Source organism: Podarcis melisellensis, assembly GCF_964234715.1.
Source record: "Podarcis melisellensis genome assembly, chromosome: 3".
Lineage (NCBI taxonomy): Eukaryota > Metazoa > Chordata > Lepidosauria > Squamata > Lacertidae > Podarcis > Podarcis melisellensis.
In genome coordinates this window covers 80,075,659-80,147,747 of record NC_138530.1, presented here as the reverse complement: position 1 = coordinate 80,147,747, position 72,089 = coordinate 80,075,659, and the positions used below count along the sequence as shown (strand labels likewise).

Genomic DNA, 72,089 nt, shown 5'->3' with positions numbered 1-72,089 from the left:
TTTATTATTAATTATACAAGAAGACAAGTTATAACAACAAACACATCATCCTTGGCCACCCACCTCCCTATCCCAGATGGTACCATTCTATACATAAATTGCAATAATGTACCGGTAGATCTGAGGTTCCTTCACACCCGAAGTGCAGCTGAATTCTTCTCTTGCTACTTGGACCATGTGTGAATGTTGTTGATGTAGGTCAGTTTGCAGAAGAAAAAATCAAATGTATATTGAATTAATGTATTGGTTTAACATTCACACGTTGGGAGAAAGCCAATTTAAACTTGTATAAAAATGCCCTTCCATTACATCAGTGATTTCTGAAGGGCTCAGCTCTTTCAAGTAAGGTTTGGACCCTAGCATTTCCCCTTTGGCTCCTCTAACATATTTCAGGCACCTCTAATCGTGCTCTGAAACCACAGGCTCAATATGCTGGTGGCAACAGGGCAGCTGCCTTCCACTTTGGCTTCCTTTCAAAATGGAGGAGGTGCACGTGCTTTTTGCTCGAGTGGAGAAGCCACCCATGTAACCCAATTGTTTTCACCAGGAGGGGTGTATGAAATGACTGCCAAACAAATTGCTACACCTCCTGTTTACAAGCTTCTGAAACTAGCTTCTAAACTAGACTTTAACAAAGAAAATGTGTGAAAGTACCAATAAAACTGCTCTAATAAGCCCTCCATAGCAAAGAGGGGGGAAAGGAAAGGGGGAAAAGTCCATTCATAGACCATAAACAGAAAATTCTGAAAAGCGTTTAACATGAAGTGGAGTTATATTGGTTCTACAATGGAAACACAGTGACTAAAGATGGTAGATTTGAAGGGAAGCTGTGGTGATCTTTGGATTCCTTCCTTCCTTCCTTCCTTCCTTCCTTCCTTCCTTCCTTCCTTCCTTCCTTCCTTCCTTCCTTTCTTTCTTTCTTTCTTTCGTCAATTATTCTTTTAAGCCAGTTTGCAATTATCATGAAATAACATTAAAACAACTTTAAATCACAGTTAAGAGCACAAATGCACAATAAAAAACAGAAAAATAACCAGCAATAAATTTTGCAGGTAACATTTTGCAGGTTCTGAAGGCCTGAAAAAAGTTCATGTGTATTATTTTTATTTTTATTGTTGTTTAGATGCTATTTCATGTAAGAAGTATGTTGCCTATATGTTGCCTTTTCATTATTTCCCTAGGGTAAGGATACTTTTATTCATGCTTCTTATTATAAGAATATTTTATTAATGCTTCTTATTATGACACACCTATCTCAATCTATAGTTTGACCATTTCTGAATAGGATGTTTCTAAGCAACTTTTTGCCTTTCTAAGACTTCGTCATTTTAATGATGCTCTTAGCATCGTTACATGATGCTTCTGTTTGCTTTTTCATAAAAGTCTAAAGGTCTAAAGAGCAGCTGTCTGCTAGGATATTAGTGAACATAGAATTTGATAGCTTATAGCTGATAAGGTAACCATGAGGGTTAGCCTTAGACATGGAAGCAGCTCTCACCTAAAGGATACACAGGAAGTATGTAGCCTGCGGTTAGGAGCCTAGACACAAAACCATCTCACACCCGAAAGGCCTGTAGCTTGTGGTAAGGAACCCAGATACGAAGGCTGCATGTACCTGTGACTGGTGGTCAAATTGGGGTTTGTCTTCTTAACTTTATCAGATAAGGAACTGGCTTATGCTTGCATTAGAAACAAATGGTGGTTAACACTTAGTAACTAGGGCAGCCTGTGGTCAACACGTATATAAGTAGGGCAATCTTGCAATAAAAATATACTGCTTATGCATCAATCAATTTATATTAGGGGGGCTTTGACCATATTTGTACAATGAGTAACGAAGAAAGTAGGATGATAATATGTTAATAAGGGGGACGGGATACGCTGTAAACTCTTCAGCCTTTTCCTGTGGGTGTGTAGAGGAGGGACTTTCGGCCGGACAAGGGACTTTATAACCTGTGTTTTTCCTGATCCAAGTGTGCCTGTATTGGTCACCCATCCTTGCGCAATGATGTTTTTCCTTTAATAAAATTCTACTACTTCACCAATTTTACCCAGATCTTATTATTTAAAGGGTCCTGAGATCTAAGTCTTGGGTCTTGGGAGCCAGTTTTTTTTTAATCTCTAACATTTTATATGTGGAAAGATACTGTGAAGTGAAGCAGCCAAAGAAAAGGTTTTCAAGGTCTCCTCCTCTGGGTTTGTTTAGCAGAGATTTAAAGCAACATCTCACCTGCTGCGTCATTTCTCTAGCTACTGAGAAAGATAACACCACCAGAAAATTTATCTCCTTCCAGTTTTTGCTGTTGTTGACCTTATAACGTTCTCTTCAAAATGTAGGCTGTTGGATCCACAGGATGTTTCATAAACATTTTAGTGGAAGATTGGAAACATCCTTCTATCCAATTGCTTTTAAGAAAGCCCTTCAGGGGTGAAGATACTGAACCAGCCTTTTTATACAGCTTTTATAGAGTGTTGGCTTTGATATCAAATATAATACAAATAAGGCAAAAGGATATTAATCCAGATCCATGTACAAACTCTTTGGCCTAGATTTCCTGGGAAATTCCACCATCAAACAGTAACTGGAGCAACATTTGGAGACCAGGAGAGCGTATATAACAGGGAATGTTAGGAAGTGGAGAAGAGAAACAGATAACTGGAAAGCTGGAAGGAGAGATGAATCATTTCAGAATAGTGAAACGTGCTTTGGCTGAGAAGGGCTTAACAGGAAAAGGAAAAGGGTGGGAGCAGAAGATTAGAATGAAGCAATTAAATTCACAGGCACTGTACAAATCTTGACGTTCTTTGGAGAAGCAGGAGGTGGTTGGGTCCATCCATCCAATAGTGGGATTTCCTCACATTTTACCTTCATCATATGGCATTACAGTACGTTTTGCTTGAAATAAAAAAGTGTGGTGTTGATGCAATACAGGTGTGGGCCCCCCTCCACCCCGAATTATTCATTGCCTTTTGTGGTTTTCTCTGTGAAAACATCAATCCACTACGCTACGTTGCTTTCACCACAGAAAGGTGTGATTTCACCTAAGGCAGATGTGTGAAAGTGGTAGAATTTGTTAACATTTGAGAGACTACAGCAAGGCATTACAAGCTGTGATTTTAGCAGTTCGGAGCAATGTTTCATCCTGTTCCCAGAGTTTGATAGTTCTCATAAGATATTAAAAGGCTAGGCCCTGACCTACCCATGTTTCAAAGGAGAAGCAGGAGGAAGGAAAACACTATGAGGCATAGCGCCAGTAGTGAAATAGAGTCAGTAGAGAAACAGAGTCAACCATCATGCTCTGTCTCTCTCTCTCTCTCTCTCTCTCTCTCTTTGTGTAATTTATTTATGAACACTCATTAATAACTTTGTATTTAGAAATGTTCAGGGTGATATACAGAATTTAAAATATCAATATGCAATGAAACAGTATAAGAATTTAGCTGTACATGGATGGGATAAATTTTATGAGAAAGCTTGTCTAGAGAAAAAAAAGTGTTCAGAAGGCATCAGAAATTTAGTATAGACAATCTTGTCTGTGAGTCCTGAAAGTCATGTTCCCTGCCTTGCAGGCCTTTTCCATCTGGCTTGGGAGAGCAAGGCCCTGGGGCTGAGTGTTATTTATGGAGTTTTGTTGGCAAGTGGCTGTTGCTGTTATTGATATTTTTAGTATATTTATTTTAGATCTTACTATAATTTACATGGTAATGTTCAATTTGGTTGTCTACTTTTTGATGTTTTATATATTGTTTATGATCTAAGCTGCCTTCAGCATGTTTTGAACCATGGAAAGGCGACATACAAATAAAATGATGTATTATGTATGTATGTATGTATGTATGTATGTAATTGGCACCTCTCAAATTTCCATAGAGAGGAATGTCCTCAGTCAGACCCTAAGACTTTAAAAGGGCTTGTGCTATTTTTCCTAACTGATTTTCATTATGCTACTCACTGTTGTTGCTGGGCATTTAAAACAATTCTGCTATCCCTATTGCATTTTTAATTGTATTAATTTTATATTGTTAAACCATGTGGATTTCGATGGATAGAAAGACAGGACATAAATATTTTTTTCCTGTAAATCAGTGCACATTATGAATGGACGGTTGCATTTATGTGCACATAAAAACAAAAACTATGAAGTTCTGTTGACTATGTGGAACAATGGCTTCCCTCGCCTATGGTAATTTCCTCAGGTGTTCTCCTTCTCATAAGCCAGTGTTGAGTGTGTCGAAATGAAAAGTAGAGCCGATTGGAAACTTAACAAAACTGGTGGAACCCCAGGGAGCAAAATAATTCCATGAATTCATGGGCCTATGGAAGTTGTTGATAAGCTCTGTTGCAACATCAATGCCTCTCCCACAGGCACCAAAGTAACGACTTCCTTTCTTCTCCTTTTGCAGCTGCCTCCTTAGCTCAAATAGAGAGCAGAGATGAACAGCAGCTTAATGGGAGAAAGTACCAGGAAGGGGGGGGGGCGGGAAGCCAGCTTACGGCTTCTGCATTCCCAGAAGCCAGTTCCATGTAATGAAAAGGAGTTATGGCAAAAGGCTGACCTTTGACAAGGCAACAATGGCAACATTCCAGGCAGAAGGGGGAAAATCATGCCGGAAAGTCTGTGGAGAGCCTCAGCAGAGATCTTGAGCCAACCCAGAGTTTCAGGCCCAATTTGGGAGCTGTGATTGGAAAACTCGTTTCTTATTTTTATTATTTTACCAACTCGGGGGAAGGAAATGTGCCATTAAGGAGAAGCAAACCCTTACCATTGCACAGCAACAGTTATCAAATGTAACTCACATACTTCTGGGAGGACATGCTGGGTACCGTATTTTTCGCTCTATAAGACGCACCAGACCACAAGACGCTCCTAGTTTTTGGAGGAGGAAAACAAGAAAAAAAAAATCTGAATCTCAGAAGCCAGAACAGCAAGAGGGATTGCTATGCAGTGAAAGCAGCAATCCCTCTTGCTGTTCTGGCTTCTGAGATAGCTGCGCAGCATGCATTCGCTCCATAAGATGCACACACATTTCCCCTTACTTTTTAGGAGGGGAAAAGTGAGTCTTATAGAGCAAAAAATACGGTATGTTTCAGGATATGCTAAAGGTGATTAGGATTGCACCCCTAAACCCATTTAACTGGGAGTAAGCTCCATTGACTTCAGTAGGAGCTACTTCTCAGTAGACATGGTTAGGATTGTGCCAAGCAGCCTGGTATCTTGTACTCCCTTACCTGGTTGTAAGTACCATGGCCCTCGATGGAATTTACTTCTAAGCAGACAGGAAGAGGATTGCACTGCAAAATGGGGATCTGTTGGCAGCATTCAATTCAGAAAGGCAAAATAAACTGTTTATCTGATCCATTGAGGATAGAGCAAGAAGAGATGGCTAAAGAGCTCAAGGGAGTCTGTGATAAAGGCTCCATCATTATCTACATTATTTGTTTATATCGTTGCCAGATCCCCATACCTTTAAATGCTTTGAGTGAGCCTGCCATTGCTGAGCTTCCTGTTCTGTCCTATAGCTAGTAACAGTAACAACAACAACAACAACAACAACAACAACAACAACAACAACTATTATTATTATTATTATTATTATTATTATTATTAGCCACCCATCTGGCTGGTTTTCCGCAGCCACTCTATGTGGCTACCAACAAATTAAAACACAGTAAGACATCAAACATTAACAACTTCCCTATACAGGGTTCCCTATACTCCCAGTCTCCTGTCCTTCACCCTACCCTGCCAAGTTAGCATGAATCTAATATACCCTCTGGCAATTGAAGGAGAAGACAATAGGGGAGATGGAGCAGCAAACTGAGAGGCATAGCGGCTGCAATTCCACTTAGAGCATGTAAAGAGACTATGTATATGGGTGATGTTTCCAGGCTAAGAATGGAAATCTCTGTTGTTGGTTGTTGGAGGAGTGCATCTCTGGGGGTAAGGTCAAACTGTTGGAAGGTTGCTGAGCCTGCTGTGGCTGTAGATGTGGGAGAGACATGTTTTGCTGCAGCTGGGGCAGGTGAAAGTGTCTGGTTGTGCTGCTGCAGATGCACCACGGTGTTTCTTCTCTCTGCGCTCCTCCCAGAGGTCATTCCTTCTCTTGTCACTGCTATGGGTACACCACCTGACAGTCTGTCTCCAGGCACTGTGGTTGTCTGCAAGGGATTCCCACATAGCAGGATTGATGTTGCCTGCCTTCATCTTTGTGATGCAGAGTTGGTCTGCCAATGGACCTGGTGCCTGACATCCCTAATGGCCTGGCTTTTAAGAAGGTGCAGTCTAAAGGCAGCTTCACATGAGACTCCCACTTTCTTCCCTGCTCCTCATTTTGGGGTTTTGTGCCTGCTGTAGTGGAATTTCAGAGGTGTTCTCCAAAGGACAAACTTCAGCTTTTTATGAAAAGAACTAAGATTATTTGGAAAGGAACCCTCTGCATAGATTTAGAAAAAAAGAAAGAGGTCCTTCAAGATAAGGTTATGGTACTGTATTACATGTGTATTGACTTGAACCCACCCTTAGATTTATTATACTTTTATTAAGCTGTAAATATTAAAAATAATTGCAACTCTCTTTTCAGTCAATGATCTGTGATTTTTATATAGACCACTTTTTAAAAACCTATATTATTCCCCACCCCAATGTAGCTTCTCTCGGGAGCTTGAAATTATGAGACTCTTGTTCCAATTACTGGGTAGACTTTGGTTTCCAACATTCTTTTTTATTTCTGAAAATTGATTCATTGCATTTGACAGACCATCAAAACCAAAGGGGAAAAAGTAACACTGTGAGACAAAAACCTTAATAAATTTGGAAGCGGGGATTCTTGCCAGCTCACATGTTTTATTAACTGCTACACTGGAAATGAGATCCAAAGTATCAAAAAGATGGGAGAAGGGTGCTGGATTGGAAAAACGTCCCACCTGGGTTCAAACAGGTATAATGAAGGTCCATGTGCACATCTAACAACAGGATGGGGAACCTGAGCCCTCCGGATATTGGTGGCCTGCAACTCCCATCATCCATTAACTACACTATTTGGATGTACACATCCCTGTTTAAGAACTAACAAGCAGGAGCATAGATGCACAGAATATACTTTCTATGTATATATCATTAATGAAAGCAACAAACAACCATAATGCCCATGTATGATTAAAAACACTGGAAAGGAACTTCTTTGCTCCCAACTATTCACAAGGATAGTGTAGTATCAGAATGATGGCTGATGGGTATTTATGTGTCTACATAAAGGTTAGCTATATCGATAGCTAGCTAGATAATACGGTCTTACCTTGGAAGTCGAACGTTTTGGCTGCCAAACGCCAAACCCAGAAGTCAGTGTTCCGATTTGCAAACATTCTTTGGAACGTGGCTTCACTGGCTTCCAACTGTGTGCAGGAAGCTCCTGCAGCCAATCGGAAGCTGCACTTTGGTTATCAAACGTTTTGCAAGTTGAACGGACTTCCGGAATGGATTCTGTTCAGCTTCCAAGGTACAACTGTAGCTATATAGATACTACCTACTAGTAGGCTGTTTGTAACAATTTAAATCCAATGCTTGAACCTAAACAAAAACATAACTCCCTCTCCCACTTCCCATCAGGTCCAGCCAGTTTGGCTAATCATCAGGGATGGTGGAGGGTCACAGGTTTTCCATCCCCTAACAAATGGTGATTGCTACTATCTTAGTTTTTGGTTTGAAAAGAAGAGAGAAAATTCATATAGGATACATATATCAGTGGAGATTAGCTGTGACACTTCCATGTGAGTCTGAATACCATAGGGCAGGGTTGGGAAGCGATGGCCCTCCATATGTTGCTGGACTACAGTGCCCATCATCACAGGTGAATGGCCACCCTGGATGGGCCTGATGGGAGTTGGAGTCCAACAACACATGGAAGGCCACATTTTCCCCATCCCGGCAACAAGGGGAAATACCCAGTTTCATTGACTACTAGTGGAAGAAGAAAGCTGGATTAGGTGGGCCCTTAGTCTGACCCAGCACAGCTCTTTTTCTCTTCTTAAGGATATAAAATGCTGACTCAATTCTAAATATTATAGTAACTGGAAATAACCTAGGAGCAGGATTGTGACAATTTCAGTTTAGCTTGTGTTTCTGTGTTACTATAGTTATCTAATGGCATTTCCAGGAAAGAAATAAACTCTGATTACTTTTCAATGAAATATTCCTTTTAATTTCCTCATGCTCTGCTCCTTCTTCCTCCCAATCACACCTTCAATAACCTCCTGTCATGTCCGCATTAATCATTCTCTCCTGTATAAGAGATTTCACATCTTGAATATTAGAAATGGTTGCCTTGCTGCATTGTGATATATTGCTTTCACCTGAATGGGGTAGGGGTGGGGGTGGGGAGTTCATAAGATTTTTTTTACATACTATAAATAAGAAAATGTGTTCTCAGATTGAATAACAAAGTTATAATTCAATCACAGAGTTTTTCTGCCATTCATAAACCCTCAGGCTGACCCCTTTTGGCTTATGATGTCAGTAGAGACCCTTGATTGAATTATAGCCACATAGTCAATCAGGGAGTGTGCATTATTCACTTGAGGTATTTCTTTCAATGACAAGTTATTAAAATGCTGAAACATAAGGCAATAGTACAGTAATAGGATATTAGTCATAATGAGGACGGGATTTCTCCCCGCTTTTACTTATAATGAGACAGTGGGTTCTATTTTTATATCTTGTGGAAATAAATCATAAGCTCCACATGAAAGAGAACTCATAACGTTTAACTAGGCATTAAACTTTATTTCGAACACATTTCAAATTACTCTTTCAGGGAACGGAACACCTCTCACTTTTTCAGGGGAAATAAAAATAATAGTATGAATGGCTAATATGTATGACTATCGAAGAGATTAGGATAAGATTTGAGAGTTAAATGTTATAACTAGAGTTGTAGATCATGTGTCAGTTTTCTGATGGGCTTAAGAAGGTTTCATTTAGATGCCTTGATGGCGGCAATCCTATATGCATTTGCCTGGGAGCAAGTCCCACTTAACCAAGAGGGGTCGGCTTCTAAGTAGGCATGTATAAGGTTGCATTGTTGACACTTTATGAGAAGAAAGTATTGCTGATAAGGGAGATGCCACTCTTGCTGTTGCCATGTCGTAATATATAGGAATGCCCTGCAAGTGATAGAAACTGCCACTTTTATTCTTGCAGCAAACAGTAGGGTTGGCTGGAATATGTCCCTGAATTCTGATAATGCCTCTGCTATGCCTGGACTGCAGCTATATTATTATTATTATTATTATTATTATTATTATTATTATTATTATTATTATTATTTCTATAACACCCTTCATCTGAAGATCACAGGGTGGTTTACAATAAAAACACACACAAGATACATACCATAATCACACACAAAAATAATAACACCCCCCCCACACACAGTTTGAAAGACTGTTCAGTTAACAAGCAGGGACATAAGAAGGCAGCAATTTCTATTCCAACTTGTCTTTGTCACAATCAGTGCTGCTTGTTTTGCTGCATTTCGGTTTCTGCCAAAGATTACATTATTTGTCTCTCTGCTATTTAACACAGTTTGTGTAATTATTTGCATAGGCTATGAATTTTATGTAATTCATGATGTAAATATTTCCACACTGTTCATTTCAATGTAAAGGAAACATCAAAACAATGTGTATGAAAAGAGCCATTAATTAAATATTGGTTTCAGTCTTTTCTAAAAAAAAACCCCACACAATAATATATATATATATATAGTAAAAAATTGTCCAGTAGCACCTTAGAGAGCAACTAAGTTTGTTTTGGGTATAAGCTTTTGTGTGCATGCACACTTCCTCTTACACCCAGAACAAACTTACTGTAGTTGGTCTCTAAGGTGCTACTGGACAATTTATTTTTTATTTTTTTATATATTTCGACTGCATCAGACCAACACAGCTACCTATCTGACTCACACACACAATAATGGGACAGAATACCAATCAAATCCTGTGGACTGATTTTCATTCTGGACCTGGAATGAAAATGCAAACAGCAGCTATTTCTGCTTCTGTTTCTAATGAAATCCTCCAACATGCTTGCCCCTAGATCCTATGCTACACAGCTAAACTATCATGTACACTGAGGGTTTAAAAATTTGATACTGAGATTTTAGAGATAATTTGTATATTTTAGAAAATAGACTCTTCACATGAATCTGAGGATGCAAAAGAGGGAAGTGACAATATCTAGTGTGCCTGCCATGTGAAAGCAACTACTTAGTGGGAGTCTGCCTTAACACATGGCCCAAGAAGTCTTGTTGGTTTGCTTCAGATATGCTGGAGTCTTTCTGTAACGAAGGAGTGTGCATAGCCTCCCACCATGTGCAGGCCTGCATAAACAAAAGCCTCTTTGTTGGCCCTTGCCCGCCCACCCTCTTTTTTGATGGACATTTCATGGAAATCTGGCCTCGATGGGGAGCATCGACATGACAAATAACTTAAGTCACATGGTATGCCTGAGGGTGTGTGTGTGGAGAACATGCACCCACTCCTCCACCATGTGAAACCTGTCACTAGGCAGTAAGTGTCTGAACTGCATCACCATAGCAGTGAAGAAAGATGGTTGCCAGTCATTTAGCTATGATGCAAAGGTATGCTTTGGGGGGGGGGGTCTTGTTTAAACTCTCAACATGAACTTCTCAAAACGCAGCCTGCGAGACACCACACTGGTGGGGAATCAGAACACATCTCAGCAAAAGCGCCAAGAGGTGTGATGCCAAGCAACAAAAGCTCTCTTCACCTTGCATCTGAGCCAACAGAAAGAGGTTCATTACTTTAACCCCTCACCTTTCTTGTCTCACTGTTAGAAACACACTGTCCCGGTGGGACCAAATCACTTAGTACATGCACTCTACACTCTTTGTAACACCAACACGAGCCAAGTTATTTGAGTGCTATAAACAGATATTGTGTGTGTGTGTGTGTGTGTGTGTGCGCATGTGTGACAAATAGAAGTGAAATAAATGGTGCCAAAGCACAGCAGTGACAATTTTACACAGCATGTATTATCAGCTGCTCTACATGAAAATGGTTGTTTTTGACAGGAACTGTGGTAGCCATAGGAGACAGTTGCATCTGGCCTGCTGCAAGGCAATAGGTTTGTTGTCCTCCAACAAGAGAGAGAGAAAGAAAGGCACATAATGGCAGGCTCAAAGAACATGCTACAGAACTGGTTGCGATAGGACTGTTCTGGCTTAACCTTACAACACATGTTCCGTGATATACAGGTACTTATGAGGCACAGTCTAAATGAGTGGTGAAATTCTGAAAATGACAATATTTAGAAGGTTGGTTAATACCATAGGTCAGCGACATGGCATCCACAGACTTGTCTGCCCACAGCAGCCTTCTCCTGTGCCCACAGGTTCCCACCCTGCTTCCTTGAAATAAATATTCTAATGTAGCCAACAGAAGGTTTTTCCCTCAGCCTGATTGTTGGGGTTAGGGGTAAGCAGAGGGCACTTTGTTAAGGGTGTTGAGAATTGTAGCTCTGTGAGGAGGGTCTCCTAACAGCTCACAGCACTGTTAACTGCAGTACCCAGGGTTCTTTGTGGGAAGCCATGATTCTTCAAGCAGTTATAAGAGTATGTCGTATGGAAGCTTTGAAGCAGATACCAGCATTTGAATATGAGATTTCATAGAATATGTTGACCTGATAGAGACCACAGAAGAGATACATACTTATCCTGCCGACATAAATAACTTGGTATCCTTGAGTGATATTTATCAGAATTCTGCAGCTGCATTATTTGGCTTTGATACAAAACTTCCCTGCTGCTATTGCCTCCCATTTCTGTTGGCTGCACTGTCCCTGCGAAAAGATCAAAGCAGGGGGCAGGACATAGATCTGAACACACATTACATCATCCAGCTCCATGATAGTAGTTGATTCCCCTGTATGGATAAAGGTGCCTTCCTATTAAGCCCATCATACACAACAGATCTCAGTGTCTTAAAAACAAAAAGAAATCACCTCTGGAGCCCATCCTTAGTTAGGTCAACAGGCAGTTTTCTGTCATTGTAGCTAGAGGTGGGGAGGCATTATAATGCAAACCTACCTAATTTGCACTTCTTGAACTTAAACACAGCTATCCTTTGAAATTTCCACATCACAAAATTCTCCAACCAAGGCAAGCATACCAAAAAGTGTGTATTGAGGAAGTGCACACAAAGCGAACATATTAGTGAAAATAACACAGAAAATGCATTATAATAGGGGGAAATGTGTACAAAAATATTCATATTAGGAGAAATCTGTAGAAATGTTTGTGTAGCACTTTTTAAAAAAACAAATAAACTGTCAAACTGATGTACTAATTAGGGAAACTGATCTTAAGTCTGGAAAAATGAGAAATGGGCAGAAACAAAAACTGGAAGATTTCTCTATACCTTTTTGCAACACGCTTATTCCTAAAGCTTTTTGCTATTCTGGTACAAGGGAGCTTGTCCATTTTGGCTCCTGGGTACTTTTAAAGAGGAAATCTAGGTTCTGTAGTACTTAGATCAGGGGTGGAGGACTCCAGATGTTGCTGAACTACAAATCCCATCATTCTTAACTATTGGCCATGCTAGCTGGGGCTGATGGGAGGTGGGGTTTAGCAACATCTGTAGGGTCACAGGTCGCCCATCCCTGACATAAGAGTTGCCTCTTTGAAATATTTCCCAAGTACAACTATGGTATCATTTATCTCCCTGCTTTGCTATGCTTCTGTAAGTGACAGCACAACCCATGGCAGTCCATTTCTAGAGAAGCTTTTAAAACTGGCGTTTTATCCCTTCCCATTACTCAGCTTGGAGGTGGTTAAACACCTTATCTGGATTTACACTACCAATTTTACTAGCACACCAAGCCTGGGATATAACCCTTGGCACATGTATGTGGAATGTAAGTAAGTGCCTGACTGCATTACTTGGCATGAGATTATTTCTTCTGAAAATGTGAAAATTGCAGAGCTTTTATAGAAACTCCATCTTTTCTTTTTCTTTCCTTTTTTACTGGACGAAGGTTAAAAACAAGGCTTGTGAATTGCCTAATGTGTTTCTTAGATTAGTCTCACATGCAGCTCCATTCCCCTTTTGCTAACCACTCGCTCCTCCACCTTCCCTTTCTTAGAAATGTAAGAAGATGTCAACTACGCAAAGTTTGAAACTTCCAAAACTGGTGTTGGTCCGAAGGGACGCTGAGGAGCCAGTGGTTTGTTCTTGGATATTTCCAGTAATACACATTTGATTAAATTGTTCTTGGCTTCTCTTACCTGCTATTCCTCTCAGCAAATAACTTCTTGCAAAGACCTGACTATACATATGTGAAGCCCCAAATCTCAGCTTGCAAAGCAGGGCTCAGCGGCCACACTTTCCTTCCTAATCGTTTCTATCTAATATAAGTGGAGAGATCATAAAGAAAGTTGTGAGAAGGCTTAAAGAGTCATTTGTACCTCTCCAATCCACACTCGTAAGATTTACCAATAGACTTTGGAAAGAGTTCATGGCCTGACTCCATTGCCTGCAGTGATGCAAGAGGAAAATTTTTTAAAGTGGCCAATAATCCTGGTATATGTGCAAACTCTACTCCTGTCAAATCATGCAGAGCTGATCTGCACCAGTGTTTCTGCACAATATATTTTTTTAATGACTTGGGCAAACTTGTGCTGCAAAATCACTGAGTGGGGAAGATGAATTTTCAGAGCATAGAAATGCTACTCTAGCAGTGGGGAACAGAATCTAGTTGGTGGGCCAGATCATTATCTCCCCCAAATCCCAGTGGGCCAAGTCTGACCTGATGTCATTGCTGGAGTTAATAGATTGCAGCCAAATGCAGAAACAGAGTCTGGTAAGGCTGCTGATTGAAAGAATAATGAAACTTAAGGGTTTATTAGTCCTGGCAAACAAAGCCATTGTCAGTACAAGCTTTCAAGTGGCCATGATGGTGTTATGAGGTTAACAAAAGGAAGGCCCAACACTAACCCAGACTGAAGAAGAAACAGGGAGGAAGGGAGGAAATCATGGCCAAATCAACCAGCTTTGTGAGAATACCGTATTTTTCGCTCTATAAGACGCACCAGACCATAAGACGCACCTAGTTTTTGGAGGAGGAAAACAATAAAAAAAATATTCTGAATCTCAGAAGCCAGAACAAGAGAGATCGCTGCGCAGCGAAAGCAGCGATCCCTCTTGCTGTTCTGGCTTCTGGGATAGCTGCGCAGCCTGCATTCGCTCCATAAGATGCACACACATTTCCCCTTACTTTTTAGGAGGGAAAACGTGAGTCTTATAGAGCAAAAAATACGGTAAATGGGAGACAATTTTTAATTTCTTCAAAATGTTAGTTGCTAGTTATTACATGGTGGCAAATAAAACATTTTATAAATACATTTGTAATATTACATTTTATAAATCCATCCTGCATGATTATCTGTTAAAATGATTTCCCCTCCCCTCCCTTAATTTTAACAAAAAATTGCTTTCCACAACTAATAAAAGTGTGTGCCCTGGGAGTGCTCCTGAGGATTGGGTGATATCAGTGACTAAAGTGCCTTCTACCAGCTTGGGCTGGAGTAGGATAGCCTGACTATTGTCCATGCACTGCTAACCTTCAGGTTGGATTACTGCAATGTGCTCTGTGTGGGGCTGCCCTTGAGGTTGGTGTAAAATGGAGTTGTTGACTTCTCACTGGGGTAGGCTATCACCAACACATTACCCTGCTGTCGAAAGGATTGCAGTGGCTGCCAATTAGCTACAGGTTTTAGTGTATGAATTTGGGAGACTAGGATACCTGAAAGATCATCTCAGTCTTTGGCTGAGCATACCCAGCCAAAGGAGAACAAAAGGCTGGTAGTTTAATTCTTTACTGGCAAAGCATGAACTAACAGTACCTTGTAAGCAGTGCCGGATTTATGTATAGGCTAAGTAGGCTGAAGCCCATGGCCTCTAAATCTAGGGGGCTTCGCCAGCCCACCCAATCCCCAGCGAGGAGTCTCCCCTCTCCCAAAATTGCAAACCCAAGACTTCATGCAAGGGCAGGGCAACTCAGGCCCAGCAACTATGAGACTCAGGGCTAGCCAGTGGGGCCCAATTTGAAGCAGTGGGGCACAACTTGATTATTATTTTTTGTAGGGCCCCAGTTCACAGCCAAAGTCTGCAAAATCTTATAGATATAAATAAAATCCATCTAGATTGCCCTGGTGTGGGGGGCCATTTTGGAGTGGCCCAATTTGGCCAAATTGCTCCAATTGCCTTAAGATCAGCCTTGATGAGACTGTGCAGGGGTTGGACTGAGAAGGTCCTTGGTGTCACTATTCAGAGTACAGACTCAAGGACTTGTTAGGGAAATAGGGGGGGCACTTATTGTAAATCAGTTTTGTCACCCCCCCAGACCCCGAGACAATGAGCCCAGTCATCTTTTATTCACAGTTGCATAAGCACTACACAACAGCATGGTCATAAACCTGTAGGTTCAACCACTGAAATATGCACCCAATATGTAGCAATGGATATTTATGTTACTGCTTTATGAATGAACGCTGTGTTTTATGAATGGACTCTGTGTTTTCTGAATTACCTAAGAGCCACCAATAGGAAGCTCTAGAATCTGACAGCTAACCAATTGGGTACTACCAAACAGCAACCCCTATTGCTGAAAGCAGCTGAACGCTTCAGCTCAGCCTTTGCACTGTTGACTGAACACCCCCTGCCGTGCAGATAATGGAGAAAGCTCATAAATTGTATCCCTTCTGGCATCCTGGCCAACTCTATTACACTGGTATAAACCCTGGTGCACCAGAAGCCCAGAATAGCAGCAAATAAAATCCGCTGATACGTCAGTGCCTGTAAGACTTGTCAACCCGTTCTTCCAAAGTCTTCCTAAATTATAAAGCTCCAAAACACAGGCCAAAAGAGAGGAGGCCCGGGAAGAGCGAGGCATACATCAGAACTAAAATAAGATGAAAAATAAATATAGATTTGAATAAGCTAATGAACACCCAGATGGGAAATTTATATAAACCCAATTGTTTTGGTTTAAGTTGTAGATAGGGTTGTCAACTCTCAGGCTAGCGGTGGTTCAATTCACAACAAATATATTTTGTTGCATGGATGCCCATTCAGTAGGAGAGGAGAAGACTTGGAGAGGATAATCAACTTAAGGGCCAATTTTACCATTTAATTATGAACCCTTTAATGTCTTTTCATAATCAGTTAATAAATACCTTAACAATAAATTGAATGTAAGCTTTTAATAGGCTTTGTTGGTTTGAAGCTAAACAAAAGAATTAGCAGCTCCAGGCATTGAGCAATAATTGTGCACTGCTTGATGCCAGAAGTAACAGCGCATTTCAAGTACATTTTATTTTTTTGAGTACCTTGCTGTAATAAACGCTCATAATATTCCCCAGTTTCTGGAGTGTAAGATGCAGATCTTATTTATCACAGTATGTGACACATCTGGCACACCGATCAGGAAACAACTGTTTTACTTCATTTCTGTCATCACCTTCCAACAGATTTCCATCACATTCCAATTTGGACAAGAGGGCTCGGACTTTCTCTCCATAAGTTCTCCATTAACAGCTTCACAGCAACCAACGCTCTTGCTTCCTTCTCCTTCCACGGCAATTAGTCACCCCAAAGCCGGCTGTTTGGGTTTTAATTGCAGAGAACACATGGGGGGGGGGGAATGGCTGGCATTTGCTCACATCTCTCTTTGCAACATCTTCATTGAAGGGGTCATTTCAGACTGTCCCCTGCCTCCCCTCCAGTGGCTTCCACCTCAAGGATCAGCTGCCAAATGTAGTCCACTGCTACCTTCATCACAGTGTTCTGACGTGTGCCATTGACAGTAGAACTTTTGTTGTTGTGTCACACAAACAAAGGGTGTTTTGCAGCTGTCGGCAAGTGGTTCATCTTTTGGTGCTAATGTTGGCCGGCATCTCATCACACACCCAGAGACCAGGGCTTTGCAAGCTGTGTGAACAGCTAGGCACTAATAAACCTTGAAAAGCTTGAATTACACTGTAACCCACTTTTTTTTTCAAATTAAAAAGCCATATTTAGAGCCCTCCTGTGGATTGTGATTTTATTTAATTTAATCCTCTCTTGTGGCCAATTAGGTAAGCACCTCTCCATACATCCATACGCCAGGGCCCTGGAGAAGAAGGGGGGGGGGGAGAGAAGCATAAGCCTTGTTTTAAAAGAGCAATATATCACTCCTCCATAGACAGAAATTATTTTACCGGCTGTAATGCTGAAAACAACATGGTTGTTGTAAAACAATAAAAATAGAAGAAGGACTCGTGTTGTTTTACCCCACAGCCTGTGCCTTAATTTTCTCCCTTTTTTTTTGCAACAGTGCACAATAATTTTTTATGAATGTATACTGTTTCAAGGACGACATAATGTCAAACTCTCCAATTTTGCTTGCAGAATTATAGTATATTGCTCAAATGTTGTAATTCAAGAAAACAAGAGAAGACCTGAAAAATAAATTCTTAATGCATTTAGCCAAAACACGAAGCCTGTCTCACACTTCTTTAATGTACACTGGTGAATTCCTCAAGACGTCCACCAAGTCGTCTCTTGTAAATGCAAAGGGAAATTTGGCTCTGCCTGTTCAAAGTAATAATTCACACATATATATATAAAACCTCCCCACCCCTCCCCAAATAATATATTTGTTGTGAAAACCGTTGGCGGTGAGTAATTGATCAGGGCTGTTCTTTTCATCAAACGTGCAAAGCTTGCTCCTTGTCTGGTGGCAGACACCCATATGGAGCATATGAAAAAGGAATGAATGAAGCCCATGCTGGAAATAAAAAATAGAAAGGGCAAAGGTGAAGCTTGAGCAGCAAAACTTGCTCTCCATATGGGAAACAAAAGACTGACAATGTTTGGTGGTGGTGAGGGTTGTGAGGACTTTCTTCTGCTGCTGCTCTTTGTTTCTTCAGGAATGGGCAAATAACACCTCCTCTGAAAATGGACTACCTGTTTCGTTCATATGCAAGTAATGGATTCACGTGTTTAGTCTAAAATGGTCCCACTCCAACCTTCATCAACCTGGAACTCTCCAGATGTTTTGGACTACACCTCACATTAGTTGTGCTGTGCTGCAACCAGTAGTGGTTGGCAGGGCAGAGCTCTTTGCCTGACCTCCTGTAACCTGATCGTTCATTCCCCATCACTGTAGCGTATCAGGAAGTGGGAGGCAGTGGTTAGGTCAATGCAGTGCAGGTGCACCAGCAGGAGGTCAGGTAAGCAGCAGGTCGCTACCCAGCCAAATGGGTGGGGTATAAATAAGTTGATGGTGGTGGTGATTAATCATCATCCTTATTATTACTGACTGGGGCTAATGGGAGTTGAAGTCCAAAATCTCTGAAGAATGCCAGGTTGCCAAAGCCTATAATAGTGGCCCCAGTCCTACCTGAAAGGAAGCAAATCTAAAACAGAAGAGCAGGAACTCACCTGATGAATCTCTTGCTAGGCCATAACATTTTATATTTAGTCCTGCTTTCCACCCCACCATCTCTCTCCAAAGAGCTTTTTGCTGTTGCTGACAGTTTGACTGGGAGGGTGTTTGTGTGTCTGTGTGTTTTGATGGACTGAGGACATATGGATATATGAAATTATGAGCATGCTTTCATCATGATAATTTTTAAAAGGCTAAAGCAGAAGCAGTTGCTGTGAGGTGCAAAGTTTTGTCAAACGTTTGCAACAGTTCATATCAAGCCAGCATATTTGGTTTTATAGTTGTCTTTTTGGGGAAATGCATCTTATGGTAGCAAGGAAAGAGACAGGTACCCTATGGAAAATGACACGGGGGCTTATCTAGACAATGGAATCTTCTTAGGGGCAAACGAGATGTGGCAACAATCGTGCTTCTTGAAGTTTAGTAAATAGTCACATAAAGCAGAGAGATCTGGACTGGGGCTGTAGCAGAGATAAAGGGTTAAATCACTTCCCCCTTCACATCATTGTCCTGATCCACCTTTTACACACACAGCCTTCCAGGGCTGCTGCTTGCATATGAAGAGAAGCTCCCATTGGAGATAAAGAAGAAAATGAAAACACCCTTGGTAATCCCCTTGTAAGGACAAGTGTAGATAGAAACACCCTTCAAATCTTCAACAAGTGGGTTTGAACCGAAATGTCCCACAGTGGTGTTACTGAGCGAATCCAGAATCGCTTACATGAACCCCAAAATAGCATGGGTTTGTGGGAGGAAGTACAGAATTAAAATGGCTGATGAATGTGGATCTTCTGAATCCATCATCCAACCCCACAAACCCCCAAATGCAGCATAAAAGAATAAATGTGAGCTGGTCAAATTTTATCGACAAGTTCATTTCAAAAGTCAGTCCAACGTTTCAATACTGCCACAAGTCACATGCAAAGGGGTTGCCATATTTATTTTAAGGCACTGGAATATGTTACTTAATATAAAGGCAGAACTGAGTCTGGAGGTGTTGTGAATTAGTAACTTACATGTCTGTGCAAAAACACACACATGTTTGGGGGATGATTTATTACGGATGGGCAAATTTGTCAGTTTTGGTTTCTCTGATTCTTCATTTTCCCCATCTTAAATTCAGTTCCCTGCATCGCCTCAGCACTCTATAATTTTTCTTTTAATCCTCATGATAATTTGTAAACATGTTAGTGCAAATTTCCCCTAATAAACACATTTTTATATGCAGTTTGACTAATATGCACATTTTTGCAAGTAATTCCTCCAATGCAATGCATTTGTGACTGTGTATTTTCACCAATATATACAATTTATGTATACTTTTCCTCTACTATATGGATTTTTGTGAACACTGTTTGGCTGGAGCACGCTAACCCAAAATTCAGAGAAGTGTGAATTTCAAAGGGTGACTGTGTTTTGCTTTGAGTATTGGTTCAAGAAGTGTGAATTAGTCCATTTCTCATTAAAATGAAAAAAAAAAATCTAATTTCTCCCTCATTCTTAGATAGAGCAGAGAAAAAATAGTGATAGAAAGAGCAATGGAGGGGCACAATGGGTGTGGGTGAAGAGGGAACAGTGACCCACATCTGGTACATACCTATGAAATGGAGGCAAATCACTTGGCTTCTTTTGTATGGGATGATCATGTCTTCTCCCTCCACCCTAGAAAGTAATGCCGGAAACTTAGCAAAGTGTTGCCCTAAACTGGATTTCTTCCCTCACTGCACATGTAATTGCTATATAAGGGAGAATGGGGCCTTTAATATCTGCATGCCTCTGGCTCACCAAGTAATGAGGGGAACATATTTATTGGTACAAAGGTTGGTGTTTATTGATACTGCCCATTTTTCACGAGTTTTAGGACTCAGTAGGGAAGGCCCATTGACTTTAGAGAACATGTTTTACAATCAAGCTGTTTCAAGATTTATACAGCATAACACGTTTAGCTATTAAATAGTAAATAAAAGGCAATGGTAAATACTGAGCCTCCCTCAGCCACATCCTTAATTATCTGATTTATAAAGCAAATCACCAGCTCAGCTTGGGGATTTCTGTTTACACATGTATAAGCACTGCTCAGTTTTACGAAGGCTGATAAAAAAACACACACAACCAAACATCTTTTATACTGTTGTAATGTCCTTCTTTCAAATAAAGCTCCTCAGAAATGTCAAAATGCTTTGTTGCTTTTTAAGAAAGATTTTTGTTTGGTCGGATTTCCACCCCTCCCCCCATCCATTTCAAATCTAGACCACTTTTGGCATCTTGTCAAATGACTGAATAAAGCCTAGGATGTAGGGCTGTTGTTTTGGCCTCTGGTATGTTCCTGGGATTGGGACGTGGGTGGCGCTGTGGGTAAAACCTCAGTGCCTAGGACTTGCCGATCGTCAGGTCGGCGGTTCGAATCCCCGTGACGGGGTGCGCTCCCGTTGCCCGGTCCCAGCGCCTGCCAACCTAGCAGTTCGAAAGCACCTCCGGGTGCAAGTAGATAAATAGGGACCGCTTACTAGCAGGAAGGTAAACGGCGTTTCCGTGTGATGCGCTGGCTACGTGACCCGGAAGTGTCTCCAGACAGCACTGGCCCCCAGCCTCTTAAGTGAGATGGGCGCAGAACCCTAGAGCCGGACACAACTGGCCTGTACGGGCAGGGGTACCTTTACCTTTACCTTTTTATGTTTCTGGGATTGTTTGGTTTTGGGCCCTTAATTTTTATTTTTGTAGAATTGTGTGTTAGCCATTGAAACATTTATATAAAAAAAGTCATAATGACTGTATTAGAGTTTAGCTATGGATATAAATCTATCTTTTAATTTTATAGATACCCCTGATTCAGCTGGGCTGTGAGATCCATTTCCCCACTGCCTGAAATAAAACTCTTTTTCCAGTACAGTTGAACTTTAGCTGTGTGTGTGTGAATACACGTGCCCATTCTATAGGCAAGTGGTGCCTTTGCTTAGGTAAATATTGCTCAATCTTGTGGGGAAATATGGTGAAAAAGGTCTGATCCAAAGAAGAACCAGGTCAACTCATAGGAAAATGAAACCATATAAGTAAAATCAAGAGTTATTTACCAAATACATATAACATATTAGGAACAGTATTAAATTTCAAGTTGTTGCTTTCTCTCTTTCTCCAATTCCCGTGCACCCTGCCACACCACATATCTGCTCTGGAGCATTGTGGGAAACTTCAAAACAAATTTGGGGGCACATGCAGGAGCAGGAGATGGTGGGGAAGTTCTGTTGCACAAGTAAAAGTTCTTGCATTAATGGGACACCTTCACTGGCTATACCCACTAATAACAGAGCCATAGGTGGCACCAGAGGGCAAGCAAGTTCTCTGGGAGTGGTGGGACTTAATGACGTTACATCACTCCAAGAGGGAATTGGACACAAAAAATATGGTTGCCCCAATAGGGCAAGTCCTGTTGCTCCCAGGGGGACTTGCTCTATTGTAAATAAAAAAAAGGTCTGGCAGCAAGGAGCTACATGCAGGAGCTGTTCCAGGCTGAGGGCAGCTGGATAACATAATCTGGAGCTTTAAAAGATAGTTTTGGACTCATGATATAAAATGGACTCATGATCTAATCTAGGTCATGATCCACCTGGATCAAATTAGCTTAGCCCACTTTTGAATCCAATATCAGAAGATTCCTCTCTCAAACTTAGAGTCACATCCAGCCAAGTTTCAGCAAAGAAAGTGGACTTCTTAAAAGTAAACCTAAACATATCTCACTCAAATAGTTCCCAGCCTATGTAGCTTTTGTATTTACCTTAGGAAAAGATTTAAAACAAAGCAAATTAAGTTTCACATATGAAAAGCATATTTTGCACATGTAGCAGCGATCTTTCTGCACTGAATGGGTAATTCCAGGATTTTTAAAATGATTTTTAAAAGACATCTCTTTTTCACTACATTAGTTCTATCCTTCCAACTGCAACCTCAGTTGTTACACTGCATAATAGAAAAGAAAAAGAACAAAAATACAGAGCTCCATGAAATGTGTAGCTCCACCATTAAATCCAGGCACGTTAGGTATTACACAGGATGGAGTGCGAAAGGAATCAAACATTTATTATTATTTATTATTGTTGTTGATGTTGTTGTTGCAAATTCTCATATCTGAAATGGATTGAACAACGCTGTTTCAGCTGGAAAAAGCACAACAGCTATCCCAAAACAAGTAGCTGGAAGAAGAAAAATGAAAAGATAATGGCACTTTATAATACATTGGAAAGCCAGCTTCTCAGTGAATCAAAAACAGTTCGGTCTGATGTTAAAATTAAGAACTGGGCCATCTGCTATTGAACTAACAATCTCAGATGAGGATAATGTATCACTTGTCAGCCATGACATCGCATACAGATCAAACACTTCTTTGTGCCAGGGCAGAAACCCACAGGAATTTGCCATCTTTTGCAGATGCACATTTGCTATCTAGGACTGATGTGTTGCTGAATTTATTGATCCAGAGAGGAAGGGAAACTTCAAGAGCTGGGAAACCAGGATTTTCCATAGAACTGCAAGCTAGTACAGGGATGGGAGATGAAAAACAAACACCAGCTCAACCTCAAAATAGATTTCCTTCGTATATGGCATTGAGAACTCAATACATCCTTTAATGCACACTTGCTATGAGCAATATAGAATGCTACTGACTGGATGCAAAGTTGCACCATATTACCTAAAGTTGTGCTTTTTAAACCACGTTTGGATACAGGGAGATGTGTGGACACACCTGAGCTATAGATTTCAAAAATGAAAAGCTGAGAGAAACCAAAACAGACTGGTTCACCCATCCACAGTTGGATCCAAACTTAGCTTTCCACCAATGAAAGAGCTCCTTTCTTCCATCTATGGAAAGCATGGGTTCCAGTGAAGCGATTCCTCTAGCAGAAGGGTGGAGGGAGGTGGCAATTTTTGTGATCCCTCCCCCTCCACCTCTGATGCCCACCTCAATATCCTAGAGGATACCCCCTTGCCCTGTGGAGCAGGTTTTTGAAGAGCAAAAGGAGGTGCAGGTGGGAGAGTCAGCCACTGGGAGCAAAGTCTAGACTAAAGTCAACATTTCATGAGGGCTCTGCAGATTCCCTGTTATGGTTCCTTAGCTCCCTTTGCAGGTCTCCAGCCTCCAAGACTCTTTGGGAAGAAGGAGTGTCTGTTGTACCTGTTTAAATCTGGTCAGGCCCCTCTCTAAGAATAATGTGATCATTGTTGCATTTGGTCTTGAGCTGCATGATTCTTCTGTAGCATTTCCTCATTGACTGGTCTGTATTTATTCTGTAATATACTCCCCAATGCTGAGTTTTGTTGCTTTTGGCATATTTGTTCATTTTTATTTGTTCCTTTTGAAGTCTCTCGTCTTCCAAACAAAAAAAGGCTTTAAAAATATTTGGCAGTGTGTGCAATGTCAGGTTCGCCCCCCCCCCAGGTGTCAGATTGGGCTCTTCCCCAAACATAGCAATAGTTAGTTTAGCTGTGTATCATGTTTTAAAGTTTGTTCTGTATTTAAGGAAGCTTCCACCCCACTCCCTAGATTTCTTTTGAAATGTGTTGAAAAATATGGGGGGTTCTATTTCATGCTGTGTTTGGTTTTTCTTCTTTATTAACTGGTACTATTTGTATCTATCATCTTTTTTACTTTGGTTTTCAGAAAAGGAGCAAATGGATTAGGTGGTGCTAGAAGGGGTGGAAGAATGTGTAGAAGAGAAGAAGCCACCACTCCCTCATGGTCCTTTCATTTGTGAGTGATTGTTTTGCTTGAAGAATGGACTGATCTGCAGCATACATTGGAAAGCTTTGAGTCTGAAGGCCACATTCTCTTCACTTCAACCTTCTGGAGGGGAGCACATGCCAATGGTGTGTGGAGCCATAGGCAAAAGGGGATGAAGCACCGGATTCGAATTTGACCTTTGCACAGAAGGCTACGTTCCTACACTTGCACAGACCCCTCTATCCTCCATCCAGTTCCCAGGAAGCCATGTTTGTTTAAAGTAGAATGACCCTGATTTAAATATCTCCTGGGATAGCTCAGTTGGTAGCGCATGAGACTCTTAATCACAGGGTTGTGGGTTCAAGTCCCGCATTGGGCAAATGATTCCTGTATTGCAGGGGTTGGCCTAGATGACCCTTGTGGTCCCTTCCAACTCTACAATTCTATTACTTTATTCTATAAATAAATAAATAAATAAATAAATAAATAAATAAATAAATGTAGAGCACAGATAGGGCCTGAGGGTTTAATTGTCTTGCTTGCGATCTCTTTGTCATTCCACCCCCACCCCCCTTTGTGGGGGGTGAGCAATGTGATGTTCATTGTGAACAAAGCACACGAAAATGGGACGTTCAACCCACGGGAATAAAGGGGCGGAAATGTGATTGCAAGCCATGCAGTTAACATCATGCATAGTTAGTTCCCAGCGACTACTAAGAGGTATGAATCAGTTAGTGAGTTCATGGGCGTCCGGGAGAAGGGCATGAATCTCTCACCCAGCATGAGGTGAGAGTGCAGTTCCCCAGAGGATTCTTGAGGTGGATGAGGGCAGAGGACCAACACTACACTGGGGTCAAACCGTTCTAAACACATGCTAGCACCACCTTCTGTTTAAGTAAACTCTGCGTTCACTTGAGATACCCTGATGCCTTTACAGGAGGAGTGGACGCGCTGTTTATCTCTGGAAATACAGGTAAAGCGAGCGACACTCTAATTTAGCTGATTGGTGTTCAGGGCTGGTGAACAGAGCCCTTAGTGCTAATGTTGGCCTCTGTAAATGGGAAGGGTTTGTTCCATGAGATTATGTGACATCGGAGCTGTCAGTTCTGGGGCATTAATTGACATCGTGTATCAGGTTAGGTTAATAATCTCCAGCTTGGTTCTGCTTGAGCAGGCCTGCATGCTGGCAGAAAGAGATCAGTGATGAAAAACTAGCCTCCAAGGGAGGATGATCACACACGGTGCGGCCAACAACTTGGCCATTGTACCTCGAGACCTACAGGCACAGAATCTGTTAACCATTCTGTGTTGCCTCTGGAAAGCGGCAGTGTTCAAGAACTGGGGTGTCATCAGCCAGTCTCACTCCCCCGGGCATGCCTGCGGCAATCAAAGCTGCTCCAGATGACAGAGGAATGGATCATGCAAACCAGGAAAGGATATTACCAGAGTGGGGGACAAACCATAGGGATATACCTGTTTGTTTCAGCAAGATGTCCCAAGAGTCTAGGAAGAATTTTCCCCATACCAAGCAAGTTGGGAATTACCTAGTGGGCAAAATGATCAACAAGGGCTCCTTTGCCAAAGTGATGGAGGGCTTTCACATCCCCACTGGGGAGAAGGTAAATGGAGAGTGGCTAGAAGAGAGTGAGGAATGTTTGCCACTAATCTCATGGTGATGTATGCTGAAGAAGTTTAGGGCTTTGTTTTTTCATCTGCAAGTGCAACCTGGTGCTTTATTTAGCTGAAGCAGCAATGCCCATAATAGTAATATATTTACCTGCTATCATGCTCTGGAATATTGCACCAGATCTAATATGTTAATATTACTGTGTTAGGTATGTTGTGTGTATAATTAGATGTTTCCCCTAACTTTTATGAATCACTGTTTTCCTGTTTGTGATACCAATGAAACTTGTTTGATTCCTATTTGATTCTGAGTATCTGAAGTAGCTGTGCACCTACATTTTTGTAAATGTGTTGATGGATACACTGCTTATCTTCCTTGAGAAATTCAACATTCAAGTTATCTAACAGAAGTGTAGAATTTGGGAGGCGGCGTATGTCTGTACGTGCAGACATTCCACTGTGTGCTGCACAAGGAACACTTTTGCTGGAACAAATTATTAGATCATCATTATATCATGATCTAATTTTAGCATATATTAACTGAAATCAAAAACTTACAAAGCCACCGACATTGAAAATTATGACTTATTGCATGCAACCCACTAGCAGAAAAACTGCATCTTGATCCCATCAATGGTAAATAATATATATATAAAATACATTTTTGTCTTTGACACTGTGCTGCTAAAGAAAAGTGTGTTGTCTGTATTATAAAAACAAATATTGACAGCATTTTTGTTATTTAGGTAGCCATAAAAGTCATAGATAAGAAAAAAGCCAAGCAAGACTCCTATGTTTTAAAAAATATGAAGCGGGAACCTAGGATACATCAGATGATTAAACATCCCAATATTGTTCAGCTCTATGAAACATTGGAGACGGAAAACTCCTATTACATGGTGATGGAACTGTGCCTAGGGGGAGATCTCATGGACAGAATCTGTGAGAAAAAGAAACTGGAAGAAAGGGAAGTCAAGAAATATACCAGGCAGATAATGTCTGCAGTAGAACATTTGCATCATCATGGGATCGTCCACAGGTACAGCAGATTTCCTTCCCTCAGATTTATATTTCAGGGGCCATGATAAAACTCAGCCCCACTCGTTTCATGAAAGTATCTGCTGAAGTCTTCCATTCAAATTAGTGAGATTATTAAGTGCTTAACTTTGATCAGTTATGCCATATGTATATACCAGGCATGTCCAAAGTCCGTTTCGGGGTAAAATGTCAAAAAAAACCCTCAGCAACTTCAGTCCTAAAAAAAGCCCAACAACTCACACATGTTCACTTCATCGAATCTGGCCCTCTTTGAAAAAGGTTTGGGCACCCCGGTATATACAGTGGTACCTCGGTTTATGAACTTAATCTGTTCCGGAAGTCCGTTCTTAAACTGAAACTGTTCTTAAACCGAGGTGCGCTTTCCCTAATGAGGTCTCCTGCCGCCGGTGCCCTTCCACTGTTTGGCTTCCATTCATAGACCGAGGTAAAGTTCGCTAACCAGAACACTACTTCCAGTTTTGCAGAGTTCGTATACCAAATAGTTTGTAAACAGGGCTGTTCTTAAACCGAGGCACCACTGTATTTCAGAAATATCAAATTATTTACTCACATAGAGCATCCATGCAGCCTTAAGGCAGTGAAACCATTAGGGTGAAGTGAATATCTCATGGGACAGATGAAAGCATGGCACCTTGTCATTTAATTTGTTATTACACTCTTACTGTTGGAAAGAGAGAGAGAGAAACAACAACATTTGGATATCCTGCTTCAGGTAATGAAATGTCTCAGGCTAGCTCAGTGTACACACACAGTGTTAAAGTAAACAAGTATGGTTTTGAGTGCAAACTGGCATTTATTAGGAGAATGAGCAAAAATGTCCATCATTTTGACAAGTGGGCCATTATATGTGGAGCACAGGGTCAGCGCCTCTGTTAGGCAGTGTGAGGTAGTTACCTCAGACAACCGATTTTGGCTGCCGTGAAAAGGAAGCAAATTTCTGGTTGTTGTTGCTATTTGCATTATTATTGCTGCTGCTGCTGCTACTTCTGCTACCACTAGCAGAAACTTTTTGCCTCAGGTGCTAAACTGGAGTTGAGAGATAGAAGGGATTAGTTTGTTCAAGTCACTAGCAATTTGTAGTTTGAGGGGGTTTCTCTCTCCCCCCCCCATCTTCCTGAAACTCCCACTTTCTCTTCCCCCTGGAACATGAGCTTTGTAGTCTAATTCTGGCCTCATAGAGAAAGCCATCATCAGTCCCTGTTAGGGCCTGGCATACCTGTGCCAGCCCAGGTAGTGATCCCACTGCCCCATAATATGTCACTCTGGTAATTTTTTCTTGGTGGGTGGGGGGGGGAGAGGCGGTTTCTGGACTTCAATGCCAAGGTCCAGCATTAACTGCATACTGTGCTGGAAAATATTGTTATAAGGCAACGAGTCTATGGGGAGCTCTAGTGCAATTAAGTTATTACACTCAGAAACGTTAGTTTAACATTATTTGCAGAGCAAAATATTATGCGCTAGATCCAGATTTGCTCTGGATATCCACCAATTGTCCTCCTGTCCACATCCCCCAGTGCCAACCTAGGGTTGCCATATTTCAAAAAGTGAAAATCCCAAAATTGTTGAGCTTTTCCGCCAAAAACGACACCTCCAACATGGGTTGCCATACGTCTGGAGTGTCCAAGGGAATTGCATGCTGAACTGACTAAAATCACCTCCCCACCATTCCTCCAGTAGGAAGTGCCTAATGAATGGAATTTTACTCACAGAAACTCTGGATCCAATCCTGTATTTCAAGACAACACATTTACTTTCTCTCCTGCTTTCTTTAGAGATCTGAAGATTGAAAATTTTCTTCTGGATGAAAACAACAACATCAGAATCGTTGGTAGGTGTACTGCATGGCAGACATACAACTCTCTTCTGCAGAGATTGTTTTTTGTTGCCTTGCACTTATACATAACAACTAGTGGCCAAATAAACAGCTATGGTGTCTGTGGGTTGTGAGATCTTACCTCTGATGGCCAGAGTGGGGAACCTAAAGCTGGGGGCTGGGAGTGGCCCCACAGGCCCAGCCATGCCCACTCCCCTGGCCACCCCCTTCTCTCCCCAGACCACATCTTTCACACCTGCATTTGCCTGGCTGGAATGTGTTTTTGAACTGTGCTTCTTCCTTGCCTGGCTGGAGAGATATGGGTGGCTGTCATAGAAACCTCTGATTTTTGCATGGCTGGAATATAGCTTACTATGCAAAGATTTGAGTCACAGGTCTTGTTTCACCCACTCTTTTGGGGGGCCTCTAAACACTTGCACTTTTGCCTCTGGCCCCACCCAATGCCACCACTGTCGTGTGGCCCCTGGAAAGCTTCCCACAAGGGTATGCAGGCTTGTGGATGAAAAAAAAATCACCACTCCTGCTGCAGAGGATACTCAACGTGAGATAAATGTGTGCCCTGGGGACAGAAGGACCTAGGAGTGGAAGGACATCTCTCCCACCACCACAACAATACACTCCAGAAAGATTCCATAATAAACAGATTAATTTGCTCAATATGCTTCTGAACATCTGAAAGTTTTCTGGACTCCAGGCTGGGCTTAGATCAGGCCCTGGCGCAAGGTAATGGCCTCATCACTGCACACCATGATGAGAAGCCAAAGGCCCTGGTGCGGCCTTCCCTTCCCCACCCCCTGTTTATACATTACTCATTTCCCCCTGGTACCCAGGGAGGATTCTGCCACACTCGCTTTCTGCTTGTTTCAATTAATTGAGCAGACTAGGCTCATACCCAAAATAACACATTTTATATTAACAAAAGTCTTTAAGCAAAAGTCCACCTCATTCTATAGAAATTCCAAAGGAGTTGGGTTAGACTTCATGTTTCACAGAAGACACCCTACAAAAATGAAACTGGTGACCAAGTGTTGTTGCTGGGCAGCCTACATTGCTTAGCCCAATTCTTTAATGTTTCTATAAACAATCATTCCCCTCTTTTTCTCTTCACATGTTTTGAATGGTAAGATGCTGCCCATGTTGACTTTTGAAGAATCATCACTTGGAAAGGTGCACACTTGCCACTGTCCTCATCACCTGCCACCCTCATATAGTGGACACTGGGCTGCTGCGCCCTGGACTTTGTTCCAAGGTTCATCTCTAGTGATATCCAGAAGAAAGTGGGGAGTGATATAATATGAAAACAGGCTGCACCAATCTCATTTAGATTAGAATGTTGCTTGCTTTGGTTAACTGGTCAATCTAAACTCTAATGATATCCCCAAGCTGTATGTTTGTGTGTGAAAATGTATAATTTTCTATGTGTTTGTTTCTTCAGATTTTGGACTGAGCAACATCATGAAGTTTGAGGGCCTTTCTCAAGAACTGCTAAACACTCAATGTGGGAGTCCAGCCTATGCAGCCCCAGAACTCCTGGCTCATAAAAAATATGGACCCAAAGTCGATGTCTGGTCCATGTAAGTAGATTGTGAATATTTTATTGCTCCTACAGCACTTTAGTAGAGTTCTAGTCATGTGGTGTTGCTGCCAGCAAATGATGGGCTTGTGATTTTGAACAATTCCCCTGGCAGCCCCTTCTTCCCCCACAAAGAAAGTATTCAAGAAATTTACGGGCACATTATATACTCAAAGATGTACTTTATCTGGACCTGTAAGAAAAAGTATTCTGTACAGTGCCCTGGAATTTTATAATGAAGGGTGGGGTATAGATATCTTAAATAAATAAATAAATAAGCAAACCAACTCAGATATTTATAAGTCAAACTATTTCTTTTTTACTTTCAGTTAGGTAGCTGTGTTGGTCTGACACAGTCAAAATGAATTAAAAAATTAAAAAATTGTCCAGTAGCACCTTAGAGACCAACTATGTTTGTTCTGGGTATAAGCTTTCGTGTGCATGCACACTTCTTCAGATTTTTTTTTTATGTTGCTGATAATATCTAGTCACATCCAGTCTCCAAGAATTACATTTATCAATTATATCACAGCAATGTTCAGGAGAATGGGGGCTTCGAAGATGATAATTTTAATTTTAAATGTGTGTGTGAGAGGGACAGAAAAACTTAGTTGGAGCTTTAGACATCAGTATACTAAATGAAGTTAAATGCACCTCAAGAACGGCAAGTTGGTTTCTTGATTTTTACAATGAGAGTAAAAACAAGAGTACTTTGATCTCTAGACTCACATAGCATTAGATTTTTACACTGCAATCATTGTATATGTTAAATTACTTGGTGTTGGTGATATATGAAAGTGAGTGCCTTTAGGACTACCAAGGCCTCTTTTCAACACCCTACCAGAATGTGGAATTCCTAAAGCATGGAAAATTTGAGGGTGAGAGAGGCGTTAGTATACAAGATGTTAATAGGGAGCAACAATAAGTTGTGAGGTTGACTTGTGACTGGAAACAGACAAGACATGAAGCAGGGGGGATTTATTGACTGTCACATGCTACAGCTCTTCCATCCCTCTGAAACTGAGGGCATGAAAACTGGAATAAAACAGGTGTTCTGTAAATGCAGTTGATGGTGGATGAAAGCTAATCACATTACAGTCCTCCAAAACATCTTAAATCTGATGCTGCAGTTTCCTTTAGGCTTGGAACCTAAGTTAAGTTAATGTGAGGAAATTAGGGAATTTTTTTCCGACTGCACCCCCTTGAGGGGCTCTCTGGATGGCCAGAGGCTCCTGTACAGCTTGGGATGAGGTAAGACTGCTGGGAAAGGGGAGGAAACATATTCGACAATTGACAACTGGCATATTCCATTCTAAGAGTCACTAAATGCACAGCTTGCTTCTAAATAGTCATGTAGTATGCAATAGGGTGGAGGTGCACCTATTTTGCAAAAAAAGAACAACAATTGTGTAGAAAGGGCCTAGAGTAGATTCTTGTAGATCGCTTGCTTATTCTATTGTGTATGGATGTGAGCAGAAACCATCAAGTTTGGTTGATAGTAGCAACTTGGTTGCCAAAGTATATAATGCTAACACACATCAATCTATCACTGTATTCCCAAGCATCACACATGCATTTTATAAACCTCTTCTGGCTCCACTGATGTGACTGTTACTATCTTTCTCCCTGGCAGAGGAGTTAGCATGTTTGCCATGCTAACCGGCACGTTGCCCTTCACTGTGGAACCATTTAATATCAAGCAGTTGCACCTCAAGATGGTGAACGGTGAAATGAATCCCATTCTATCTGACATTTCCACTGGTAAACCATACCTGGCTTTGTATTATACACATGGAGTTTGATCCAGCCAAAGTAAGCACTTTTGAGTTCCTTTGACTTCAGGGTCAGCCCAAGACGTTTTGTTGCCAGAGGAAGAGCTGTGAATGCCCCACCCTCCCACCCCCTAGCCACAGATTAAGGGACATACTACCCAAGGCCCACTAAGTTATTTTGGTACCTGAGCAGAAAAACTCATAAGCACAAATACCTTTCCCTGGTGGTCAAATTACAACCATAGTATAATAAATTGCAGACATTTGTTGCCTTTTCAGGACACCCAAAATAATCTGCCTGAGCCACCCACTAAACTCTGACTAATGGTAGGACCGACCCTGCTTTTCTTCCTTGGAAAAGATGTAGGTACATGCTTAACACTCCCGTTGAACTCTCTGAGCTTAACTTTGGCTGGATTGTCCTCATAATGTTTAATGTTCATAGAAAATGTGACACAAATAAGTTGTGATTTCATCTGCCATCAATCTTGTTAAGGAGTAACAACATCTATGAAGCACTTGTTTGTGATTGTGGAAGAAAATGCTGGTGCAGTTTCTCCTCCTTTTTGCAATGTATTAATGACAGTGATTATGAAATCATTGTGACTAGGTGAATGGGACAATTCAGAAACACCTTCTGCAATGAGAGACAAGTTGCGCTGGTCACTATGTTACTTGATGAGAACAGGAAAGCCATTTATGCACAACTTCCATTCAAAAAAGATTTGGGTTGGTTTTTGTTACAAAACCAAAATTATTTTTTTTAAAAAAATGTTTCTTGCTTTATTATGTTTCTGTAAATGCTGGAAGCTGCCCAGAGTGGATGGCGCAACCTAGTCAGATGGGTGGGGTACAAATAATGACAGCTCCCACATCAAATGGGGGCACCTTTTGTGTGGTTGTGCACAGCCCCCGGATCCCAGTGCAATTCCTGGTAGTTCAGGCTGGCTTCATCCTCCCCAGGCTGGATACCTGGAGGTCTCCGACTACCTCTGTCAATTGCCCAATCCTGCTTGGGGAGGCATTGACAGAGGTTTGGCCAGGTAAGGGGAGGGACCATCGTGCCCACACAACAGAAGGTGAATCTTACCTGTGAAGCAGCAGTTGGCTCTTACTACTACTATGTTCACAGCAATTCTGCATGCATCTCAATCTGGCTAACCCAACATGTAGTGAGGTCCCCCATCATGACTTGAAAACAGGGCAGTGACCTGCCAAGGCAGCTTTATGCTTCTGCTTCTCCTATACCTATTGAATTACCAAGCAGCCCAGGTCATATAGAGTACCACTGTTATAGGAAGTGTTGTCTGCCACCCTGCAACATTATAGTTGTCAGGTCCAGACAAAGCCAAACTTGGACAGCTCTACCCAAATTTAGGCTGGGAGTGGAATGTGCTTCCCTACCCCAGGGTTCTCGAAGTAATTTGCTGAAGGTAGATTTAAGGAAGATCTAAAATCCAGGCCTGAAGGCACTGGCAGAATTCACTGCTCTTTTGACCAGATGAAAGTCATGTTCATAATGTGTGTGCCAAACATAGTCAATCTAGAGGCTCCATAATGCCTGTCAACTGTGGAATTTTATTGTTCTCCCTTCTATTTCCTTATGTGCCTGAAAGAAGGTCTGATATTTCAACAAAGGTTGTCCTGGGATTCTCATTTGGTTAAACAGGCTGCAGAGCTCTTGATTTAAGCTTTGGAGTCCCTACAACAGCTTAGGTAAATTAGGTGGGTTGCAAAAGCACCCCTTGATTATTCCTGGTTATATGGTAGTGTCAGTGTCTAGAACTTCAAAGCTTACTATTTTAAGCATTAAAAATTAGGCCACCTACAATGGCTTCTAAAAGGAACTTCAGTATATATAAAGTACAAATGGAAGTATAAAGCTTGTTGTGTAATGCATGAATTCATGGGTCTGAATGATGCTCATGGGCCACTGGTGGTCCCAGACCACACTTTGGGAACCCTTGAACCAATCCTTTCTAGCACTGACTTTCCAGGTTTTTAGGTAGGGAGTCTCTTTCCCAGTCATACATGGAGTTGCTGGGAATTGAACATGGGACATTAAACACCTGTTTATCAAATAGTTAACAAAATTAAATCCTCTGAGGGCATGTCTCTGCTGATGTGAACTTAGCAAGTACGAAGTCTAAGGCCAGAGAAAGACAAACTGTAATGCAGGCTATTGCTATAGCTAACATTGTTTTGTTGGAATTTCTGCCCAGGAGCTGTTCATTTCATGCACTCTTTACTTGAACCTGATCCAGCTAAGAGACCTGCTATTAAAGAGGCAATGAAAGACAAATGGCTGAATGACGGTAATATCAGGAAACCACTGAATTCATGTACATATAAAAATAGGTAATTCTTCTCAAATTTTGTCTTCTTTGTTCATTTTCGCCTTCTGAATAGCATTTCCTAGGCTTAAGGCCAATGCAATTAATTCTAGTCCTTCCTTTAAAACAAAACAAAACTGGAACTGGGTCATTTTAATGGGGCACATATAAAGTCCAATCCAAGCCTGTTGAAGGCACCTTCTGGTTCCTCTTAAAACTTTTAAAGACTGACAGAATTTGAATAAATTGGTTCCGTCCTACTTTATTTTGAATAGTGTTCTTAGACAACATTGTCCTATAGGAGAAATGCCCCACCCCTTCACTGACTTAGGCCAACAGCCATTGTTTGTGTTGTTCCACTTCAGATTGCTGGTGGGGACTCTATACGTGACTGACAGTGGGTTACCTGCATTTCAGAGAGAGACACTCCCAGCCCTTCCTGGCGATGCCAGGGATTGCTCTAGGGACTTTGCATTCAAAGCAGATGCTGTGCCACTGAGTCACAGAGTTGTTCTCCCAAAAAAATTACATTGATGTAGTGTTACTGGCTGAAGATATAGCTGAGTGGTAGTAATTATACAAGTGACATAATATGTACGTTTATCTAGTGTGGTGTAGTGGTTAAGAGCGGTAGACTCGTAATCTGGTGAACCGGGTTCGCGTCTCTGCTCCTCCACATGCAGCTGCTTGGGCCAGTCACACTTCTCTGAAGTCTCTCAGCCTCACTCACCTCACAGAGTGTTTGTTGTGGGGGAGGAAGGGGAAGGAGAATGTTAGCCGCTTTGAGACTCCTTTGGGTAGTGATAAAGTGGGATATCAAATCCAAACTATTTCTCCTCCTCCTCTTCTTACCCGTAGACCTCTACTGAGATCCAACTCATTACCACTGTTGCTCTACTGCAGCAATAAGATTGGAGAAATGGTGGGTGAGGCAGGGTTTAGGAGCTTATAGGCAGGTTGGGGAACTCAAGGGAGATTTGGAGGAGGTGTTCAGATAAATTTTGAAATTGGGATCAGGAAGAAAACAAGGGTTCTTTTGTTGTGGAGGGGAGTAACTTTGTTGAGTGAGCTCAGTTGCAGACTGAGCCCAAGGGTTCCCTCCATCCCTGTTACCAAAGCATCTTGTTTTTCAGACTTCGCCCCAATGAGCTGAATCCTGTTGTTTTGAGTTACATGACGGAAACACTGGAGCTCAATCTTTCGGACGTTGTCAATGTCTTGATAAACAACAAGCCATCTTATATAATGGCAACATACTACTTGCTATTGAAGAAATTAATTAGATATCAGAAAGAACACGGGACAATGAAGGTGAGGTGTGAATCAGTGACTGGATTAGTGAATGCATGTTGCCTGTCCCTTGCCTGCAGTTCTGAAAACATTGGGCCTGCATCGTTTCTTGAACTCCAGGAAAGCCAGTTCTCAGTGGATCTTTTAGTCAATGTATTTCTAGCTAGCTGTAAGTCAGTTTATTAATTTCTAGATCTTCCTTCCCTGGATTTACTAGATCTTCCTTCCCTTTTTTAGATTTCTGCATCCCAAGAAGGGGGTGGGGGTGGCAAAACCATTGGGGAGCTATGCTTGCAATGCACATTTGGTGGTCCTCGATCCCAGAGAGTAAATATGACTGCATTTTATCATTCCTTTTCCTGGTGTTGAAGGGTTGGTGTTTGGGCAATGGTGAGAGCTAAGGGTGCTGCAAGCCCAACATCTCTAATGGAGGGCGATGAAATATTGAGGATACTGCACCTGCCCAGCTTGGTCCTACATTGATGGAGTGGGCAACATTTGGCAGGAGCAGAGGGTGGATATTTGTTGGTCTCTCTGCAGTTTCTAAGGGAGTTGTCTGTCAGATGACAGAGGTGTGGGGTGGAAATCTGAGTTGTCCTAGGGAACAATCATGGTTCTTAGACTGAGTACTACTTTAACTTAGAGCAGGAGTGGGAAACCTTTTTGGACCAGTGGCCCAGATCAGTAGAGATTTTGAAAATATTGCATGGTTTATAAATGATTTTAAGTAAAAATAAAAAATAAAAATTCCCCATCCTCAAGGGCCAACTTTGACAGGTAGGTTGGACCATCCACCAGTAAGTCATCTGACATTATAATGATATCAGGTGATCAAAAACTTAGTGCCCAGTCAGCAAGCATAAGACTTGCAAATCCTCTTGTGCAGCTTTTTCTGAGCACACGAAAAACAGCTGTTGTCAGACACTTGGGAAATACTGCACAAGGGGCTTTGCAAGCCCTGTCCTTTGGTACTTGGGAAGTGCTGAGCACCAAGACTGCAAACACACCACACATTTAAAGCACATCATTTCTGCTAAAGAATTCTGGGGATTGTAGCTTACCCCATCACAGAGTTAAAGTTCCCAGGATTCTACGTAGAAAACAATGTTTTTTAAATGTATGGTGTACACACAGCCTATGCATGTTTATTGGTATCATTTTTGTTTAAAGCAAGTAGCTTTCCCACTTGGAAAGTAAAGAAGGAGCAGATTAACTTGTGTTTGTTAGTAACTAGAAAAGCTTTCTTGCTTGACACAAAAGTTGTTTTTGTGTATGTTATGCAAGCTTCTGCCTTGCCTTGGCAATTTACCTTGCTGTTACGTTATCATTTTTGTTGGGTTATGTTGGTGTTAGTTGTATGTTTTGGTGCTGGTTTTGGACATTTTAAGCTCTTTTGAACTCTGCTTGTTGAAGTGAAATAATGAATAAAAGAATAATATCTCAGTGTCAAGGAAGGTGTGAAGCACATGACACTGGAAACCTCAAACATTTTAAGGATTTCTCATTGTTTTCTTTGAGAGGTTGCAAGGCCATATAGTACATGTTTCGTTTTAGCCCTGAGTTTTTAATGCAGAGATTCAGGGCTTATTAAACAAATAAACAGGCAGGGGGACATCTTGGTACTTAATTAGAGCCAAATTACTTTAGGCATCTTTATGTTTTCCCTCACTGGTAACCATCACTCTTAAGAGGCTAGCAGTTCAGTCATAAACATCTTGCTCTATGTAGACAGGAAGCCAAAATCTAACTTTAAAAGTGTAAATGGTTTGGAAATATTTGACCAAAACCAACATTTCTTAGAATACACATTAGAATGTCCAATCCAGGGCGAAAGCTTGTTTTGATAAGTTTGACTCATGAAGTTATGGCTCTGTGCAAATTTTCAGTGTATTGCTTTGGCATACTTAATTATTTTGCAACCTTCCCGGAAAGTTCAGGTGCCTCTAAAGTTCAGTTGGGGGCAAGGGTGGTTCAATTTTTCTTGGTCTGAAGCCCTGGAAAGCCACTGCCAATTGGTAGACAATACTGAGCTGGAAGGACCAATGGTCAAAACATACGGTAGTTTCTTGTCTTCATAAAGTCAGCTCACAAGAGTAGTTCCAGAAACAGCTCTTGTCACAAAAGGAGTAATGTGAGCAACTTTCCCTAAAGACGTCTGGGAACTGTAAGTTGCTAAGGGTACTCAGAATTGTAGCTCTGTTAGTTCCCATGATTCTTTGGGGAAAGTCTTGTGGTTTAAAGGTGCATGAAATATGCTTTAAGTTATGGTTTGTGTGCAGTCTCTCCAAAGATTTTAGACACTTTTCATTATTTTTACTGCCTAATGGTTACATATGCTCAGGTGGAGAGTGGTTCAAAAATTAGATGGGCCTTGTTAGGGTTTTGATTCTTGCTCATAGGAACTTTCAGGCATTTTGTAATAAAGCTGTTTCAAAGACTCACTTGATATTTGCCTGTTCTCCTGTATTCCAACACAAGCAGGGGATCACGTAGTGACAGACGGGGGAATTGCAGGGGGCAGGGTTAGACAACCCTCATGGTCCCTTCCAATGCTACAATTCTATGATTTCTCTGCATGCGATTTTGCTCATGGACACATTATAGGGTGGAGGTGGTTGCAGCAAGCACATGTTTATTTCACACCAGGATGTACGGCGTCATGGGTTTTGTAGTCTTAAGGCTAGATTAACATTTTGCATGAAAAGTTCATTCTGCAACTGATACTGTAGGATTTCACGATATAACAGTGCCATCACATTGGTTGATATAAACCCCATTGCAGAGTTTAGCACAATTGCAGAAGATGATTTGACAAAAAAGGTGAAAGGCTGTGAAAGTGTTCACCAATATAATAATACCTAATTTTCATTCATGTGAATGTGTAAACGTGACAACCATGAAAACACCTTGGTGCAAGATGAATGCAAGACAGATTTGTTGGAAACATGGCAGATATCAGTAAGACCACCTTAATTTTTGCAAGAGATATTGCAAATGCCAGTATTCTGTTGTCTTTAAATGTTGACAACAAGCCAGATATCACGTTTGCTTCATCCTCTTGACATTCTGCCATGCCTAGAGTGAGGTGCAGACACAATGAACCCATTGATATTTGAACACTTGCAACAAATAATTTACAACAAAGTGATATTGAATAAATAAGTGAAAGCTTCAAATAAGCTAGAAAACTTTCCAGTAAATTCCTATGCTGAAGTCATATTTTCCCTCTAGATTGGATTTCATAAATGCTTTGCAAGCAGCTATGCATCCTATATAAAAAGGAGAGTATTTTTTTAAAAAAAATCATTGGGATTTATTTTCTGACATGGATAACGGAGAAAGCCAGATACTTTCACTAGCCTCCTGTTTGGGTTGTAAAATAAAATGCAATATGAATTTAAACAAGGCGCATCTTAATGCTCCGATGGGGACAATATGGAGCAACTTAAGAATCCCTTGACCTGCATTTGAATCAGATAGAAAAAAACAGAACCTTGGAAATCTTCTACTATCCTCATGTTCTCTGTATCGCTACCCCAGCAGATCTGTTCCCTGTGGTCCTTTAACTAGTGCTTAGTGAGGACTTCATGAGTACTTTCAACTCCATTTGTGCACTAACCAAAAAGTCAAAAGGTCTTCTCTTCATAAATTCTTCTGATATTAACTCTAAACAGTTCCCTTGTGGATTTCATCTGTCATTCCAAGTTGTACTTCTTTTACATTGCCATAAATACTTTCTCTCTCACGTCGGCTTTTAGGCTCATCAAGAAAGCCATCCAGCTAACTTTATTTTCCCCTTGACTTTTGTTTATCCAAGATATATGGACAACTCTTACAATAAATTCTCAGGATAGCAGCAAGTTCGCACATCTATTGTTCCTCACTCAGCGAATGCAAAATCTGATGGCTAAGACTGAATGTATGAAATGGTCATCAATGATAAAAACCACAGGCAGAACTTTTGTACAACTTCACATCACTTTAGGCATAATACAGTTCAGCAGAGGGCAGCAGCATTCACTGATCTTCAGCATTAGAGCTGGCTCTGCCATTAGGTAGAATGGGGCAACCATCTCAGACAGCAAATGCTGAGGGGCAGGGAGCAGTGGTGAGCTGCTGAAGGACAGAGATTTATGTTCCATGCAGCCTAATGCCCACAGTTATTAAGGACCATGGTGTCCTACTGCCTGTGTCAAAGTAAGTCAACTGTCAGTCCAGTGGACTTATATAAGCTGAATCGGTTCATCCCATCGTCTCCTTTGACTCAGAGAGCAACATGTCTTGGAGTGGCTGTTCTCAACATTATTGAACTGTTTGGGGCAGTGAAGGGGGAGAATGGAAAAGTTTATTTTGCTGCATTTTATGTACTATTGCATCAAGCCGTTAACCATTTGCACATAAAAAACCCCAGCAGAATCCATTCCTTCCTGATTGCTTCTCCATAAGGCTGTACAGTATGCACAAGCTGCTGAGTTGAGACCCTGGGGAATGGTGGGTTTGGGAGAAAGAGAGGGGCCATTTGGTCTACAGTTTGAGCATATAATACCAATACTGGCACAACTACAATGGCTGCCGATTAGTTTTCAGGCCCAATTCAAAGTGCTGGTGTTGACCTATAAAGCCTTACATGGCTCAGGACCTCAATACCTTAAGGACCACCTCTCCCCATACGAACGGACCCAGACCTTGTGCTTGTCATCTGAGGCCCTTCTCTGTGTCCCCTCTCTCAGAGAGGTTCAAAGGGTGGCAACAAGAGAATGGGCCTTTTCTGTGGTGGCTCCCCGATTGTGGAATGCTCTCCTTAGAGAGGCTCGCCTGGTGCCATCATTACATTGTCTTTAGATGCCATTTTACTATTAGGCTGTCTCTCAGTATGCTTTTTACTATGCTTTTATTATGTTTTATCATTGATGTTTTGCAATGCGTTTCTCATGTTGTACAGCTCCCTGAGATCTTTTGGTGAAGGATGGTATATAAATTGAAATAATAATAATAATAATAATAATAATAATAATAATAATAATATGGGCATTGCTGAGGAATAATACTGTACTGACATAATATAGCAGTCAGCTTCTGCATAAGTTTTTAAAAACTAGTAAAATAATTGTCCTAAAAACAATTAAAAAAAACAGCACACACACTATAAATGCCTGTGCAGACATGTTGGGGGTTAAGTGTTGCTCAACACCAGTGATGTCACAAGAACTAGCTAGTAGTTGCCTATGAAAGTGATGTAAATACACTACACAGAACACTACAGGTTCTAATAGATAGGCTAACTGAGTGGTGTGTGTGACATTTTCTCATTGCCAAAAAAAAATAAATGCTGTTTGAGTACTGAGAGAATGTGATTTCCCACAGTAGACACGAGGAAAGAGATTTGATTCCCCACCCCCTCATCAACTAAGTCATAACTGTGCTTTGGTTGTCCAATAAAACTCTTTTCTGGAAAGACCCTAAAGGTTCGATTTATTAAAGTTTAACTTCTCACTTTCTAAAATCCTGACTGCAAACAGCTGGTCACAAAAGATTTAGTTTTAGGCATGATAGTAATTTTGTTTGGTGGGAAAACCTACTGGAAATTTGGCTTTTAAATGACTACAGGCAACCGAAACCGTTTTTCCACGATCAGGCTTGAGCCATAAATTATTGGATAAGCATAAAACATGGCCTGTCCTTTTACACACTGTGATTTCTCCAAGCAACCTGTTTGCATTTTATGTGTTTTGTTGTAGAAAAGAGAGCCTAATGATTACAATTTGCCATCCAAAACTTTATAGTTAAGCCTTGCAGAAATAGTGTTCCTGCCAAAAAGCTTCCTGCCCAGGTGCTTAACCAATTAGCTCTTAAGAGGCCTGGCTATAAAAACGAGCCATGGCAAGTTTTCTGATGTACTGTATATAACGTGACAGTTTGCAAAATCTAAGATGAAAATTTGTTTTCTTAACCAGGAGTGTGCAAAATCCTGAGAGACGCTTTGATTGCTTTGGCTAAAATACTTATGTCATCTCTTATTCCCCACTGATGCAGTGTGGTTTGAGCAGTACAGTTGTTGTTGGTCTTTTTAAAAAAAAACTTACCCAAATTGCTCATGGACAGAAAGTCCTTGAAGATAACGGATATAACCGCATTCTTAAAGTTTTGAAAATATTTGATAGGGACAGATGAACCCACAGGAGTTTCAGATTCCCAAAGTGTTTCAGATTCCAAGAGACTCAGTCTTTTAATGTACTCTACTAAGGCTCAAAATTCATTCAAGCATTGGGAGAGCCAGTCAGCCTATAAATTTTACTTGCTTCGAATAAAGATTTCTATAGGATAGATTAACAAGGAAAACCTTTCCTGTAAAAACAGTGGCTGTCAAGGTTTAATACTGTACTATATTGGATTCAGTGTCCAACTATCTATTAAGACATGTCAGCATTATACATCAACGGTGCTATCTTTGGCTTTTTTTTACTCAGAAGATTTGTTTATTTATTTAGTTATAGGCTGTTTCTCTACACTGCCCTTCATCCACAAGGATCTGGCAGGTAGTACACAAAAGTACATAAAATAGCAAATAAAATCAAAACATCAATTTAAAAAAACCATTCAACCAATTGCAAAATTTCAGCCCTTGGGGCCAAATCCAACCGTCAGTCCTCACCCGAATGTCTACATGAAAAGGTGTGTCCAACAAGGTGTCATGGGCTGGCTAGATGCAGAAGAGAGGTGGGAGGCCCCAGCTGGGGAACCCTCGAGGGAAGAAGGCTCAGAGCCAGGGGCGTGGTGGTGGGACGATGATGAGTGATCAGAGGGAGAAGAGGGAACAGAGTGGGAGGAGGAGGTGTCGGAAGCTGAAGAGGTAGCAGGATTCGTGAGCAGGAGGAAACTGTCGCAGAGAGTTGGACAGACTCAGAGGCAGGAGAGGAGTGGGGGCCAGGAGACAGGCTGCTGAAGAATCCAGGGAGTCTCCTATTCTTGCTGTGATCAGTTCCCCTCCCACCCGGTCTCCCAGAACACAGAGAGGAATGAATACGGCGGAGCAAAGAGAGACAAGATGAAGTTGCCTTAGATTGCTAAGGTAGGACCTGAGTGGGGAGGAGCCTCGTCGGGGCTAGACCTACTGGGAAGTGTTGCTGCAATAACTAGCCCACACTGCTTTGGTTTCTTTGAATAATGAGTTAACTTCACTGACACCAGGTGTTTTGTTACTGACCTGCCCTTGACTCTGGCTCCTGACACAAGGCATGTACTTAAGTAGTAGAGGATGTTTTGCATGCAGAAGATCCCAGCTTCATTCCATGGTACCTGCAGCTGTAAGTGGTGTGAAAAACATGTGCCAAAGAGCCTGGAGAGCTGTTGCCAGTCACAGTAGACAATACTCTGCTCAGTGGACTAGTGGTTTGGCTCAGTATAAGACGGTTTCCTGTATTTGGGTTATGGCTCTACCAGCAGATACCAAGTGCAGGTGGAGAAAAGGGATTTCTCATAACAGCCCTTGTTTTTATACTGTTGGTTTTACTGTACATAGATTATTTATTGCAAAAAATGTAAACATCCTATTCCATAGTCTTTGCAGTCACAATACCAGTCTCCACGGATTTAGAGTTAGCCAGTTTAGCTGCAGACTAAGTTTGTTGAACCTAGTTCCCTCTGAAACCAAAGGGACTTAACTTGATCACGACTAGCTTTTCACATTGGACCCCTCTTCTTAACCTACCCTAGTCTAGTAACAAAGTCTGCATCCCACCTAGATACCTGAACTTACCACGTTGCAGTTTCTTATCACTTCAGCTTTTCCATGTATGGTAGTATTACCGGTGTCTGATATGTCTACAGAAGGAAAGTACCTCAGAAAAGTTTGATGTTAAACTTCCTGGGACCCTAAGCCAAGATGCAGATGATATGCCAGCTTCTCAAAAGACAGAACAGGTTACAACAGAAAACTTGAAAAGCTGTGAGAATAAAGTGTTTCCTTCTGTCCTGAACTCAGAAATGCCATATGCTATCCAGGAAGATGAAATTGCCATCACTCTGGAAAACCAAGGAATTTTACCAGAAGGTAATATGTGCTGCTTATCTTCATAATCTGGAATGCGGTTAACTGTACAAAGGCTGGGGTGAGTGGGACTTTAATTGAAATTAAGGTAACCAAGGGAGATAAGTTACATCAGGAGTGGGGAATTTCAGGTCCAGGGGCTGCCAGGCTTCGATGTGGCACTCAGAATTCTCCCCAGGCCATACCTTTCAATGACCCTGCTGCACACCCTGAATGTTTTTGCCTGGCTAGAATGTTTCCTTCAACTCTGGTAATGTCTTGCTTGTTTGAATGGAAGATAGAGAGGGGAGTGTGTGTTTAGAAACTGGCCTCAAATAAAAAGGTTTGCATTTGGTGCTCTACACACATTCCCCTCTGGTCCCACACTGTACTGGCATGTGGCCCTCAGAAAGAAACGAGGCCCTCAAAATAAAAAAAGGTTTCTTACCCCTAAGTTACATGGTAGGCAGCACTGTTACTGCTGCTGTTGTAGTGGCACTCCATGCAAAAAAAACCCTGGGAATTGCAGGTAATGCCCTCCATGAGCAAGTGGCTAGCTAAAGCATATCAGTGTGCACTAATAGCAAAACTGATTCGTTGTGTCGGAATGAAATAAGGAAAACAAAGATGAAACAATTCCCCTCCCTTTTTCCAGTACCTTATTTAGAGGCACAAGAGAACCAATACAGGTACTTGCAAGAGCAAAGTGGTTTCTTTTGTCCAAAAAGCAAACAAAATATAGTATGGGTTTCTATCAATCTGGTTTTGTGCTTTATAGATATTATATTTGAAAAGTAGATATGTAAAGCATATATGTTTTATCTATGTCATTCTAAGAATTTCTTTCTTTCTTTCTTTTTCTTTTTTGGAAAATTAATTGTTTTTAACCTTAACTTACATCAGAGCACCTTAGCTTACTGTTTTAAAGGGAAAGGATAGGCCAGTATGAGCAAGAGGAAGGAGAGGAGTTTTTTAGAGTTCCTCTTTTAGCCTTTTGCCCCCTTGCCCACCTTTCAAACTGTTCCAGAGTGTCCCCTAACTTTCCAGAACACCTTTGGAATACCAAGAGAAGGAGAAATCAGCAAACATTAGCTTCCTTCTTCCTGCAGTAGAAGTGTCCCGTGAGTGGAGATACTCTCACAGGAACCCTCAATCCAACTCATTGTCATTTCTCATCTACAATTAACCCAGCTATGTTGTGACTCATGGCCAGTCATGACATAAAATTTATATCTGAACTTGATGAGCAGATGATATAACTGGGCCTCTCATGAAGTCTGGAAGGTGCATATGTATACAATTCGTTAAAGAAATTGGAGTTCTTGTTGAAAGTACACTAAAAAGGATATACCAAGAGCTCTGGCCAAAAGTTTCAATACAAGGAATAATTCCTACTCGAGAGTTGAAAAGAAAAACGTGTATATTCTGCTAAGAATAACAGTTTTAAACTAATAGTAAATTTAAACACAACGTATAAGTACGACAGTTTTAAAATAATAGTAAATTTCAACACAATGTTTAAGTACAGAAATAATGTTGTTTCAAATATGCAGTGATATAGTATAAAGGTACATAAAATACCAGTACACAACAATAGTTTCATACAAGTCTCAATGGCAGTCAAAAAGAGCCGTACATCTGATTCATACTCCGGATACTTCTCTTTGGCCCTATTTGATTCTTTATTCTGATTTTATATAATATGGATTCTTTTTGACTGTTCTTTTTACTATTAGTTTAAAACTGTTATTCTTAGCAGAATATACACGTTTTTCTTTTCAACTCTCGAGTAGGAATTATGTATACAATTCAGCACGTGTCTTTTTAAATATTGGAAGTGGCGACTATGAAAGGTTTTAGCTCCCACTTTTAAATATCTTAAAGGGACATACATTGCACCCTTAATGCTTGTAAGAGGGAGTATTTCATTGCAAAACAAGTCAGAGTGTATTATTCTCTGCAAAATATAAAGTGCAAGTTTGTATTTACTAGCATTACTCAATGGTTTCATGTAGATGTTGAATGACATGGGGGGGCAATATAGAACTAAACAGTATTCCCCCAACACTTAGTGTACCCCTTCTTATTTTTACCATTTTTTTTACCTTTTATTATCATTTTGAAAGATCAACATCCAAAAATCTTATCATCATACCAAATGTCAATCACAAATTTGAAGTATAACACATAGTGATATCTCTACTCTTTACTGCAACTATAATTCTACATAAACTGATTTCATATACTCTATATTCCATTTAGTTTCCAAGTTTGCAGACAGAGAATTGGTTCATTTTGAACCTCCTAAATCTCCAAATAAATATTTTTCATGTGAGCCATTAAATCACACACAACTGGACCCGCAGGAAAATATAGAAGATATTAAAGGTTTTTCAGAAGAGAGAAAATCATATTTATCTGAGAAGCCACCTTCTGCTTTAGGAAATAACCCAGCATATTCTATGAACCACCAGGCTCAGAGGTCCTTAATGTCATGTGCAAGTAGACTAACACCAAGGTCAGCAATTGAAAACAGACTGGTAGACCAAAGTCCTATGGTTTGCCCAGACACAAGAGTCAAGGATCTTCTGAAAGCAATGGATGAGAATCTTCCGTCTCTACCATGGCAATACCAGGAAAAAGAAAGCTCAGCTCTCTTGATTATGGAATCACCACACCTCTCACCTTTACCAAGGCTGAGACAAGTTGCCCTGAGGGACCCCATCACTAAAAAGATTTCATTGATGGGACTATCACAGCAACAACCCAATGGCTCATCTCCATTTTTTGTCAACGGGTCAAGACCGCCAATTTTCCCCATGACCCCACAACAAACACTTATGGTAAGAAGCTTGAGGCAATCCAAAGAAAAGTCAAAAGACTTCTTCAACAGTGGCAAGGTTAAGAGGAACTTTGTACAACTCAAACACACACCTAAGGATGTGGACTTGAATCTTCCAGTATTATCTCCACCATATCAAACAAGGTCAGGGAAAAAGCCTGAGATTTTAAGACTAGATTTTGCATAATGTTTGCAATGCAATATACTAAATGAGTAGCAGTGGGGTGTACGTGTGTGTGTGTGTGCAAAAAAGTGCAAAAAAGTGAAGAGACAAAGTGTTTGGCAAATAGCTAGGAAGATTGTGACAGGAGAAGGGAAATGGAGTGGGAGTAGCTGGTAACACAGAGTACAGAACAAATGGGTCCAAGTTAGTTGTGCCCATTATAACAAAAGAATAAAACTCTCTCACACACACCCGACAAGACCCACAATAGGTTGATTTTAATGGAACAAAATGCAACTAACATCCACAAAGGAGAAAATGAATATTCAATAGCTGGCAGTTTTTTTGTTTCTATTCCTATTTTCACAGAACTCATTTGTGAATCCTGTGCCAAATAGTTAAATGTGGTTATTTTATTTTTAAAAAAAATGTTTACACAACTGTAGGTACTTGAAATTCACTGTTTCTTTCTTTGTTATTATGAGAATCCATATTCATGAAGAAAAGCAAAAATGTGTCCTGTGGGCTAACAATTTATTGGTGAGCACTTTCTGGTACACCTAAGTTATCTAAGTCATATGCCTGAATGCTTCCCAACAGAGAACTTGCATTGTAATCGTGAGCCTGTGGCAGATATTTTTTAATAGCAAGAATGCAATACCACTGCTCATGTTCCTCCTATGCCATGTGGATCTATCCCTTCACAGTTTGGATGAATCCCAGAGTTGGACTTGGGAGCCTGGGTATAAAATCTTAGCTCATATTGGAGAACTCATGAATTGACTTCAACTGCAACTCCCTGGCCAACATTACCCCAAACAATACCATTTAAAGAGATGTTAACCTTTTATACTGTAAACTTCAAGAGAGGTAAAGGCAAAGCACTGGAAACATGAGAGTGGGTGTATGGTACAAGAATGGTTTAACTATGTTTGGAATAATTCACTAGCTGACAACAGTCTAAACAAATTTGAATACTGAGGTGGCTGGACTAGGGAGATGATTTTGTATGGTGTGGCTTTATTTAATGACGAAAGAAACCAAGTGAACTGGCACACGTGGCACAATTTTTTTGGAATGAGGATGAACAACGTTTCATAAGCAAATTATTTGTAACCACCTCTGTCAAATCCAAATATATAATACACCATATGTTGCACTGTTGTTGTTTTTTTGTAAAAATAAATAGTTTTTAAAAATTAAAAAAATGAAAGTTCTACTCATTGTGACATCTGCTAGGACTCTGGCACTTCATGCAATAGTAATGTCCATATTCTGTCACCTCTGCCCTTTACTCATAAACACGGAGACTCATAGATTTCAAACCTTTCCTGATCCAGGACCCACTTTTGACTTCAAATGTCAACATGGATGTCACCCCCAATTTTCCCACCCTACCCCACCCTGAAAATAATATACCGTGTTTTTCGCTCCATAAGACGCACCTGACCATAAGACACACCTGGTTTTTAGAGGAGGAAAACAAGAAAAAAATATTCTGAATCAAATATTGTACTAAACTATTTAATAAACTACCAGTATATCAGAATAATATTTCAACCATGTAAAGTGAACAGCAGTCAACAGTGGCATGAATAACCATCATCACTGTCATTAACAAATGAAGAGAGACTTTATTCCCTAGTAAGGGGGGCAGGCAATGGAAATATATGAGCTTCCCACATTGAGTGTCTTAGATGTAAGGACTGTATGGTTTGGCCTTACACAATTGTTTTAATAAAGCCAAAAGAAGTGGGACTTTCTTCCTTTTTGTTCATTGCAGAGAGCTCTGGGAGCTTTCATATGAAGGAGGAATGAGGGAGAAATCTGATTCAATTCCCATTTAAAGTCAAACCTATCTAATTCACACCGTACACAATACAAGGACCAAACCACAGCCACCCTTCAAATTTCACACTTCTGCAAAGGAAGGCACTACTGTCCCAGCAAGACCAGTGGCGGAGGGAGGGTCTTGCGTGGTGGCACGTCGCCAGTGGGGATGTGGGACGTTGCCCACGTGAGTGTTGTCCCAAGGGGGTGATGCGGGTGTGCACATCCATCCCAATGGGGCGGCCGAGCACGGGGGCGGAGGGGTTACACAGCTCCCGCTGTGCTTGCTTTACACCCGTGTAAGCGACTCCTTTCCCGCTTTAAAGCGAGCCTCAGAGGAGGGATGGACGGGAGGCATGGCTCCCGTCCGTCCCTCCTCCGCGCAGCATTCGCTTCATAAGATGCAGACATTTCCACTTACTTTTTAGAAAGAAAAAAGTGCATCTTATGGAGCGAAAAATACGGTTTGTCATTTTTCTGTCACTGATGACCAGGTGCAAGGTTGGTTTTTTTCAGGCGTAGCCTGCCATTCAGAGGTGAAAAAGCTTCACTTATCAAAACATATTTGCTTATACATCATAATTCTGTCCTCCTTTGCATTGGATCATATTCTCTCTCTCTCTCTCTCTCTCTCTCTCTCTCTCTCTCTCTCTCATTCTCTCTCTCCTCTGCTCAGGTAGGGATGCGTGAGAAACCTATTTGTTTCACATTTTTATGCAGATCTCACTAATTTCCACTTCCCAAAGCGATATGTAATCCAGCGATATGCATCCTTCAAAATTTGAAGCACAGGCTTCTAACCCCCCCCAAAAAAAAACAGTTTAAGAAACCTATATTCGAGGAAGTGCACACAAATATTATTACATTAGCTAATAAAATAGTATATAGAAATTGATTATCTTGGGGAAATTGCTTGCAACAACATGTACAAATCACATGCAACAATGTGTAAATTAGGTGAAATGCACACAAAGATGCATATAATCTTTTAATGAAGGCTTTTATCAAAGATTTGCAAACTGAGGTGGAAATGGTGTGAACTGAACCTAAGACTGGGGAAATGAGAACCCAAGATAAGCCAGTGTTGACCAATTCATCCATCCTGATTAAGGGATGCCTAAGATAGATAGATTTAAATAGAAGACAGTTACTCAGGACTATCCATTGCTTTTTATAATGCAACCCTAACCACACTGTCCTTTTAGCCATAAAAATACAGTACAGTTAATAATTTAGCAGTCAGGGAAATTTTGTTTAGCCTCTAAATAGCCTCTGAATAATTGAGAAGGCGTTCTGACACCAGATAGCTTTTTCAGTGCAGCGACATCCACCTCGTGTAAAATGGTGAAGAGAGATTGAAATGAATGAACCATCCCCCGAAGACTCTCACATTACGGCTTATGAATACGCTCTCCAAATCAGAAGCCAATGAAAAAGAAGACGGCTGCTCATATTCACCAGTGAGAGAAGCCACTTCCCATTCGTTCACTTCTTACACGCAATCTGCTGAATATCTATGGCTGATAGAAATCAAAGGATGAATTCTTTGGTAATGACTGTGCATTTCTGCATATATACCGTATATATATTTTATTGAAGGGGTGTTTTTTGTTTGTTTTTTAACTGAAGCACATTGAAATTCTAAAATGAATCAAAGGAGATGAGGGAGAAGGGAAAGGGAGAGTAGGGTTGCAAAATCTCTTAAGGCTAGGTATGCAGAAGGTGGGCTTGGTAGCTAAGGAATGGTGCCCACAGGGTTCCCGGACGTTTGATGGTCTATTGGTCCCTGTGCCACCACTGCGATTGCTTCCCAGCTGCCACCAACCCGTTTCTCTCGGGTACACACGGAGTCCAGACAGTTGTTAACATTAAACCAAATAAACAAGTTTATTGTACAAGCATTAACAAGTTTATGGTTTCAGATAATTTTTCTTGTCAGTTTCTTAATCTTAGTTTCTTTACCAGCCTATACCTTTCTAATAACTTCTAACTGATTATCCCAACTGTCTATCTGACTCCTCTTAACAGATTCTCTCACTCTCTCACATCAAACTATCCCAACCCACAGACTTATCCTCCCTCTCTCTTCTCTAACACCCGACTGACTGCTTAACAACTCTAACTGTAACTCTAACTCCTCCCCTTGGGTTCCCACTGGCCAATCACTTCACACTCATTTAACCCTTTCCTCATGACCCAGCATGATGTCACCTAAGAGGGCAAACACCACAGTGCCTACCAAAACTAGCTTGGTGCCTGCTGGGTTAGGAATTGAGCCTTGTTTCTGTTGTGGGCATAGGATTGCTCCTGGCAGTAAGGTGGAAGGTTGGGCTGTTCCTGGTGCTGCAGGCTGAAGCCTGATGGATTGTGGGAGAAGCAAATTGCAAAACCTTACAGGAAATGGTAAGCCGGTGTTATTCTGATCCACAGATAATAGCCCTTAAATCTAAAACCCTGAAACTTTAAATCAAACCTAGAGACCTGGCAACCCTTAGATGGTAGAATGGAAGGACAGAAGAGGCATGGCACAGAGGAGCTATTCTTTATTTATTGCCGTTTATTAATTGCTTCCCACGAACTGCCATTTATTCATTGCTTCCCAGAAAATACCTAAAAGTGATTGCACAATGAAAACATCAGTAATAAAAGAATTACAATTTCATATATTTACATAAATGAAAACAGTTTTAAAACAATTATGGACACTCATATGTAAGAACAGTCACAAATCCAACAGAGACCAGAACTGGGATCAAGATTTTCAGTTGCGGGAAAAGGAAGGCATTCAATAGGTGCCGGAATGACAGTAGAGATGGTTCTGGTCTGAGGGAATAAGTTCCAAAGGGTAGGTTCCACCATGCTGAAGACCCAGTTCTTACACTGCACAAAATGGGCCTCTTGAGAAGATGATATATAGGAGGGCCTTTCCTGCAGAACTTTGTGATTTACAGGATATATATGGAGTGAGACCATTGTTTAAATTAAGAGATGAGAGACAAAAGGGCATAGTCATGGATACAAAGGAGGGCGATGGGTGACAGCGGGTGAATGGACAGGTATTGGGGGAACTGGAGAAATGGTGATGTATGGTGTGGGGGTTGGGAACTGTGGTCTAGGGAGGGGTAAGAGTAGTTAGGAGAAACAAAGAAGAAGATGGATCAGAAATGGCCGGTAGAATTCCTGCCCTTCCGGACACATTCTCCGCTCAAGCTAGGACATATACCAGCTTGGAGCAGAAATGTTCCCTCAGACGAGATCTCTGTGGGAGGCCACAAGATGAACGCTGTTACATTTTTAATGCTCTGTTAACTGTATTGGGTCAAAGGTTCAGAAAGGTGACAGTGAGGGCTACATTGCACTTAAACTTAATCATCTGCTTTCCAGTCATGCAGGTGGAAAACTCCTAAGCCTTTCCAGGATGCCAGCCTCTAGAAAATGTGGTGCTATTTGCCTCATGTATAAAAACTTTTAAAACCAATAAAAGTTACAAGCGGCCATACTGACATTTCCACAGGGGGTGTACCCAGTGAGCAACAGAACCCAATTTTGCCTTAATATTGGTGAGCCATGAGTAATACAAGGGCTATAAAAATCTTCAGTTTATATGCAATAGGTTCTCTCACATTGATGAGCATTGCTTTTCACTCAGGCACTTTAAAGTGACAGGGTGACTAAGCGCTCAGCTAGATTGATAATTTCCACAATCAATCAGTAGCTCAGCTCTATAAATGTTTAGCTAAGAAATGTCATTCATTTGTTTCAGTAGAGCTACCTTTTTATGGGAATTAGCTCTCCTTTACAGAGTTATGTAGAAGACAGGCTCTATAATTGGTTCCGTCCGATAAAAACTATTCAAGACACTCTCTTTCAAAGTTTAAATAACAAATAACTTTACTTTGTGTACTTGCACTTGCAGATTAAATATACCACAGCTGGGTGTTACTTATATTACTAATACATATTACATAGATTTGTATCAAAGATAAATACGGTTGCAGGCTGTTACAGACTGACTAACTCGGAGGCAGACAGCAGCACAACAGAGCATACCTGCTGCTCTAACAGTTAAGACTGTCATAGCTGTACCAACTGCCATAACTGCCTCAGGCGTATAGGAGCCAACTCCTAGGGGCCAAGGGGTCTTCCCCCCCCCAATAAAATATTTGAGGGGGGCTTCCCCCCAGTTGATGGGCAATGCCATTCAAATGGTGTGTGTGCACTGTCGTGTGATCAGTCAGGGTGATCACATTTCCAAGCTGGGTTGCACTGCTAACAAAGTGTCTCAAGGGGCTCAGAGACTCCTTCAGCTTCTGGGTGGCTCTGTGGGAACGGCCATTCCCCCCAAAAATTGCCACAGCCACCCCGCACCCCCATCCCAAGAAATGAAGCCAAACTTCCTGAGGGAAATGCTCAAAGCTCAAGAAAGCAGAGGATGTTGAAGTAACAGGGGGATGTGTATTTTATGACAGATCAGACGGTTTCCTAAAGCTACAGATGCAAGTCAAATACTGTGGTTGGTAAACACCCCTAGTACATATGCTTAGGATTCCACCCTTTGTTAATTTCTGCCACATCTGTGGAATCCAACTCTGGATCTTGTGTGATTTTCCCCCCTGAGAGAAATATGAGGAAAAGTAGCTCTAAGACTAGCTACAAGATTTATTTAAAGCATATGGCTTACAGGTGCCTGACTGTCAGTCTTCATGCTTTCTTACAGAATAGGTACAAAATCAAACACAAGTCCCTACTTTTATCATTTTTCAAGCTAATCAACTTAGACATCAAAGTGGATTTTTTACTCCTCTCTAAACTACCCCCCCATGGTACTACCAGAGGCGTACCTGGGGTCCCTTGCATCCTTGGCAAGGAGCTGTATCAATGCCCCCCCCCACAAAAATCACTTTACCACAATAGCCACATTATAAATTACTACATTTTATGCAACCTAAGTACTCGAAGTGTCCAGAGTGAGAGCGAGGTGAGGAGGAAGGGCGAAAAAGATGACACACCTTTGTGCCGTGGTGTGAGAAGGATGGGAGGCTTCCCCTGTGTTTGATCTTTCCACGACAACGGTGGCACATCACCAACATATATGTCATACACCCCATAGTTTGGTAGGTTATTTTTGCAGAGGGTGGTGGGCCTGACCTATATACTCAGCAGGGACAGTTTCACAAACCCCTTTGTATGCTTCTGGTTACTACTTCTGTATCCTAGAGCTTCCTAGTTCCTACAATCAGTATAGTTTTATAAATTCATTCTTATAGAATCATAGAATCATAGAGTTGGAAGAGACCACAAGGGCCATCGAGTCCAACTCCCTGCCAAGCAGGAAACACCATCAGAGCACTCCTGACATATGGTTGTCAAGCCTCTGCTTGAAGACCTCCAAAGAAGGAGACTCCACCACACTCCTTGGTGGAGTGATTCCCACTTCTGTCATATAGCTAAGACGCCAACCACTTTGCACTACACTTTGCACTACAAGCTAGTCAATAGGCTTGGGGAGGGGCTTGGCTAGAGCCAAGATCTAAATGCCTGAAACTCCATTAAAAATCATTTGATCCAAGCCCACTCAACGCACACTCACATGCTTATATTTATAGGACAGCAGTGAGGTGACGATGCAGTGCATTGCCAAGTTTGCCTGACAATTGACCTTGTGAATGCTCCACCATATATCATGATTGCTGCTTCGCTGGTGACCAGTCTGAAATATTCCAAACAGAAAATATTGCACTAAGACCTTGACAGATTAAAGCCTTCACAGTATCTGTCAACACACATCTGCATCCCAAAATGGCAAATCAGTGGCAGCTTTGCCATTTCACCCTAGTGTGCTTGTGTAAGGCTATCATATGAGAACTCTCAGCTCTCAGCATTAGTACAAAGCTTTGGCACATAGGTGCAGAGAGAGAAAAGGAACATATTTTTTTTTTTTGCACTGATATTTCTGCAAGCTCTCTGCACCTATGTGCCAAAGCTTTGTACTAATGCTGAGCTGAGAGTTCTTATATGATAGCCTTTGGTTTAAATTTCTCCACCTCCAAATTTCACAACACCCCCCCCAAAACTGACCCAAATGGTGCTGATTTTACACCCAGCAAAATGGGGACTACTTTTGGCTAGCCCTGATTTTTTACCGCAGTGAGATAAACATGATCACCTGCAAGTGTTTGCAGACCAGGCCACAGTGCAACAGTGCCGTGATATCTGGATAGGAAAATCCTCACAGGTGAAGGGTGTTTCTCCTACAGTGAGTTCAAGCATCACATTGCATTAACTTTTCCTCAGCATACCCAAACATGCATTTTCCTCCTCAGGTTTTTGGGCCTTTCACCTTCATTTCTTTTCCTCCCCTCCTCCTTGTGAAAAGTAATTCCCACTTACTACATCTGTGTTTTCACCCCATTGTGCCTGTCTGAACTAGAGCTCTAAAAAGAAAGAAAAAATTCTTAGTGTTCCTAACTAAAAGGAAATTTCCTCCAAATGTTTTACCATGGTAGGGAATTTCTTTAAAAACATTAAACTGGCTGCTTTTTAATGATGTGTTTAAAATTAAACATTCCCAGATGGGATGTATATTATGGACAAACCATGTCCTTCAGTTCAAGTACCCTGTTTACTTTAAAATCTGAAACTAACTACAAATGCAAACCAGTTTTTATTTTCAAGCACCTGGAAAAAATTACCAAATTCTTAGGTGTGCATTGTAATGAGAACAAATACAGAAGAGTGTGAATTCTTGGGTTTCAATATCTATTTTTAAATTGTTTCCCGAGTAAGCTTTCCATTTAGATTTAATGAGATTCTAACTGCATTTTAAAAAAGAAAAAAAAATCCCAGACGATTATTAAAGACATATTCCTGTAGGTTTTGCACACATAGTTTAAACATTTCTTAAACAGTGTTTCAGATCATCGTTGGCATTCCAGATGAGTTATCTTCCTAAATAAGTTGAATTATTAAACTTTTACTAGAAACACACACTGCGGGGGGATTAACTGTTTTTCAAGAGACACAAATCTCTGCAGTTGCTCAGTTCTGACGGATCTGTTTTTTAAATGGTTTGGCTGCCATCCTGCACACAATTAGGCCTCTAAAATCCAATTGATTTGTGATAGAATTTAAACTGCTTGTGTGTGCTGGATTGCAGTCCAGGTGATTTTAAGGCACATTTTTTTGCCTATTATTTTAAAGCCACCTAAAATCAAAGTCTATTAAAACATCACCATGTACAGTGGTACCTCTGGATACGAACAGGATCCGTTCCGGAGCCCCGTTTGCATCCAGAAGCCAACGCAACTCACGTCTGCGCATGCGTGGGTCGCGATTCACCGCTTCCGCGCATGCGCTTGATGTCATTTTGACCGTCTGCGCATGTGCAAGCGGTGAAACCCGCAAGTAACGCAACCCAAAAGCACTCAACCTGAAGCAACTTCAACCCAAGGTATGACTGTACAAGATAATACCAGAAGAGAGAGATTATTGTGATAAACAGGTCATGGGACCTAGGAAAGCTGCTCTGTGAAATCTCCCATAATAGTATTGTGGATTCAGCAGGTGGTCATTTAAAGGTGATATATCTGCCCCACTCTTTTTGATAGGTTCTCTAATATTTCCCTGTACTGACAAGTGGTGGAAGCATCCAACAGATCCTCTTAACTGGTCATCATGGATTTGGTTAAGGACCAGCACCAGAGGTTGGCAAAGTCAGGCACCTTCCTAGGCCCATGCTCCAATTGGGGGGGCGGCACAGCCAATCCCTAGAGCCTCCTGGCTTCCTCCTCCTCTTTGCTGCTGCCGCTGCCTGTTCACCTGCCCTCACCAAGTGAATGAGCATTGGGAGGAACAAAACAAGGAGCAGTAACCACAGTACATCCTGCCAGCACACCTTCTTTAGGAGATGGTACAACTAGGCCCAAAGGAAGAAACCAGTAAATCGGCAGTAACAACTGTAGACAGATGAGGCGGGTACTTAATGAGATGGGTCCACTGAGAGAATCTCACCCAAAGACCCCCAAATCTGGAACAAGCATTGATTTGGTTGACCAGCTAGAGCACTTCAGATACTATCTGTATGGGGGGCAGGGAGTGCTCATTTTACACAATGTTGTCACCAGAGTTTGTCATAAGTATCTTTGGGTGGCACTCCTGTTGTTACTGAATCACAACTCACATCATCCTTGGCCATTGGCTGCGTCATCTTGGGATGTAGCCCAACAACATCTGGAGGCCCACTGACACTTGCATGGCTTACAGGGTGATCATTTCCCCCACCCGTCTTACAGCAAAGGCACAAGCAGAAAAGAACTACAGCTTTCTCCTGTCTTGAGGTGTTGGAAAGCAGAAGCTGCTGAACTTTTTGCTACTCAGGGCAGCTTCTAAAAGTTCAAAGCTGCTGTCAAAATAAAGGTGGTAGTCTTAGTAGCTGAAAGGAAGTCTCAGAAATACTGTTTTTTGACTCTCTTTTTTGTTCCAGCTTTCTCTTCTCATTCATAATCAAGGGCCAAACTAGACATGTCATTAAGTGTATTTTTGCATTTACTCCAGTGGTGGATTTGACCAACACCACCCCAATAAAAGTATCGGTTTTGGAAATGTGATTTTCTGCAGGAGGAAAAGATTCAAATCTCTCCCTAGTGAACACACCTGAACACAGGTGCAAGCTATCTCCATACATGTACACGGTTGTGTGAAAGAGCATATGCTTGTTGATTTGTACAGATCAACTATTTGTATATACAGGTGCACAGATTGTACACTCATTGAATGTAACATGTCAGTGCTCCTGAAGTCTGCTGTAATCCTGACTATCAGCTGATGCAATTTACACCAAAGCCGCATTTTTTAAAACCCTAGATGCAAAAGCTCAAAAAAGACAAATGCCTAAATAAAAACAAGGGAATATACTGCTGGTGATAGGTACATTACAAAGTGAATGTTTGGTCTCACCAACAAGATCAGAGATCAGGAACTAGGTACCCTGTCAGATTACAGGGCCCATCTCTGACCATTGGTCATGCTGTCTGGGGCTAAGGAAGTTGGGGTCCAACATCAGCTGGAGTGCCATAGATTCTCCAGTCCCTGATCTACATACAGCCTTGTTAACAGGGAGCATCTTGCATTATGAGACATTTAGTGTATTTAGAGCAAACTGATTTTGTCTACTCATAAATGGGGAAACGAGGAAGGAAGATCTCCAGAAAGTACAGACTGCAAATCATTTCAAAATGAGATATGTCCCAATCACAGAGGCCATACTGAAACATCACCTTATAATTGCTCAATATACAAGTCAGAACATGTCAAGATGAAATGCTTGAGGAACATGGTTAGCTATTATTGTGTTTACTCTTTCCGGGGTGTGATGGAATGCAGAATGAGCCACATGGCAGGAATTGTTGTTCTTTCTTAAAGCTATAAAATGAAGACACAGGCAGATCTGTTAAATGGCATTCTCCCTTCAGGAGTATACACCATGGCTTTGTCCATGGACTTGAACCACAGCTCCCATCTTCCCTGGCCTTGCTTGCTGGGGCTGATGAGAATTGTAGTTCAGCAACATAAACACAGGTTCTCAACACCTGATCTAACTCATGGTGTTTTTTGGAAACTACCGCCCAAATGCTATTGACCAGTAAGCAACTGGACACAAACATACAAATATCATGAGCAGCTCATACCATTACTGCCCAAGAACTGTCACACCATTGCACTTCCTGGATATTTTTCATGCAAATATTTGTGCTTCTTTAGTGGTACAACATTTTGCATGATTGGTGTGGACAGGTGTTTCCTTCTGTACCTCTTCATGGTCCTTGCAGCATCCATGCTCTTGTATTACCAGAGCCCTTATTTTTATCTACGCATTTGCAACATGACATCCACACCCCTATTCACTCTGTTTCATTTTATCTGATAATTTGTGTACATAAACGAAAACTGACTATTCCACTGTCCCAGGACCTGATTGCCTCATTCCATCTCAATTTTCCATTTCTGGGGGTGGTGGTCAAATGGAACAGTGTTTATATGGGTGCTGGTTATAATATACCATTTCAAATAGAATATATAAGAAACGAAATTGGGAGCTGGTTATTTTCATAGGGCTCCTCTGCTCTAAAACTTGTTGACAGATTGGTTCATCAGCCACTGATCTTCTTGTCCTGGGGTCATGATATTGGATAGCAATATCTGTTTCCACACCCTTGTTATGGATACCAAAGTATGTGGTGATGAGTGGATGAGAGCAAACTCTCTTTATAAACCTTCCTTGAGGCAAACTCGGGGTATTTTCACACACATCTCTGAAAAGGTGTAGCAGAAACACAGGGCAAGCTGGCCCAGCCTGATGTGATTAATACTTCTCTGTTGCTGTTATCTATAGAATCCTCCCCAAATGGACTCATATTTTTGGGACATGTTCACACCAATCAATTCTGTGCCCCAGGAAAAGGAACAAGCTAAACGTCCTGCTGATCACTTCTCCCAGTGGATATTCCTGCTGCTGGGAAGTTTATGCCTGCCAATATTTGGTGGGTGCTTTTAAGCACATCTATTTTCCAGCAAGTCTGAGTGTTTACTCCTGAGCAGAGCCACAGCTAGGGAGGCCTCAAGCCTACTGCTCAAAATAGAGCCATTCCCATTCAACAGGTCCCAGCCAGCCCTTCCCTGGAGTAGGAGAGATAATGACTGGTGACCTGAGTGAGTTCACATTGGCCAATCGACAGGCATTTGACAAATAACAGGAGCCTGAAGCACTGTTTAGGCTCCAGAGAACAAATGTATTAGGCTCCAGAGAACAAATTAGGAGAAAGAGGAAGACAATCACTAAGGTTAAAAACAATTTCTTCACTTCTCACAGTCTCTTACATTGCAAGCTGTCTTTAAATAAAAGTACACACTCTCCCCTCCACCACTATCTAATGCTAGCCAGATAGAACAGAAAAAACCCCAAACAAAACCTCTTCAGATTGCATGTTTCTGTTTCATATCACTTGTAAAGGAAAATGAGATGATAATGCCAAAACTAGTAGTGCTGTTAATAATATTTATTATTTATATGTTTTAAAAAGAAAAGAGATACGCATAGATCAACAGAGAGGAAAGGCATTGCCCACAGGCCCATAATCAAAAGAGGGAAGGGGAGTGTGATGGGAAAGGGGATGGCTTTTTCATTGAACACAGCTTGAGGAAGGGCAAAGCATCTGCCTTGCATTCAGAAACCCCTAGCTCATCTCCAGGTAGGGCAGGGGGAGACCACTACTAGGAACCCTGGAGATCTGCTGCCCTTCCGTGTAGACAATACTCCACTAGATACCGCAATGCTCTGACGCAATGGAAATAACATTTGTCATTGTTTTCAGGTGCTTCATTCTTAAGGTTTCATCTTGCATCCTTTTGGCTTCCAGAGAATATGAAACACCTTTCGGGAAGGATTTTACTTTATGGAAATCCCATATGAGACCTTAAGCACGTGCAGTTTTATTAGCTATATTTTCAAAGCTGGGTTGGGCAAAACTTTAGAGCTGCATCTGAAGAATCTGTGACATTTTCTTTTTAGTGCTGCTTGTCTTTATTTCTCAGAAATAAAGACAAAGGCTGTTCTTTAGATAAATCTGGATATACTGCAAGCCCAGTTCAGTGCCTTTTGTCCATAATCCTGTATTTCCTTTCCTTTTTATAAATGACACTTTATTTAGCTCCCTTTCAATATACTGTGTATATTGAATACTATATGTATACTACCCCGTTTTTTCTTTTCTTTTCGTTGAATCAGATTCCCATAGATGATGGAAGTGGAAGAGGCAGCTAGTTATTGGTAGGCACTCTGCTATCTTGCACTCTCAATTTCAAAAATATATTTTCTTGATATTATGTGCATTGAGTTTCTAGTGCAATAATCACATACCTATGCAGTCATAGGTACCTCCTCTCCAATCTTCTGTTGTAGAGATCCTATATTATTTTTAGGCTGCATACACACTAACCTTTTTACAGGACAAAAATGTGGTTTTTCTCCATCCAGAATCATTGGTGCTCATCCTCAACATGCTGCTTTCAATCTAGAATTATTCTAGAGCCTGCTGTCTACAAGGGTGGGTATAGCTTCATGATACATAGGTTTATCCATACTTCCATTTTTCCTGCCACTTTCCCCCCTGGGGAAACCCATTTTTAGTGCTAAATCAGAACAGAATGGTGATTAATATACACAGAATAATAAATTAATAATAAATTAGAATACAAAACATTAAACAAAGCCACAGAGACTTGTGAACTACCCAACCTAAGATGAACTTATAATGTCTGGTTTCAATAGATTTTTCAAATGCTTAACTCAGTCTTTTAGATAAGTTCATGAAGATACCAACAAAAGGTAAGTTCGGTGTGATTCACAATAGCCAGAGATGCTAGTGGAGTTGTAGATAGATGTTAATGAAGTTGTAGACGACAGGGTGCCGGCGTTTTGCCCCTGTTTTGCCCTGGCAGTCCAAGTAATCAAGAGGCTGCTGTTCGCCCCCAGTGGGGCCCTTTTACTAGGGCTTGCAGGTAGTCTCTTCAGCTTAAGCCAAGAAAGAGTATTCTCTATAAGATTGAATAACAATATATGTATCAAGACTTTGAGATTAGACCACTGAAGAAGCCCAGAAAACTATCTTGGGAGTGTGCTACCTGCAAGGTTGGGTAGTTCGCAAGTCTCTGTGGCTTTGTTTAATGTTTTGTATTTTTCTCAGAAGCTTGATAGGACGCAGGTGGCGCTGTGGGTTAAAGCCTCAGCGCCTAGGACTTGCCGATCGAAAGGTCGGCGGTTCGAATCCCTGCGGCGGGGTGCGCTCCCGCTGCTCGGTCCCAGCGCCTGCCAACCTAGCAGTTCGAAAGCACCTCCGGGTGCAAGTAGATAAATAGGGACCGCTTACCAGCGGGAAGGTAAACGGCGTTTCCGTGTGCGGCTCTGGCTCACCAGAGCAGCGATGTCACGCTGGCCACGTGACCCGGAAGTGTCTCCGGACAGCGCTGGCCCCTGGCCTCTTAAGTGAGATGGGCGCACAACCCCAGAGTCTGTCAAGACTGGCCCGTACGGGCAGGGGTACCTTTACCTTTACCTTTACAGAAGCTTGATAAAGAATGTATAATTTATTATTCTGTGTATATTAATCGCCAACGTGTTGCATGAGTCACACTACTATCAGCAGCACAGGTTGCATTAAATCAGAACAGAATGGCAATTGGGTTTTCCGCATATTGCAATTTGTTCCACTTTAGTCCTAAAGAGCAGGTTTTCTGGATGAAAGTGGCAGGCCAAAGGCAAAACCTCTCAGACCCATGCCTAGAAAGCAATGGAAAGGGGGGGATTGTTTGTCCCCATGCTTTCAAGCAGATAGATTGTCCACACCTTTTCCTCCCTACATGTGTTCTCTGTCAAGGAAGAAGGAAGTGGTAGTTGCCATCTTGGCATACACCCACCTGCACTGTCATTCCTTACATCTGCTTTCAAAGGGGCAAACAGTGGAGTCATGCAGAATCAATCTGCAGTGAGCTTGTGTTTTTGGAAAGGAATAGTTTCTCAGGCAGTGCTTTTCAGGGGGAAAGAATATGCAATAGATATAGATTTTGTGTGGACTATGTGGAAGTACTCAGGGCTCCAATGAGTTTAGAATAAAATGTTGCATGTACACAGCCTACGTTTTTATTATTATTATTATTATTATTATTATTATTATTATTATTATTTATAGCCAGTGGTCATTACAATACAAATCCTGCCAAACAGCGAAGACAGTCCAAGGGTAAGTCAAAACATATACATTTTCAGAGCTGGAAATTTTCATAACTTAAAATGTCTCATTGGCCAGCAGCCATCTAATTTTGAAACCATCTGACTGACCTTCTGAAATGAACAGAAGAATCTATCCCTGGGTGAATCATATAAAGGGCAGTACAGCAGAATATAGTGTGTGATGTCTCTGATCTGATTCAAGCCATGTATATAATCATTTGTTGGCCCGTTAAAGAATTTACTGGTCAGATTTCTAAAATGAAGTTTGAGACTCAGATTCAAGGAACGTGCACAGGGAGAAGGTGGTAGGCTGTGCCTTATGCATGTGTTCCTTGAGTGATTGTACACATGAATGTTTTTGTATGGCCAATGGAAGCACTGTCCCTGATCTAGTTCTCGAGTTCCCTGCACACAAAACAGGGCAACAGTCAAACCAGAAGAAGTCACCTTTCCAGCTTAACTATAATACAATGCTGTTTTCAGCTGTTTCGTGTAAGAACTGCTTTTGCTGTAGTTCTGACTGATCAATTTCCCCACTCTCATCTACTGGACAAGAAGAGAGCAAACCTTATGAAACCAATTTCCAATTATGAGACCCGGCTGGTCTCTGGGGCACACCTGCTGTTTCTTCCAGTTTACTGGATTCAGCAATTCTCCAAGGGTAAGGGTGGAGTTACTAAAATCCTACTGAATTGATGACTTTCTCTTACACACATGGCAATTCCATACAACACTATGTAATGCCTAGGCAGCTAGAGCAGAAACTTTAGGTTCCATTTAGTTAGTTGTCTTTAAAGTCAGGAAGTTAAATGTGCCATAACAACAACAACAACCCTGCTTTTTTCCATTGCCAGGCTTTAATGATTCTCATACTGGGCGATACAATTGGTCTGTTAACGGGAAATATGTTGAAGGCCCGTTCTTCTTTCCTGAATGAAACACTGGCTGTGCTGACCTTGGCCTGAAGTTTATTGTTACTCACTGTTGTGAAGAGAAAGCAAAAGCCAGTGACAATTTGTTCGTACAATTTAAAATATATTATTGAGCCTTTCAGCCACATTGAGAGTTCTTTAATGATCAGCAGATGTGTTGCCTGTGTCAGTTTTCTTTGGACACAAACAGAATCTGCTCAGCCTGTCCCAGGATCCCTTTGGCCGCTCAGCTACATCTCAAGGCCCACTGCCTAGCTAATTTGGTGTTTGCTCCCTTGTGTGTCATTATAACAGGGCTGGGGAGCTTCAGCTGTGTTTTCCTGTGACCTGGTGTCACCCTGAAGCAAGTTTGGTTCTTCCCCTCCTCTCGTTCCTCCTCAGTGCTTAACGACAGTCAAATCACCTAATGAGTGGCTTGAGCTACCGCTCCCGAATTATTTTCTTAAAACAAATTGTTCGTTGTTTTCATTCCACAAATGATATTGACCCACTTTCATGATCTTCAGAAACTGAAAAGGAGGCAAATATTCATACCATGGTCAGCAGCCATTTTGAAGCAGCAGTAAAGCAGGAGTTGACCAAGGTGGCCTGCAGACAAGTCCTTTTGCAACAAGTTACCACAATCTATACATCCCCCTTTGCTGCAAGGCTGGCAACTGGGGGGGGGGGGTACTTTGGCAGCCAGTCATTTTATGAGAAACTTTCAGAAAGTTCTCTGTGTTCCTCATCAGTAATAGACTCATACCTCCTCACTCTTCCCATTCCACATTTCTACAGTTCTTTGTTGAAATTTGTGTGTGTACACAATCATAAATATGAAATACTTTCACTGGCAATGTGAACTAAGAAACTGTGATGTCTTTATTATTTGATAGACTCCTAATCTGTCCCATCAGCTCAGGGTACATAACACCATAATCATTATTTCAGTTCAATTAACAAGTGAGGAGGCCTCTAGACACCTCTCCCTATGCCTAAGTGTATTTAGATCCATGAGATCAGGGTTGGCAATGTAATGTCCCCCAAGGCATATCCAGGCTGTCATAGCTTTTCCGGCTTCCTCTTTCTTTTCTGAAACGACGAGCAGCCTGCAGGTGAGATCTAGCCCTGCAGGAAATCATTTCTTTCTCAGCACATTAAGGTAGAATCCTTGCCAATCAACACATGTCTCAGATGAGGGTGGGAACTTAGTGTGCAGTGGAAAGCAAAATAACCCTTATTTTGCTAAGAAGGGTTTAGGAGAACGTTAGAACCTCATGTACTCATAACAAGCAAAAAGCACACTAAAACTAACAGACTCCAAATGTTTTATTAAGCACATATTTGCTTCCAATGGTATGGTTTTCGTCTCCAGAAATTGCCCTCACAACTTTCCAAGATGTAACATTTCTGCCCATTCTCTTGTAACGGTTTGTAGGAACAGGTTGTCAATGCACCAAAATGCCCAACATGCTGTAGGCTGCATATCTTGACCATGTACTAGAGCTCTGCAAAGGCTTACTCTCCCTCCCCTTGTATATGCCTTGCATTGGGTATCCAGTAGAGTTACACTAAGGAGGAAGATTCCCTCTACTGCAAACTGCCTCTCCCAGTGCAGTACAGCCTTACTCATGGGATGCTTTTAGCAGGGGCCACAAGGGACTGCAGTGGGGAGGAGAAAGCAGGGGATGTTCTTCATAGCTGTCAACTTACAGATTTGAAAATAAGGGACCAGCAGCCTTGAAAATAAGGGATCAGCAGCCAAAATAAGGGATTTTCCAAGCACAGGTTTGTTCAGCTTCTGAGCCCCTCCAAGCCAAAGGCAGAAAGCCCAGCCAGCAGCCAAACGAAGCCTCAAGCGGTGGTTCCCACAGCGCAGCAACCTGGCAAAGGGGATGCAGCAAGGAAAACCATGTCACCTCTCTGCTGGGAAGCGCTGAGCAAAGACAAGTCCCCAGGCAATGCGGCTGATTTGATTGGCACAAGGCATGCAAGCTCCACCCCCCAGTCGTTCTTAGACTCCTTATTGCGTGAGCCAGCCAAGCAACACAGTTGGAGCCTCCCTCCTCCCTGGCCGGCAGGGAGGGAGGGAGAGGAGCTGCTTCCTTTAAAACCTGGGAAATTTAAGGGACATCATCAATAAGGGACAGCAGCAGGACACAGCGCTGGGATAAGGGACTTTCCTTCCAAATAAGGGACGGTTGACAGCTATGGATGTTCTTGCATGACAATTATTTTGTTTGGCTAGCACTGGATATAGTTACTCATATACAAAAAGGAACTTATGAGCTTGGATATTTGCATGTACACACAACCTCTGGGATTCTTCTCTCACAAAAAGGGGGAAGGGGAGAAAAGGATAATAAAGGTTGGCTTGCAAAAACAAACAAGCTGTATGCATGCATCTAGCTGTATAGAGTCGCATCTTATCTTCCTGCCTTTGCATCTATTCATCTAGACCAGGCTTCCTCAACCTTGGCCCTCCAGATGTTTTGAGACAACAGTTCCCATCATCCCTGACCACTGGTCCTGCTAGCTAGGGATCATAGGAGTTGTAGGCCAAAAATATCTGGAGGGCTGAGGTTGAGGAAGCCTGATCTAGACGTTGGGACCCTCCAGACAATAGGTGCTCTGCCCTGTGTCTGCTACTTGTATTGTGATTACAAGTATTTTCTAATTTCAGTGAGGTGCTGAGATGGTTATATTTTATTGTTTATCTGATTTTGTAAACTGTTCTGATTTTCGAATGAAAAGCAGTCTGCAAATGAAATAAATGCTTGTCACTGTCTTGGGCACTGTGGGAAATGGGCCAGCAGCCTGACTCAGTATAAGGGAAGTTTCCTGTGTTCCAGAGTGGCAGTCCTGAAATAGAAAATGAGAGGGGAGGTGGTGGGTCATTGGCAGGAAATGGAACTCTCTTGGTGGATACAGAAAGCCATTTACCATAAATGTTATACCACACATTTACACTTTTGTGGAATCCGGGTCTTTCTACCAAGAAAAATCATAATAAATGATCAAAGTGGATTTTCCAGGAAAAGTCTAGTACACTTCAGTTCTGTTGAAATCAAGGTGAACACTAGCCCAATCCTAAACTGAAATGCACTGAATCACATTGATCTCAGTGGGATTTATTTCCACATGAAATGTGCTAAAGATTCAGTAATCTGTTTCTAGCAGATTTGTGTGTCTTTGTTCTGTTAAGTGTTTTTATCTATCACTGGGTTGCATTTATGGGCTTCAGAATGCCTCCCCCCCCCCCGAGACTGGTGAGACAAAGACTGCATTTGAAAATAACTAATATTTGATCCAATAAAACACACATATTATTAAAAAACACACCATAGTCTTCTTGTTAAATATGATCTACAGGCTTTTGAAATGTTCATAGTATATATGTAGTCAAGTATAGGATTTCCAAGCTAAACAAACACATTAATTAATAAAGGATTACTTTCCTTACATGTTCAGGTCACTTTCAGATAACCTGTTTACACAGCATTCATCAAGATTTATTTGCACAAAATTTGCAAGAAGGTTAGATGATAATGGCAATTTATTGAGAATTTGTTCTGATTTGTTTGCATCGAAGTTAGACAATGTTGCAATAAGCATGTGTTATTCCACAACTTCTAGTGCATTTCCCCTTTCTTTATTGCAAAAAGTCTGATTTCGTGGAAAGTGGGTTTGTTGCACAAGCGCACCAAATCAACGTTTATTGTGTAAACTGAGTTTGTCTGCATATTATTGAATTCCACCCACAAACAGTGAAATGCCCTCAGGGTTTGTGCCTTGTCATTGGGTTGTTCAGGGGAGAAAAGGGAGCTATAGTGGGCTTTTTTTTTTTTCAAGTCTTTATTTAGTTTTCCATTACAGAAAGAAAAAAAAGTAGGAAATAAAAAATATACATATACAAACATATATAGTGTTACACAGACCATTGGTAACAAAGAAAAAAAAAGAGAAAAAAAGAACATATAAGATATAACAGAACTTAGCTAAAGGAAGTTTGAAAGAAGAGAGACTTCCGGTCGGCGCCAGCGTTAATGGCGGTCCTTGCTTCGAGCTCCGAAGCAGGACTGCTCCGTGAGTTCGGGTCTGACCCGCTACGGCGAGCGGGGGACCCCTAAAATCACAGGCGCTGAAGCCTGTGAACAAGGAGATTCGGTGGGCACCTTTGCGCCCCCCGGTATCGCGAAAGAGCCTTTTTAAAGGCTCCGGAGCGGCATCGGGTGTGAGCGCGGTGCTGAGGATCGCAACCCAGCTCACGGAGCGAAGCCGCGTCGCCATTGACGGAGAGCGCCGATTCCTTCCTGAAACTACCGATTGGAAACAACACCCGTGAGTAAGAACAGTAAATAAAGGGAACGGGACTTTAAAATTTAAGAAGATTTGGCTGAAAACGGGAGAGGCAAAAATTAAGGAAGTCTGCCCCCCGGAACTACATGATTGACTGAGCAACGAAAAGAGCAAGCTGTGCTTAAAGGGGACGTTTTTATGCTTTTTAAATTGGTTAAACTTGACATCGGAAGAGGACCTCCCCCCCCCAACGAGCAGGAGAGGGGGGGAAGAAATTTGACTTAATTTTATCTGCTCAAGAAAGGAGACTTGAATGGGAAACCTTCCACTGCCGATACCTCTGGCCAGGCTGCCGGGGCAGTGAGCGCCTGAAGTGAGCTGTCAAACTTGATTGAGGATACAAAGTAAGATTTGTCTGATACAAAATAACGGGACTTTAGCGGACAAAAACTGTAACATTTTAAACTGCAAAAAAGTAGGGTTTTTATTTGCACTTTCGCTTTTGGAACTTTGCATGGCTATTTCTTTCCCTGTTTCTTTGTCTCTGCATTGGATACAATGTACTGGATGAAATATCAACAAGATCCAAGGCAAAACAGGCTCAGGCTCAAAAGAAAAGAGGCTCCTTGACAGGAGCAACAGCAACACAGGAAAGAACAACAACGGTATCAATGGATTCCATGACACAGGCTCTACTCAGGATAAATGAATCTTTAGAATCGCTTACTAGGCAATCTACAGAGAACTCCAAGAAACTGACTGAACTGACAACAAGATTGGATTTGAACACGACAATAATATCGACTAATACAGACTCTATAAACCGTTTAATTCAGGAAAGTGCAGAGACGAGGAAAATAGCCGAAAGCGCGAGGACCACGGCCGAGGAAACCAAAGGGAAATTTGTTCCTATTGCAAAGAAGGTACATGAGCATGATGAAGCCCTGGCCCTTATGGAACTCGAGAGGAAAGGCAAGAACTTGAAACTGAGACTGGTACCTGAGGAGGAGGAGGACAAGCTCGGGGAATTTCTTACAGACAAGTTCCAAGAATTTTGGAGTGAAGAGTTGGGAGAAGAGGAAGAGGATTTTACAATAACTACAGCCTTCCGGATTGGAAGAAAGCAAGGCAAGAAGCCAAGGGATTGTTTAATAACTTTTAGATCCAAGGAAGAGAGAGATAAAATATTGAACCTACATTTCCAGAGGGCATTGGTTATCAAAAATTCCCAAATACAGATCTTCAAAGATATTCCTAGATACTTTTTGGAGGTGAGAACACAATTTAAAGACCTAGTCGACATATTAAAACAAAACAACATTCAATTCAGGTGGGAATTCCCACAAGGACTGTCCTTCAACTTCAAAGGGAAGAAAACTAAAATAAAAACAATTCAAGATAAAGAACACTTTTTGGAGAGGAACTTTGAGGACTTTCAGAAAGGAACTGTAGAGGGGGGAACACTGGACATTACCAACCTATCGTTTGGATTGAACCAAGCACCGACTGACGAGGAACAAGAACTTGGAGCAGTGGGTGGGAAAAGTACCCAATAACAAAAATGTCTCTGCAACTTCTGAGTTGGAACTGTAATGGTCTAAACCATCCCCGAAAAAGAGATCAAGTTTTTCATATACTAAAGAAAGAACAGTTAGATATAATTTGCTTGCAAGAAACCCATATTGCCAGGATACACAGGAAACTTCTGATAAATAAGAGATTAGGATTGGAATTTGTTTCCTCAGACAAAGTTAAGAAAAGAGGGGTGGTGATTTATGCCAAGGAAAAATGGGAACCAAAAATGATCTTTAAAGATGATGAAGGAAGATACCTGGCAGTAGAAATCCAAATTCAAGGAGAAAAGATTTTAATTGTTGGAGTTTATGCACCTAACGAGGGGAAGGCAGAGTTCTTTAAGAAGTTGCACGAGACTTTAATGGACTTTATGGACCTTAAAATTATAATGATGGGAGATTTCAACGGAGTTGTCTCCACAAACATGGACAAGGCACAAAGGCAAGTAATATCCAAGGATGGGAGACTACCAAAGACTTTTTTTGAACTCACTGACACCATGGACTTGATCGACATTTGGAGAACTAGGAACCCTCTGGAAAGAGAGGGAACCTTTTTCTCGGAAGCAAAAATGACCTGGACTAGAATTGATCAAATTTGGATTTCTAGCAGTCTGGCACCAAGAGTGAAAAAAACAGAAATCTGCACAAAAACCTGCTCCGACCATAACGCAGTAAAGATGGAAATGAAATTAACAACGGCTGGAACCTTCAGATGGAGAATGAATGACACCCTATTTAGAGACGAAGAAATTTATCAGAAGGCCCAAAAAATATTGAAGGATTACTTTGAGATAAATTTGAGAACGGAGGTGGAAAAAAGAATAGTATGGGACGCAAGCAAGGCCGTGATGCGTGGATTCCTAATTCAGCAAAATTCTATAAAAAGGAAGAAACAAAATGAGAGGAAGGAAAAGATTCTGAACCAGATAAAGGAAGGAGAAAAGAAACTGAGATCTAAGCCGAAGTCTCAAGAGATCTTAAGAGAAATAAAGTACCATCAAATGCAATACATGGAGTTGATGAATCAGGAAATAGAATGGAAGATAAAGCAAATGAGACAAAGGACATTTGAATCGGCAGATAAATGCGGGAAACTGCTGTCATGGCAACTGAAAAAGAGGCAAAAATTAAACACGGTGACATCCCTGGAAATAGATGGGAAAATCATCAACAAACCAAATGAAATAAGTAATTGTTTTCAAAGTTTCTTCAAAAAACTTTATGCACAAGGGCCTACAAATGAACAAGAAATAGAAGAATTTGTTAAAAAACATGGACTACCAAAGATTTCAGAACAAAATAAAAGGATCTTGAATGAAAAAATTACAGAACAAGAAATAGAGGGTGCCATTCAGAACACAAAACTGGGGAAATCACCAGGACCAGATGGTTTGACTGCAAAATACTACAAAGATCTCAAAGAATGGCTAACACAGCCATTGAAGGAAGTATGCAACCAGATATTAGAGGGGAAAAAGGCTCCCGAATCGTGGAAAGACGCATTCATCTCACTTATACCGAAGACAGAAACTGAGAAACATCAAGTTAAAAACTACCGCCCTATATCACTCTTGAATGTGGATTACAAAATTTTTGCAGACGTTTTAGCAAAAAGATTTAAGAGAGTTTTGATGGAGGAGATTCATAAGAACCAAACAGGCTTTCTCCCAGGGAGACATATGGCAGAGAATGTGAGGAACATTATAGACATTTTGGAGATGCTAGAGGTGGACATCAATAGGAAAGCAGTGCTGATCTTTGTGGATGCGGAGAAAGCCTTTGACAACATTTCTTGGAAATTTATGAAGAAGAATCTCCATGGGATGGGGGTAGGTCAAGGGTTTGAAAACGGTATAGGTGCAATATATTTTGAACAAAGAGCGAAACTAATTGTGAACAATGTGGTAATGGATGAAATACCAATAGAGAAAGGTACACGACAGGGATGCCCTATATCCCCTTTACTGTTTATATCGGTCCTGGAGGTTTTGTTAAATATGATCAGGAGGGACCAGCTGGTAAAAGGAATACAGGTCGGATCTAAACAATATAAGTTAAGGGCATTTGCAGATGATTTAGTGCTAACTTTGCAACAGCCAGAAGCTAGTACCAAAAGAGTTTTAGAATTAATGGAGATATTCGGCCAGGTCGCAGGATTTAAATTGAACAAACAGAAAACAAAGGTGCTGGAAAAAAATCTAACAAAAGAGGAGAAAGATAGGTTTCAAAGTGAAACTGGGTTGGAAATAGAAAAAAAGGTTAAATACCTGGGGGTGAATCTGACATCAAAAAATGTGAATCTATTTAAAGATAACTATGAAAAATGTTGGACAGAAGTTAAGAAAGATCTAGACATATGGTCCAGGCTGAAATTTTCCTTGTTAGGCCAAATTGCTGTTATCAAGATGAATGTATTGCCAAGAATGTTGTTTTTATTTCAGACGCTGCAGATTTTAGACAAAATGGACTGTTTCAAGAAGTGGCAGAAAGACATATCTAAATTTGTCTGGCAGGGCAAAAAGCCCAGAATTAAATTTAAGATTTTAACCGATGCAAAAGATAGAGGGGGCTTCGCCCTGCCAGACTTAAGGCTTTATTATGAATCAGCAGCCTTTTGCTGGTTGAAGCAATGGCTACTTCTTGAAGACACAGACATTCTGGATCTGGAAGGATATGACAATAGTTTTGGTTGGCATGCATATCTGTGGTATGACAAGGTAAAGGTTTACAAAAGTTTTAAAAACCATATTGTCAGGAAAGCATTGTACAATGTTTGGAGTAGATATAAGGATTTATTGGAAAGTAAAACTCCTAGGTGGTTGTCACCAATGGAAGCGAAAGCAGTGAAAAAAATTAACATGGACTCTAATTGGCCTAAGTATTATGAAATTTTAGAATATGATGGCGAGAAACTGAAGCTACAAAGTTTTGAGAAGCTAAAGCATAAAGTTCGAG

At 41.3% G+C, this 72,089-nt stretch overlaps 1 protein-coding gene and 1 long non-coding RNA gene across 3 annotated transcripts; both read left to right on the top strand.

The window, feature by feature from the left end:
- The first annotated feature begins 25,497 nt into the window (after positions 1-25,497).
- LOC309366787 (hormonally up-regulated neu tumor-associated kinase-like) lies at positions 25,498-47,881 on the top strand. Its single transcript, XM_081905618.1, has 9 exons — positions 25,498-25,835; positions 26,589-26,881; positions 28,674-28,729; positions 30,171-30,309; positions 31,942-32,069; positions 34,303-34,438; positions 35,547-35,724; positions 43,531-43,753; positions 45,992-47,881. Exons 1-9 carry the CDS (start codon positions 25,590-25,592, stop codon positions 46,756-46,758), a joined length of 2,166 nt encoding a protein of 721 aa, XP_081761744.1. The 5' UTR covers positions 25,498-25,589; the 3' UTR covers positions 46,759-47,881.
- A 2,479-nt stretch (positions 47,882-50,360) lies between these two features.
- LOC309366789 lies at positions 50,361-63,400 on the top strand. 2 transcript variants are annotated; one of them, XR_014166872.1, is made up of 4 exons: positions 50,361-52,772; positions 60,596-60,665; positions 62,307-62,357; positions 63,202-63,400. It is a non-coding gene; the product is annotated as an uncharacterized lncRNA (long non-coding RNA). The 2 variants fall into 2 exon arrangements; XR_014166873.1 differs by lacking the exon at positions 50,361-52,772 and having other exon boundaries at positions 60,395-60,665.
- Positions 63,401-72,089: the final 8,689 nt, after the last annotated feature.

What these genes read in the sequence shown, in the direction of transcription:
- LOC309366787 (XM_081905618.1), top strand. Translation starts at nt 25,590, where the DNA reads ATGCCTGCGGCAATCAAAGCTGCTCCAGATGACAGAGGAATGGATCAT. An exon ending in ACATCCCCACTGGGGAGAAG is followed by an intron (nt 25,836 to 26,588) that starts GTAAATGGAGAG and finishes TTTGTTATTTAG; the next exon opens with GTAGCCATAAAAGTCATAGA. An exon ending in TCATGTACATATAAAAATAG is followed by an intron (nt 34,439 to 35,546) that starts GTAATTCTTCTC and finishes CTTGTTTTTCAG; the next exon opens with ACTTCGCCCCAATGAGCTGA.